At 41.9% G+C, this 72,089-nt stretch overlaps 1 protein-coding gene across 1 annotated transcript; it reads left to right on the top strand.

The window, feature by feature from the left end:
* The first annotated feature begins 19,489 nt into the window (after positions 1 to 19,489).
* On the top strand, positions 19,490 to 43,080 carry LOC149282006 (beclin-1). The gene is made up of 11 exons (XM_089498728.1): positions 19,490 to 19,613; positions 19,809 to 19,873; positions 20,180 to 20,238; positions 36,668 to 36,758; positions 36,885 to 37,021; positions 37,579 to 37,773; positions 40,812 to 40,958; positions 41,326 to 41,475; positions 41,586 to 41,646; positions 42,358 to 42,500; positions 42,912 to 43,080. Exons 1-11 carry the CDS (start codon positions 19,493 to 19,495, stop codon positions 43,078 to 43,080), a joined length of 1,338 nt encoding a protein of 445 aa, XP_089354854.1. The 5' UTR covers positions 19,490 to 19,492.
* Positions 43,081 to 72,089: the final 29,009 nt, after the last annotated feature.

Here is a 72,089-nt window from a genome sequence, read left to right on the forward strand (position 1 = left end):
GGATTTCTGAGTAATCAGTACACTAAAAAAATCATACACGGGATGCCTGAAGCCACAATTTATTGCCACTAATCCTTTTCAATAAGATATGCAGATTTAAATAGAGTAAATAAGACAAAACCTTCACTTTTCTCACTGATTTCTGGGCCTAGAAAGTTTTGTCCTCTGAAGTGACTACAAATTCAGGAGGGCGTTTTATCTCAGGATAAGTAAAAATTAAATAATTCTATTTATCCCTACAGTAAGTAAAGTGCCAGAAAATACACACCAGGACAGGCTCTGCCACACCGAAACCCAAACACAAACACAAACACACACGCCAGGACAGGCTCTGCCACAGTAGGGATGCACTGAAACTAAAAATTCAGGATTCACTTGGCCTTCACTTGGATTCAAATGACCCACTCACTTTTAAAAAAAATAAATAACCACAATTTTATTAAAAGTAAGTATCACACCAAAATTGGACAAAAAAATCAATATTAATATATATATGATTAACAGCAATCTCACTCCGATCATGCACAGTACATGCTGAAATCTGGGTATGCCTGGGCATGATAGAAGTGTACATATATATGGTATCTCATTTTTATGAGATACTATATATATATGTACACTTCTATGATGCCCAGGCATACCCAGATTTCAGCATGTACTGTGCATGATCGGAGTGAGATTGCTGTTAACAATCATATATATATTAATATAAAATATATAATAAAATATTTACAAAAATGTGAGTGGTGTCCCTCACATTCTTGTAAATATTTTATTATATATTTTCATGTGACAACACTGAAGAAATGACACTCTGCTACAATGTAAAGTTGGGAGTGTACAGCCTGTATAACAGTGTAAATTTGCTGGCCCCTCAAAATAAATCAACACACAGCCACTAATGTCTAAATCTTGGCAACAAAAGTGAGTACACCCCTAAGTGGAAAAGTCCAAATTGGGCCCAATTAGCCATTTCCCCGCCCGGTGTCATGTGACTCGTTAGTGTAAAAGCAGGTGTGTTAAATTTGGTGTTATCGCTCTCACACCGCACACTGCATCAAATTGGTCCCAGAAGGAAGCCTCTTCTAAAGATGATGCACAAGAAAGCCTGCAAACAGTTTGCTGAAGACAAGCAGACTAAGGACATGGATTACTGGAGCCATGTCATGTGGTTCAATGAGATCAAGATAAACTTATTTGGTTCAGATGGTGTCAAGCGTGTGTGGCGGCAACCAGGTGAGGAGTACAAAGACAAGCTTGTCTTGCCTACAGTCAAGCATGGTGGTGGGAGTGTTATAATCTGGGCCTGCATGAGTGCTGCCGGCATTGAAGAGCTACAGTTCATTGACGAAACCATCATTGCCAACATGTACTGTGACATACTGAAGTAGAGCATGATCCCCTCCCTTCGGAGAGTGGGCCGCAGGACAGTATTCCAACATGATAACGACCCCAAACATACCTCCAAGACGACCGCTGCCGTGCTAAAGAAGCTGAGGGTAAAGGTGATGGACTGGCCAAGCATGTATCCAGACCTAATCCCTATTGAGCATCTGTGGGGCACCCTCAAACAGAAGGTGGGGGAGCGCAAGGTCCCTAACATCTGCCAGCTCCGTAATGTTGTCATGGAGGACTCCAGTGGCAACCTGTGAAGCTCTGATGAACTACATGCCCAAGTGGGTTAAGGCAGTGCTGGAAAATAATGGTGGCCACACAAAATATTGACACTTTGGGCCCAATTTGGACATTTCTGCTTACGGGTGTACTGACTTTTGTTGCCAAGGTTTAGACATTAATGTGTTGAGTTATTTTGAGGGGACAGCAAATTTCCACTGTTATACTACTACTACTTTACATTGTAGCAGAGTGTCGTTTCTTCAGTGTTGTCACTGTGAGTTCTGCTTGGCTTTTTGCCGTTGCATTTAGCTTGGACACACAAGCGAATCCTGAGCTGGGGCGAATCTCCTAAATGACATCTCTAAGTGAGGAGTTACAAGCAAAGAAGGAGTTAAAAAGCAAAAAGGAGGGTAATTCCATATAATATATTTATATATATTTTGCGTCTTACATTAGTAGGCATGTTGGATAATGCCACTCAGTGCATGTCTTGCAAAATGTATGTGCTCTTGGAGCGAGCTCCCCAGGGGGCATACCGCTGTTGCAAGTGTGAGCATGTTGCTTTTTTGGAATGTACTGTGATAGATCTAAAGAGGCAACTGGCAACACTGAGAGACATAGACAACATGGAGAGGAGCTATGCTGCTTACAGAGCAGGCATTGGCTGGGGCCAGTGCTGAGGGGGGTGGAGATGGGGAAGAAGAGGTCTCGAGGGCAGAAAGCTGGGTTAGTTGTGTAAGGGGCAGCAGGGGCCGGAGAGCTAGGGAGGTTTGTTCTGGGCTAGATCACCCCAACATGTTTGCCAGTTTGTGCGAAGATGCTGGGGAGACCAGCTCAGAGGAAGCATTTCTGGGGCAGGCTGACTCTCCTAGCAGCCAGGAGAGTAGCCTCTCCAGCATAGTGGGGAGCCAGAAGGCTAGGAAGGCTAGACAGGTGCTCGTGGTAGGGGATTCAATTATAAGGAAGGTTGATAGGGTAATCTGTAGGACTGCAACTAATGATTATTTTAATAATCGATTAGTTGGCCGATTATCTTTTCAATTAATCGATTAATCGGATAAAAAATGCAATTTTTTTTAATTTAAAATAATGTAATAAAAAACGTACAATTTACACTTTCATCTCTTTATTGCAATGGCCTCTTGCTATTCACCTTCTTATTTTACTGACATAATAATAAAAGCTACAAGAACCCAAACACAGTGTTTCTCAAACTAGGTTTTAATACAAAGTTATTAGTAAATATTAATTCATATGTTAACTATTTTTCATATTTAATAAAAACTGAGAAAAAAGCCTTGTTTATATTTTCTTTTATTTACCAAACTGCCCCCAGTTATGCACATCTAACCCCCAGCCTGCCACTCTGCCCCATAAATGCCTTATACCTCTTATATGCCAGAGATTCCACTGTGCCCCCGATATGCCTTATACTCCTTATATGCCAGTGATATCCAACTGAGCCAACTCTGCCTCCCCCAGATATGCCACTCTGAAATTCATTATACTCCCCATACACCACTCTACCTCCCCTATACACCACTCTAACTCCCCCAGATATGCCATTCTGCCTCCCTGAAATTCATTATACCCCCCATACACCACTATAACTCACCCATACACCACTCTGCCTCCTCCCCCCTCCCATACTCCACTCTGCCTCCTCCCCCTCCCATACTTCACTCTGCCTCCTCCCCCCTCCCATACTCCACTCTACCTCCTCCCCCCTCCCATACACCACTTTGCCTACTCCCGCCTCCCATACACCACTTTGCCTCCTCCCCCCTCCCATACACCACTCTGACTCCTCCCCCTCCCATACACCACTCTGCCTCCTCCCCCCTCCCATACACCACTCTGCCTCCTCCCCCCTCCCATACTCCACTCTGCCTCCTCCCCCCTCCCATATTCCACTCTGCCTCCTCCCCCCTCCCATACTCCACTCTGCCTCCTGTCAGCAACAGAGGTTCACAAGACACAAGGGAGCCGGGTAGAGAGGCAGAGTGGCGTATGGGAGGGGGAGGAGCCAGAGTGGTATATGGGAGGGTGGCTCCCATACACCCCTCTGACTCCTTCCCCCTCCCATACACCACTCTGCCTCTCTCCCGACTCCCTGGTATTTTGTGAACCTCCGTTGCTGACAGGCACTTACACTGCAGCTTCATAGAAGCCTCAGCGTAAGTGAAGGACAGTAATGGAGGTTGTCTGTGCGATGCAGACCCCCACCAGCTGACAGAGAGGATGATCCTCTGCAGGAGACCTCAATTCTCTGTCAGCCGGTGGGGGTCTGCACGATGCGCACAGACAGCCTCCGTTACGGGACATATTGTGGACAGGGTAGACAGATTGTTGGGAGGGGCTGGAGATGATCCAGCGGTCGTAGTACATGTTGGTACAAACGACATAGTTAAGGGCAGGTGGGGGGTCCTTAAAAATGAGTTTAGGGCACTAGGTCAGAAACTTAGGCAAAGGACCTCCAAGGTAATGTTCTCTGGAATATTACCAGTACCACACGGTACTTCAGGGAGACAGTGGGAGCTTAGGGAGATCAATGCGTGGCTAAGAGCGTGGTGTAAGAAAGAGGGATTTGGGTTTTTGGAGAACTGGGTAGACTTTGCAGTCGGCTACAGACTCTACAGCAGGGATGGACTGCACCTCAATGAGGAGGGGGCTGCAGTGCTAGGGGAGAGGATGGCTAGGGGAATTGAGGATCTTTTAAACTAGGCTCTGGGGGGGAGGATAAAGATAGAAATGAAGTGCTAGCTAGAGTAGACTCGGAAGGGGGTCTAGATATGGGAAAAGGGGGTGAGAGCACTGGTGGGGTTAGCACAGACAATATGGCGTTGCATAGTACAAAACCTGCTGTCAAGAATTATTTGTCAACTGTTACACCAGAAATGGGTAGTAACCTTAAATGTCTTTTAGCAAATGCGAGAAGCTTGGCAAACAAAATGGGTGAGCTGGAAATATTGGTAAGTAATGAACAATATGACTTGATCGGTATCACGGAAACGTGGTGGGATGATACGCATGACTGGTCAGTAAATTTACAAGGATATTCACTTTTTAGAAGGGACAAAGTAAATAGAAAAGGGGGAGGGATTTGTTTATATGCAAACCCTAAACTAAAGCCCAGTATTAAGGAAGATGTGCATGATGACAGTAGTAATGTGGAGACGCTGTGGGTAGAGATTAACCTAGATAGTAGAAAGAGTCACACATTACTTGTGGGTGTATGCTACAAGCCACCCAACATTAGTAATGAGGGGGAAGATCAGCTGCTATTTCAAATTGAAAAGGCTGCAAATAGAAATTAAGTTTTGATCATGGGAGATTTTAATTACCCAGATATAGATTGGAATAGTGGAACTCGTTCCACTAAGGGCAGCAACTTTCTGAACCTGCTTAATGACCAATTTATGTCGCAATTAGTAGAGACCCCAACCAGAATGGATGCCTGTCTAGATCTGGTAATAACTAACAATGAGGAACTTATCTCAAACATTAAATTAAGAGAAAACTTGGGAAATAGTGACCATAACATGGTTTCATTTGAGATTAATTCCAAAAAGCAAATGGGTAACTGCTCTACCAAAACACTTAATTTCAGAAGGGCAAACTTTGACAGGCTAAGGTCCACCATGGAATGTATAGACTGGGATGGATTGTTCTCTGGTTTAAACACAGAGGACAAATGGAATACCTTTAAGCACATATTGCAAAGTTACACATCCCAATATATATGAGAAACAAATACAAAAGAAACAAATCAAAACCAATGTGGCTTACCTGGAAAGTAAAACAGGAAATAAGGAATAAACAATTGGCATTTAAGCATTATAAAAGCGAGGGGTCGGTAGTATCATTTATGGCATACAAAGATGCCAACAAAGCCTGCAAAAAGGAGATTAAAATGGCTAAACTAGAAAATGAGAAACTTATTGCCAAGGAAAGTAAAACCAATCCCAAGAAAGTTTTCAAGTATGTGAATGGAAAAAAGTTAAAGGTAGAGAAATGTAGAGAAATTTGGTTAGTGAGGACAGAGAGAAAGCTGACATCTTAAGTGCTTTTTTTTCTTCTGTTTATACCAAGGAAGAACCAATGACGGAGCCCCTGCTGGCTAATTTTAAGGAACCATTGCAGCAAACATGGGATTGGCTGACAAAAGAAAAAGTACTCAAGCAATTAAATACTGTTAAGGTAGACAAGGCCCCTGGACCAGATGGTATACACCTAAGGGTACTGAAGGAGCTAAGCCTAATTCTGGCCCAACCATTATTACTAATCTTTAGGGATTCTTTCAGCTCGGGCATAGTTCCATTAGATTGGCGCAAGGCAGATGTTGTGCCCATATTTAAAAAGGGATCAAAATCTCAACTGGGCAATTACAGGCCAGTAAGCTTAACATCGGTAGTAGGGAAATTATTTGAAGGGTTGCTAAAGGTATACATTCAAGATCATATCTTGATCCATAATCCAATTAGTAGTAGTCAACATGGATTTGTGAAAGACCGGTCTTGTCAAACCAACCTATTAGCATTCTATGAAGAAGTTAGTAAAAATATAGACCTGGGGTTGGCTGTAGATTTGATTTATCTGGACTTTGCCAAGGCGTTTGATACGGTTCCGCATAAAAGGCTACTCTATAAATTAACAGAAATAGGTTTAGGGGCAAATGTCTGTATGTGGATCAGAAATTGGCTAAAAGATAGAATGCAGAGGGTTGTTGTGAATGGATGTTTCTCAGCCTGTACGCAGGTATTAAATGGAGTGCCTCAGGGGTCTGTCCTCAGTCCTCTTCTTTTTAATTTATTTATAAATGATCTCCCAAGCTGCATTGAGAGCCATGTCACAGTTTTTGCTGATGACACAAAATTAGGCCGGGTAATTCAGACTAATCTTGATGTTTCTTCATTGCAGGAAGATCTAGACAGAGTTGGGGACTGGGCGTGCAAGTGGCAGATGAGGTTCAATATAGAGAAATGCAAAGTTATGCATTATGGTAAAAATAATAAAAATGCAACCTATTCTTTAAATGGAATATCCTTGGGGGAAACTACCAATGAGAAGGATTTAGGAATAAGTTGACAACAGACTTGACAACAGTGCGCAATGCCAGCAAGCAGCTGCGAGGGCCAATAAGGTTTTGCCATGCATAAAAAGAGGTATTGACTCAAAGGAGGAGGATATCATCTTGCCTCTTTACAGGTCATTTGTAAGACCTCACCTTGAATATGTGGTACAATTCTGGGCACCTGTCCTCAAAAAGGACATTATGGAATTAGAAAAAGTGCAAAGGAGGGCTACGAAATTAATAAGGGGATTGGGGGATACTAGTTATGTAGAGAGACTAAAAAAGTTAAAATTATATACACTGGAAAAACGTCGTCTCAGAGGGGATATGATAACATTATACAAATATATGCAGGGCCAATATAAAGAGCTCTTCGGTGACCTGTTCATTAACAGAAATATACAAAGAACAAGAGGTCACCCTCTGAGACTGGAAGAGCACAGGTTTCATAGATGACAAAGGAAGGGATTCTTCACAGTGAGGACAATTAAGGTATGGAATTCACTTCCAAGGGAGGTAGTGTTATCCAATACATTAGATACCTTCAAAAGGGGCCTCGATATTTTCTTAGAAAGGCATGATATACAGGGATATAAATAGAATAACATTACTATTTTAGAGCTTCTTGATCCAAGGAGAAATCTGATTGCCTCTCGGAGTCAGGAAGTAATTTTTTCCCCCTGATGGCAGAATTCAAAATAGCTTAATTAGGGGTTTTTTTGCCTTCTTCTTGATCAAGAATAGGAAGGTTAGGTAGAAGGGTTGAACTTGATGGACTTGGGTCTTTTTTCAACCTTATGAACTATGTAACTATGTAACATGAAAAGATATAATAGAATATTTACAAAAATGTGATGGGTGTACTCACTTTTGTGAGATACTGTACATAGTCTAATGGCCAGGTCAGCTCCCACATTGATTTAATGTTGTCCTCTGCTGGTTTCAATCTCCAGGACATGTTTTTAGAAGATACTGTATTGTCAGACCATAAGCTTTTAAAAACTAGCTTTTTAATTCCTAATGAATCAAAAACTAGGAATGGTCTGTGGAAACTCAATTTATTATTACTAGAGGACGAATGAATCAGGAATAATTTTTGAAGTCTCATATGGGCGATGGCGGCACCAGAAAGACCCAGACGTCGTCATGGAAGAGGACTCCAGTGACAACCTGTGAACTCCATGCCCAAGAGGGTTAAGGCAGTGCTGGAAAATAATGGTGGCTACACAAAATATTGACACATTGGGCCCAATTTGGGCATTTCCACTTGGGGGTGTACTCACTTTTGTTGCCAAAGTTAATGGCTGTGTGTTGAGATATTTTAAGGGGACAGCAAATTAATACTGTTACACAGGCTGTACACTCACTACTTTACATTGTAGCAGAGTGTCATTTCTTCAGTGTTGTCAAATGAAAAGATAAAATATTTACAAACATGTGAGATACTGTATATATATGAATATTGTTATTGCATTTTTTGTCCAATTTTGCTGTGTTAACCACACTTATAAAAAGTAACACACCAAAATTGGACAAACAAATTCAATAACATATCAACATCATGTCAAGTCAGCCAGTACATGCTAGAACATGGGCATGTTAACAATCATATATATTTAATACAGCAATCACACTCCTATCATGCACAAGCAGCCAATACATACACATCACTTACAGCCTCCCTGTGCCATGCCCCCCTACTTACACATCCATGCTATCACCAGTGGCGTCGGCAGGGGGGGGGCCAGAGGGGGCCATGGCCCCCCCTACATCATGCTGTGCCCCCCCAATTGAAACGTCGTCTTTTTTTTTTTTGTAATAGACGCGGAGGGGAGATAGAGGTGCCGAACGGTCGCTGAGGAATACGTTTTCAGAAACCGTTCGGCGCCTCTCACTCTTCTCCGCGAGGCCTCTGCCTTGGTCGCAGTGCCGGCATTTCAAGTTGAGCGCCGGTATATGATGTCATATCCGGCGCTCAACGGTGAAGCCGCGCACACTGCGGCAGAACCAGGGAGACAGGGACTTCGCGATCGCACCGCTGGACTTCTACAAGAGATAGGATAGATTGGGAGGGAGAGGGGAGAGATAGGATAGATTGGGAGGGAGAGGGGAGAGATAGGATAGATTGGGAGGGAGAGGGGAGAGATAGGATAGATTGGGAGGGAGAGGGGGTAGATAGGATAGATTGGGAGGGAGAGGGGGTAGATAGGATAGATTGGGAGGGAGAGGGGGTATATAGGGAGGGTGAGGTGGTAGATAGGGAGGGAGAGGGGGTAGGGAGGGAGGGATGGAGAGGGGTTAGATAGGATAGATAGCGAGGGAGAGGGGGTAGATAGGGAGAAAGGAGGGTGGCAAGAATATTGAAAGAATGAGAGAGAGAATGAATGGATTAATGTGTGGATACATTAATGAATATGTGTAAATAATTTGTGTGAAAGAATAAATGATTGTGTGAATTAGTGAGTGACTGTAAAAGTGTTTGTGAATCATAGGTGTATTATTGATTTGTCAAAAAAGCTAAGATTGTATAAGCAGGGTGTTTAGGCAATGGGGACAAAGATGGCACAGGTAGCGTGTTTATGGGACAAACATGGCGTACGTTCAGCTGTTTGGGGACAATGTTGACTCATGCTGGGCTGTTTGGCGACAAAGATGGCACGTCCTATGTACGTGTAATTTGGGTGCTGCCCTTACGAAAAATTACTGCAGTTTTTTCTGAAGTAATACTGCAGTTTTTTGGACATGAAAAAACTGCAATACTGCACTTTTACTGCAGTATTACTGCACATTTACTGCAGTTTTACTGCATTTGTACTTCACTGTACTGCAGTTTTACTGCACTTTTTTTTTTATATTGCAAACCTACAGTTGTGCTTCAATGTACCGCAGCTTTATTGCATTTGTACTTCCGTACAAAAATAACTGCAGTAAAACTGCAGTACAGTGAAGTACAAATGCAGTAAAACTGCAGTAAATGTGCAGTAATACTGCAGTAAAAGTGCAGTATTGCAGTTTTTTCATGTCCAAAAAACGGCAGTATTACTTCAGAAAAAACTGCAGTAACCCGCAGGGTGGTCAGGTTCTATGTGGGCAATATGGACGCCAGGGTTGGCTTTGGGGTGTGTGACCAGTGATCTATGCCTGTAATTTAGGGGGGTTTATCTATACCTTTAATGCAGAGTTTATATGTAATTTCCAATTCATATATACCTGCAAAGCTGGGTTTTGTGTTATTCTGTTGATCTGTATCGGCTATATTTCCATACATTATTTATGTTTACCTGCAAATATAGGATTTGTATGTCTTATTCAGTTGATCAATACCTGGAGTGCTGTTTCCATGTGTTGTTTATTTGATCTATACCTTCAGTGCTGAGTGTACATGTGATTTCCAGTTGATATATACCTGCAATGCTGGGTTTGTGTGTTCTGTTGGTTTATACCTGCAATGCTATGTTTCCATACATTATTATATACCTTTCAAATCAGTGGTCATGCCATCAGACGCTTTTTCTTTAGATTAGCAAAAGCTGCAGTAGACCTGGAAATGTGATAATAATCATATAATGTTACAATTGTTAGTGGATTTTGCAGAGTTCTCACACAAATATATCTCCCTGCAAAATTAGATACGTTTATTAAACAAATTAAAGGTATATATCCGCTCATATCTAGCAAATTACCTTTTATAACATTTCTGCATATATTACAAAATTCCCCCATTGGACCAATACAGTTACACTGCACATATCTCAAACACAACCCCCTCTATTATTTCTGAGAATATGGTGCATTTTTACTGTGGAAATTTAAAGCTATAGCGCCCCAAATATCAGCCCAGTAGACAGCAACTGGCATTTTTCAGCATTCTACAGAGGGTTAAAAAAATTTCCCCATTGGACCAATACAGTTACACTGCAGATATCTCAAACACATGCCCCTCTATTATTTCTGAGAATATGGTGCATTTTTACTGTGGAAATTTAAAGCTATAGCACCCCAAATACAGTAAAAATGCACCATATTCTCGGAAATAATAAAAGGGCATGTGTTTGAGATATCTGCAGTGTAACTGTATTGGTCCAATGGGGGAATTTTTTTCAACCCCCTGTAGAATGTTGAAAAATGACGGTTGCTGTCTACTGGGCTGATATTTGGGGCCCTATAGCTTTACATTTTCACAGTAAAAATGCACCATATTCTCAGAAATAATAGAAGGGGGTGTGCTTGAGATATGTGCAGTGTAAATATATTGGTCCAATGGGGGAATTTTTTTTAACCCTCTGTAGAATGTTGAAAAATGCCAGTTGCTATGTATTGGGCTGATATTTGGGGTGCTATAGCTTTAAATTTCCACAGTAAAATGCACCATATTCTCAGAAATAATAGAGGGGCATGTCTTTGAGACCTCTGAATAATGAAAGACTATGAAGGAATGGACATCATTAGCATTACCATAAAAAAATCCGCTAACGACGGCCTAGCGCCTACAGGCTCAGAGATAAACAAAGTTTATGGTAGCAAAATGTATGTTTTGTCAGTGGTTACATGCATTGCTGTATGCACTGTATTTTATACTCAACCAGAAAAATATAATTTTGAGTGGAACTTCCGCTTTAATACATCAGTTGAAGTCAGAATAAAAGAAAAATGAACTGTAAATTTCAAGTGTCTTGGTCCCAAAGGAAAATATAAAAGCGATAGTCTGGTCTGGATTTCTTTATTACGTTAAAATTATAGATTTTTGTTAAACACAATTATATGACTTACCATGCATGTATTTACCTATAAACAAAAAGTAACAAATTGCTTAAACCGCTATTAATACACTATTTAGGCAAAGCAATCTGTGTTATACGAGCAAATCCCGCACTTGCCCGGACGCGACCCACATCAACGTAACTTCCGCCCTTCTTCCGTATTTTAGGAGCTAGGAAAACATCTTATGCAAGTTATTACTGAAGAATGGTGCTAAAATATTATAATCTGTCTGGTTAAGGGGGACTTTTCAGGGGAGCTAAGGTAAGGACTAACATTTTTGTTATGTTTATTATTCAAAGTCGTAGGTCTATGACGCTTAAATATGTAAAAAAAAAAAGCAAAACAATGTTATAACAAATGATCTTCCGGTGTACTGTAACATACCCGATGTAAGAATATGTTCTGTCTCTGTCACAAATGATCATCTGCTTCTGGATCGTTGAAATAGTTTAAGCTATTAATTTGTTCCTTTTGTGTAACAGTTGTGTTTTACTGCGTGTTTCTGCTTGTAATAATAACTAAACGTATATCTTTCTTAATATAACAATGTTATTACATTGCATTTTGGAAATATGTAGTATTTCTCTTTTTAGGGCGTTGTCATTGAATACAGGGACATCACAAGCACTGAAATGCACTCCATTAAATCAATGCTTTGGCTTTTGCATGCATGCAGATGTATAAAGGGATTCTTCAGAATTTTCTCTCTGCCTTTGCTTTCAGCTATTTGTGTAGTGTGCATGTCAGCTAAGCTTAGAGTCCCAGCAGGAGTGAGCCTACGGTTAATGGCATGTGGTTGCAGTATCCTGAAAGTAAAACACTAGCACGTAGTATGTGAACACTAACACACTTTAACTTACTAACTTGCAAACTTATTCTAATACCACACGCACTCCTCTCTGTCGCAATTATGCCCACCCTGATGCTTTAGTTCCATATACTGACACACACACGTTAACAACGTTCACAAACGTACCAAGGTTTTTGCTATACTAAGTACCATATTTATTTTTTTGTTTGTTAAATCAAGGGTCTCCTTTTTCATGATTGATGGACCCACACAGAGCCGGCCTTAGGTGTTCTGGCGCCCTGTGCGGACTACTCCTCTGGCGCCCCCCCATCCCAAAAAAAGAAAGGAATAAAAACTTGTAACAAAACCCCAATCACTATATACTATGCCAAACATTGATGTGGTCTAGGCCTACCACTTAATTGTCTGGCTTAGTAGTAGGGATGCACCGAAACGAATTCTGGACTGAAACCGAAAGTGCAGCATTTACCTGGCCAAAACCGAATATGACCCCCCCAACACCATAAAAAATCTAACACTTTTATTTAAAGTAAGTAACACACCAAAATAGGAGAAAACAATTAAATAATATTATATATAAAGTCCAAAAATAGTTACCGGCACTCCAGGGACTTTCCAAATAACCACACAAACAACTTCGGTTTTCAAGTCTATATATATCATATATATATATATATATGATTAACAGCAATCACATTCCTATCATGCCCAGGCATACCCAGATTCCAGGATTTACTCGCAGACTTGGCACGATAGGAGTATGATACCCTCTTTCCCCTGTCTCACTCCCTTCTCCCTATATACGCCCTCCTAACTATCTACCCTTTCCCTCTTTGAGGTTCACTTACCTTTCAGGAGTCCTGCGGTGGGGGTGCAAGGCCTCTGCCTCCCAGCTCTGCCACTGTATGGAACAGTATAGAATGATGGGAGTTATGATGTACTTTTACAGCATAATTAGATCATATACACCAATCCACACGTATACACCAATCCACACGTATACACCAATCCACACATATATACCAATCCACACACATACCAATCCACTCTCACTGAATGCTTTCCTACCTTTCCTCTTTTCTCCTTACAGCTCCTTTTCCTGCTCTTCGTTCTTCTTCTTCTTCAGTTCTTCTGTCTTCTTCCGGGTCAGAGGGCACGGACAACGGTGGGCGCGGCTTCAGTGTTGTGCGCCGGGATCTGACAGCAAATCCCGGCGCACAGCAGCTGTTGCCGCGCGGATCACAAGGGAGCGGTATCGGAGGTCTTTAACAGACCTCCGGCTCCCTTGAGTGATGTTAAGCCGGGTTCAAGGAAGATCCTTGAACCGGCTTAAAGTCACTCAAGGGAGCCGGAGGTCTGTTAAAGACCTCCGATATCGCTCCCTTGCGAGCCTGCTCCTCCAGCGGCGGACATTACTGTCCGTCTCTGGAGGGGTGCCGCTCGCCCCCCTGATGAGCGGCACCGGGTGCCGCTCGCCCCCCCCCCCGCCGCTAGGTACGCTGCTGGCGGCAGCGGCGCCCCCTGGAGTGTGGCGCCCTGTGCGGTCGCACAGGTCGCACACCCCAAAGGCCGGCCCTGGACCCACACATAATAGGCATATGTTTTTTTCAGGACAAATAATGGAAACCATGGAAACACGCACAACATAAAAACCATTAGTGCTAGTATGTAAAAAAGAAGAAAAAAACAAACTATACTAAGATAAAACAGAGTCATGTTTTGCAATTTCTTTAGCATTCCTTTTACACAGCAGATGATAATATTGAACAATGATGCAATACATGTTTGCTAACATCCCCTGATTATAGTAATATCCAATGTACATAATGTTTAATGTAATCCCTTACATATTATCTAATACTGTACTGACGGGGGGGAAAACTTTCCATATTGGTCTCTTCAGTACCAAGAGTTTTTAGTAAATACTTAAATTGTTGGTGCGATTATAAATAAGAGATAGTATTTGTTTGCCATTTTTACCGTATGTCAGTTTAATCAGGATTCCCCCTTTCTCTGCCTGATAAGTAGGGCTATTTAAAACTGTACAAACACACAAAATATAATTGACTGCTAGTATGAAAACTAAATTAAATTTTTTAATTTTTTTTTATTTTTTAATTTTACTCAGGAATGTTCTACACAGTGGGCCAGCAGTGGCTGTAATAAATGGGCATAGGAACCTTCCACAAGATTAAAACGTAACCTTTTATAAAATGTCTAAACCAACTCCTAACTCGATAAAGAAATAGGTAGATATCCGTAATCACTTAACACTGAGGTCAACACTACTGTCGACACAACACTCAAAACATCTCTATACGTCTAAACATCCTAATGATGGTCCACGCTAGCCTTGGGTGCTGGCCAAGTCTTTGTGGGGGGAAAAAATCTTCGTTTTCTACGAATTCCGTTCCTGTGTTCGGTTCTGGCTAATATTCGTGTACATTCTTTGTGTTCGTTTTTATGGGGTTAACACGGTACGCAGCAGCTCTTCAATTGTTGATGTCAGACGATCCCCTTGTTGGCGCTCAATAGAGTCACTCGTACGAACTTTTAAAATCCTGACGGCGAAACTCGGCCTGGGGTCTCCCTGCTTCAGGACTTAAAGGTCGGTGCGAGTGACTGTATTTGTCGCTAGCAGGGAGATCCTCTGGTATCAACCAATGAAGGAGCTCCCTGCCAGCGACCAATAGAGTCGCTTGGAGGTTCCAGGAGTTAAAGGTCTGTGCAAGCCACTGTATTGGTCACCTGCAGGTGCCTCTTTTGGCATCAACCAATAAAGGGCATAAAATTAATATTTGCGCTGCTGAAAGTTAGGGGAGGTGATGGTTAATTTAGGGGCAGTTATGGTTGATGGAGTCTTTAGGGTTAATTTAGGGGCAGTTATGGCTGGCTGATTGGGTCTTTAGTGTTAATTAAGGGGCAGTTATGGTTGATGGGGTCTTTAGGGTTAATTTAATGCTGAAGACTGAGAGTTTAATTTAATAAGGTAACCTTAAGATGCAGTTAGAGGTACAGGGGTGCAAACTAAAGGCAATCTAAATCCTGGGTGCAGTGAAGATTAATCCTGTATTTATTTATAATGGTGTTGTCTGTGAATCTATGAGGGCACTATGGCATATCTGGGGGTATGTGGCATATCTGGGGAGGATGGACATGCGTCCTACCGGACTTCAATGTGTGACCCGCGTGAGCAAGGCCATACTGGCACTGATCACGGTGCAGCACGGTGTGCAAGCCGGCTGCCTAATAAAATTAAAGCGGCCTGCGTGCACACGTGAACGTTGGTCTGCCGGCCCACGGACCGGGCCACCGCGTGCGCTGGCAGACCAACGTTCACGTGGTGTGGCCGCAAGGTGAGGTGGTAAGACTCTGGCCATTTTAAGCTCACAGAAGAGTTCCTCGTGTCGGAGGAGAGCGGGAAAAAAAGAAAAGCGAAAATGTAAGTTAAAAAAAAAAATTGTTAGGGGTTCGAGGAAAGTGGACCTGTATTTAGGGGCGAGGGGGGAATTCCCTTGGGACATCATTATTTTCAACGACAAAAATTAAAAATGTTAGTTTAGCCCCTTCGTGACAAAGGCTGATTTTACTTTTTGTACCCTTCGCTGCTCGTGTTTAGCTGTAATTTTCTTCTTTCCCGTTTACTGAACCCACACACATATTGTTTTTTTCAGGACAAGAAGGGCTTTCTTTAGATGACATTGTTTTGATTGTATCATATTATTTACTATTAAAAAAAGTATAAAATATGGTGAAAAATTTAGAAAAAAATGACTGTTTCTAACTTTTAGTTGAAAAATCTTTTACTCATCTATAAAAGGTAATGAAAAAACCTGCTAAATAGATTCTACTATTTGTCCTTAGTTTAGAAATACACAATGTTTTTATGTTTTTTTGCTTTTTTCTACACATTATGGGGCAAAAAGTACAGGTAGCGTTTTGCTATTTCAAAGCCATTTTTTCCAAATCTGGTAATTCTTCCCCCCCCATGTGCCATTTCGGGTATCTTTGAAGCCGGCCAATGCAATTTACCCCATCAAGTCATATATTTTTAAAAACTAGACAGCCCAGGGTATTCCAAATGCTAGTATTTTAACCCTTTCCAAGCACTAATTCTACCATCAGCCTTTGTCAAACTTTATGGTAGTAATTTTTTTTGCATTTGTTTTTTCACACACTTTACTTTAGGTATGAATAAACAGGTTCTGGTATATGTCACTATCATAAAACACCGCAATATGTGTTTAGCAACATCTCCTGAGTGCAGCGATACCTCACATGAATGATTTTGCCTGGCTGTTTGGGGGCAAAAGGGCCACATTTGGGGCATGCACATTTTCAATGTTGAACTTTGGCATTTGGGGATCCACTGCCCATGCCTTATTTGGTACATCTTTGAGCCAGGCTATTTCAGTGTGCCCAACAAAACCATATATTTTTGAAAACTAGACACCCCAGGGTATTTTAAATGCTGGTATTTTAACTCTTTGCATGCACACATTTTACCACCAGAATTTTTTCAAAGTTTGCAGTAGTATTCTTTTGTGTGTATTTTTCCCCCACACACCTATGTTATGTATGAATTTACAGCTCCTGGTATATGCCGCTGTCACACGACACCCCAATATGTGTTCAGCAACATCTCCTTAGTACAGTGATACCCCACATGCATGGGTTTGTAATTTTTGCGGGGAACTAAAAGGCCACATTTGGTACGTGTGCATTTTTCTAATTGGAAATTAGATGTGTGGCCATCCTTCCCCCCGTGTTAATTGGGACATTGTTGAATCCGGCCAATTCAATTTACCCCATCAAATCATACATTTTTTAAAAGTAGACACCCCATGGGCATTTAATATGCCAGTACTTCTTTCCATGCGAGAATTGTTTTAAGCTAATGTGCTAATGCTTTTAAAACGGGCGTCCGACGCCATACATTGTATGGCGGATGTTGACGCCCCGGGGAGGGGCCAGACATGGCCCCTGGTGCCGATCGAGGCATTACAGCAACGGCGTTTGGGAGTAAAAATCGATCACGGGTCTTTTTTTTTTTTTTTTTTTTTTTTTTTTTTTTTTTTTTTTACCCGTTTTAACAAATGACGGTCCTGGCACGTTGCACAGGAAACGACTTGTTTTTCCATGACGTGCCCGGACCGGCAATTGTCATCAAGGGGTTAAAAAAAATTCTGGCTCCTAGATTCAAAACAAAGCCCTGGCTTAGCCCACTACTCTGGCGAAGTACTGCAATATTCGATGGGTCCTAGTGCTAAACCCTGCCTACTGAATTACTAATAAACGAAAACTAAACATTAAATCTAAACGGAACAGAGATAAAGAAATACCTTTTAGACTGCAGACTGAGACAAACATAACAAACAGGTGGGGCACAACTTATAAAGGAAACAGAAGCTGAAACCAAGATCAGGACCGACATTCAAGAATCAGAAGTTAATGGCAGAGCATAAGGAAATCCAGGAGTTGATTATAACAAACAAGCATAAAGCATAACACTGAAGGAAATGTAGCTAGACAGAGAAACTGTAGCAAAAAATGAAAAACCAGAGATAAGCCTAGATAGGACCTGTGATACGAATGTGACAAGTTTGAGGAGTGGAAGGGTTAAGTAATGTGTTCTCGTTCTTTCATGACTGGAAAAGTACTGAAGGGTTGTTGATGCCAAAATACACAGGATGTAGCAGGGAGCGATTGCGAAAGTAATCCTGGATATATGCCAGTATTGTTCTAAAGGAATATGTTATAAACATAAACAACTATAAAAAGCAGGGATTCAAGGGGGGCAACAGGGAACTTTCCAGGCTGCTGGAGCGGACGCGCTTTCGCCTGTGATGCACCAGAAAGGTTGTTCCTCCCGTTGAGTCCCTCCAACGAGAGTGATGCTACAATCTCTGGTAATATCTTGATGTTTCATTCTATGTTATGCATGAGAGATTAATAAAGTATTGCATTTATTATCCTGATTTGGAGGTCAGTGAGCGCTTTGTGACACCTGCACTTTTCACGACACATCTGTTATATGTATCTGCAATACAGGACCTGACAGATATACCGTGTTTGCTCGATTATAAGACGAGGTCTGTCCGTCGCAGATACCTTCCCCGACTGTCAGAGATCAGGGTTCCCCGCACCGGTGCGGGGAACTCTGATATCTGACAGCCGGGGAAGGTATGCGCGACCGACGCAGACAAACTCCCGCTGCCAACTCCACCTCCTTCCGGCTGCAGCGGAAGGAGACGTCAACCCGCTGCCCCGGCAATACAGCAGGAAATTGGAAGCACCGGTGTGTGTGTGTGTGTGCGCGTGTGTGTGTTAAGTGGGGGCATAGGGCATTTCTGGAATGCCTTATACCCCTATATGCCACTCTGGCACTTAGGGGGTTAAAAGGCATATTATGGGGCAGAGTGGCATATAGGGAGGTATAAGGCATTTCAGGAGGCAGAGTGGCGTTAAGGGGGCATTTGATAGAGCACTCTGCCTCCTGAAATGCCTTATACCTCCCTATATGCCACTCTGCCCCATAATATGCCTTTTAACCCCCTAAATGCCAGAGTGGCATATAGGATAATAAGGCATTGCTGGAGGCAGAGTGCTCTATACAATGCCTTTTAACTCCCTTAATGTCACAGGCTTTTTCTTTTTTTCCTAAATTAATATTCAGATTTTGGGGGGTCGTCTTATAATCAGGGTCGTCTTATAATCGAGCAAATACGGAACTTGACAGATATACTTAATTCTTCCTCTGTTAACCATGGTTACCTGTAAAGAAACACATGCTGTCGTCATAGCTTTGAACAAAAAGGGCATCACAGGCAAAGATATTGCAGCTACTAAGATTGCACCTAAAAGAAAGCACTAATCGGATCCTCAAGAACTTCAAGAATAGAGGTTCAAATGTCGTGAAGAATGTGTTGGGGCGCCAAGCTGCGCATGGGGAGGTTGGAACTGGTTGAGGGAGAGCTTAAACGTAAATGAGACACAACCTTGTTTTCATATCCAAGAAGTTTTACATATTTGTTATCCAAATCGGTGTGTATGTTTCTGTGTGTATGTATGTATGTGTGTGTATGTATATATATATATATATATATATATATATATATATATATATATATATATATATATATATATATATATATATATATATATATATATATATATATATATATATATAATTATAAAGAAATTTTATATTTTTTTTGTTTTTGAAGGATATGGAGACTTCTAAATCATCCACAATGCAGGTTAGCTTTGTGTGTCAGCGATGCAGTCAACCTCTAAAGCTTGATACCTCCTTCAAAATCTTGGATAAGGTTACAGTTATGGAGCTTACAGGTAAAATAATAGCATTATATCATACATGCAATTCAGGTCAAAAATGTAGGGAGCGATGATGCATTCTAGTTCACTTGCAGGTTAAGAAAAGTGTTTTGTTTTTTGTGTCAGAGCCACTTTAATGGAAGTTTTAGTCAGGTAAAGTGTCTATAATTACTGTATCCTACCAGTACCAAACAAAATGTCTTATTACAGCTCCATTGGTGACCACTGCAGCAGTGAAACCTAGAGACATACAGGAAGAGGACACTCATATAGAAGTGAGTATGTAACCATCTTCATTTCATAAATTTTATTTAGCGTCTCCTTTTGAAAAAAACCCAATATATTCTATGTAGAACCTTTTTATTATTTTCCATCTTATGAGATATGTATATTTCTAAATTGTAATAGTTCAACTAGGTTTAAATATGTTTATCCGCTTCCAATATGCAAGATTATTATAAATGGCAATGAATCATTGTGTATGTAGTATTAAAAATAAATGTAATTCAATGCCGGAGACACCAAACCTCTTGTGTTTTTACTTTTATTGATTTTTTTTTTTTTTTTTAATTTCTTTTAAGGAAACATTTGTCGAGAGCAAGCTAGATGGAGTATCCCGAAGACTTATCCCACCTGTTAGGTACATCTGTGATGTTTGTACTGAGGACAAAAATTATTTGCAGGTTACTGACCAAATGTATATTCTTTTGGGTTTATTTCAATATATTGTCTGCTAATGATTGAATGTGAGTATATTCTTTGTGTATTTAATTTTCTGTAGCGCACAGGAGAGAGCACTTTGCCTATCCAGCTAGGGCATGAAGTTACAAAACCCCTTAAAAATTACTCTGAAGCACTGTAGACACTGAAATTTGTCAGGGTGGGCTCCCACCGTGCAGGAGATTTGTTGCTTTTTATTGCTAGGGGCTGTTTGAACTGGATTTATGTTTGTTGTTTACTGCCTGCCTTCTTCTGAGGAAGGACAACTATTAGAAAAAGCTTTCTTGTTTCCTGTGAAACAGGTTAATAAGCTGATTGGGGTACTTAAAGCAGCCCTGGAGATGGAAGGTTAGAAACTTCTATTTACAAGAATCAGATCAGATAGAAAAAGCTTTTGCGGGTTATGAAGCTCTTTTTAACACCTCACTTTAGAAACCGTGGAAAAATTCAGAGATCGAGCTTATGGTTTTCACAAGGGCGACTTGATCATTTCCCTTTGCAGGTAAAGTATCCGAGTTTCGTGCTGCACCAAAGATTACAACTCCAGTGGCTAGGGCTAAATAAAAGTAAATTATGCCATTGGAGTATACATCTCACTTCTCTGATTCCTTATATTGGCTTTTGAGGCAACTATGGCTATATTAAAACCTGGAATTGCAGCTGCTTCACTCTTTGTATCGGTTAAAAAGATGATTTTGCTGCAGATACAAAGGAGAAAATAACCTTTGTTGACAGTTTCTTGTGCAACACGGCTATTGAGTCAGTTTGAATGGCTTCCAGAGTTGCGGCTTTTTCTGTTGTGCCTAGAAGAGCTCTGTGGTTAAACTAATGGGCCAGAGATAATACTCCTAAACGTTACGTGTGAAGTTCCCTTTGCAGAAAATACCTTTTTGGAAATGAGTTGTAGACACTGTTTGAAGGAGCTTTAGCTCATAAATATTACTACCTAAAAGAAACCCGCTTCTGCATTTGTATCCCACTGACCTGCTTTGTGTACTTTACTTGGCTATCCCTGACTACCTACTGTGTACCGACTTTGGCTATATCTGACTACCCACTAACTGGCTGTGACTTACTTCCTATCCTGTGTTCCTGGATACCTGCCGGCTGTACAAAGCCTGGTATACTGGGACTACCTGTTTAGTGTACCTACCTTGTACATCTACTATCTGCAGGTATCTGGCTTTCTGCCGGTTGCTTTGCCTCACTACCACTCTACCGTGTTAGCCTTTAAATGAGCTCCCACTCTATCGAGATCATTGAAGTCCTTGGTTCTCGGGAGGTCAACCTATGAGTAGTTTTTATCATGAGTGAATAACTCGCATGGTGTGTTCTCCTTGGGTTTATATGATGATTCATGAATGTATTTATAAGGAGGTTTTGAACCCAGTCTCTGTTTTTGAGGGAGTAATATATTCTTTCTTATTTGTGGTCCCAAAGGCAACAACATAATTTGCTAAAAAAAAAGGAGCCCTTAAAGTCCAAGTTGGAGATTCTCATCCAGGGAGGCTATCTAGCCACACTGCATAGTCGGGATGCAATCCTGCATGTTCCAATCCTAAAGGAGTCTCTGGGAAGTATGTGTTAGTTGCAATCCCTACAGATGCAGAATTTTTTTTTTTTTTTAGGATTTTGTGTTTCAGCCTCTCCCTTTTGTGTCAGCCCTATGTATATTCACCAAGCTCTTTTTAGAGGGAGAGGTAGCCTTAAGAAGCTTGTATAAGGATAGTCCCTCATTTAGATGAGTGGTTAGAATGGGAAATACCATCTAATCAGCCATATTTGGACAACTATGAACCATCTACAGAAGTTGGGATGAACAATAAACCTACATAAGTCCTATTTAAGGCCTTTATTCTCAGTCCAAGAATCATAGATGCTGCCTGGTCTTCATGAAAAACCTATTTTACATCCAAATTCAACCTATATGGTTTCTGAGTGCTGAGAAAACTTGGGGTCAGGGCCGGCCCTACAATGGAGCCGACTGGGGCAATTGCCCCAGGCGGCACTTCAGAAGGGGCGGCACTTTGCCGCCCCAAGCGGTTTTTTTTTTTGGTTTTTTTTTTTGAAGCGGAGGAGAGAGAGAGGGGCACCGAGTGGTTTTCGCTTACCCGCTCGGCGCCCCTCTCTCTCTTCTCTGCGGCGAGTTTCCCTGTTCGGTCTCTGTGCCGGCTTGTGATGCAGAGCGCCGGAAGTGACGTGAATTTCCGGCGCTCAGCATTACACGCCGGCACCGTGGCAGCACAGGGAGACTCGCCGCAGGACTGTTTAAGGGTAAGTACCGGTGGTGGGGGGGTAGATAATGCCGCCCCCCCCCCCCCCCAGGCGGCGTTAAGTCTTCGGCCGGCCCCGCTTGGGGTGTAGCCAGACACCTGAATGCGACACGTGTTTCTGTGGGTCAGAGCCTGGAATTCATGCTACGTGCTTAAGCTAGGTTGTTTAACTGCATTCAGACAATTGATTGCATATAAATCTCATCCTGCAACAGGCTGGAATAAATCATGGAGCACTTTTGTTGATTGAGCAGTATTGTGCAACCAGCCCCATAATCTGAGAGATTGTTGAGGAGAAATGAAGGTCCCCTGCTCTTAGCGTTATACTGGCAGGGCTGATTAAGATAGTACACATTTAGGCTGGTTAGTCTGGGCCAAGAAAATATAGGCCAGAGAGGGCTCCAGTTGGGAACTAGGCTTTTATTTTTTAAAACACATTTTATTTTGTTCACTTGTAAATAAAGTTACAATTTGATGTCCCTGAGCCTTATTGCCAAGACCATGACTTATCGGACCTCGGATAAATAGAAGTTTGCCACTATCTGTATATAAACTACATGACCAAAAGTTAAATGGATACCCCTCCTAATCAATTGGTTATGTGTTTCAGCCAACACTCATTGCTAACAGATGGATAAAATCAAGCACATAGGCATGGCATCTCCATTAACAAACATTGACGGTAGACAAAACATAGCACTGTCCTAGTATGCCACCTTTGGTAAGTCAATGTTAAATGTCTGTCATGCTAGATCTGTCCCAGTACACTGTAAGTGGAATAATTAGCCAGCTCAGCCACAAAGTGCTAGATGATGCACACTCACGTAGGGGGGCTGCTTATTTAACTTGGATGGCTTGTAAAAGTCGCCTCTGTAGCATCACTCACTTCCAGAGGCAGTTTGGAACTCTGTAGCAACATCAGTGGTCTGAGGATTAGGGCTAGGCCTGTTAGTTCCAGTGAAGGAAGGAAGTAATGTTTATGCTACAGCATACAAATATATTTAGACAAACATCCAAGTTTGTGGCACCAGTTTGGAAAGAGCCATTTTATGTTCCAGCTGGACTGTGCCCCTATGCACAAAACAAGGTCCATAAAGGCCAGGTTTGACAAGCTTGGTGTGGAGGAACTCGAGTGGACTGTAATGAGCCTGGAAATTAACCCCATTGAATATCTTTGGGATGAATGGGAATTGTCAGGCCTTCTCACCTAACATCAGTGCCCTGACCTGACAAATGCTCTTTTGGCTGAATGGGCACAAATCCCCACAGACACACTCCAAAATATGGTGGAGGCTGCTAAAGCCACACGGGGTCATGGTTTTGGAATGTGATTAACTACAGGCTCATATAGGTGTGATGGTTAGGTGAAAACAGGAGAAAAGTATAGTTAAAATGATATACTTTTGGTATGTGTGTGTGTGTGTGTGTTGCAGAGACAGCTCAGACACAAGGAGGGTTCAATAAAAGGGCTGGTGCCTGTTTTTATTTTTTAAGACAGGTACAACAAAACAAATCAAAAACAAAATCCTTGCTCTTATGAGCGCTAACTAAACAAAGTTCTCCAACCTAACTGCGGTTGGACGGATTATCTGTTACCAACAAAACCAGGCTACATGTAATAGCAGCAATGAATAATATAGCAGCTCTCTCCCTCTCTCTCAGGGAGCCAAATGATCACTCTCTGCTCAGATCCAGAAGCTATTTAACTGCCTCTCCCATTAATTAGTGAAAACAGGTACTGATGAGAGTATGCTGGAATCTCCATACTTGATTCCCACCTGCTGTTCCTTTGCTGCTCATAAACTGTGGAGGGACCCAAAATTCACAATTAACATGGAAGCAATAATTCCAAACTTCTCCCTGGGGCTGGTTAAAAAAAAAAAAAAAACTACTGAGGGTAACCACCCTGCAAAATATATAAGGGGATATATATATATATATATATATATATATATATATATATATATATATATATATGCATGCACTCCCTCCATTATTATCCCATGCTTTCTCTCACAGTATATATAATATATATAGGGCTAGCCATGTTAGTCCAGTAGTGTAAATATCAAAAAAAATAAAAAATGAAAATAAAAAGTATTAAAACAAAATATTTTTTTTTATTAACGTATCCATTTTGGAGGATGAGCATTCTTTAACCCCCTCACGTCTGGTGACGTACCAGGTACGCCATGCTCAAGTGTGCTCAGCAGTTCTGTGACACTCTCCTCGAGTGCAGCGTTCACCCCTTTAATGCCGCAGTCAATTTTTAGGAGTTAATACCTGTTTTTGTACGGGGCTCTGCTGGTCTGCCAGGAAGACTAGCAAAAAAAAACCCCAACAAGCCCTTTGATCACTCCTACACTTGATCAGAGACTCCTCCCTGCAATCGCTGGTTTACCGGCCAGAGGCAGCTTCAGGGACAGGGAGAAAGGTTTCTTCATGTGGAGACCAACCCTCCCCTGCTGCCCAATTGCTCCATTAAGAGCAATCGTTAAGTGTTAACCGCTTCAATGCAGGATTAATATTTGAGCATCAGCATTGAAAGAGTTTCTTAAAAAAAAAAAAAACCAGCACTGACCTGAAAGTTAAGAGTGCTTTGAGGTCAATTGCTGTCATTTTTGCAGTTAAAAAAGTGGGCTGATGATCAGATCACTCCTGGCCAATAGGAGTGATCTGAGCATTATGGAATCCCCTGGGTCTGCCCTAGAAAGAGAGAAGGGTCATCTAAGGTAATAATGGGACACACACACACACACACACACACACATTACTACTACTAATAATAATAAAAAAAAAAAAACAATTATTACTTGATCATTTGTCAGTGACATTTTAAGTCACTGATTATTGATCTGTCTCCCTGATCAATGTCTGTGGCCTAAACTTGTCGCTTACAAGTGATCTATTCGTATTAAAAAAAAAAAGTTTAAAAATTGAAATGTGCATGTTACAGTTGTGACTCCACAATATGTGAGGAACATGACTTATCTATGCATGTGGGGTATTGCTGTACGCCCCGGAGGTGGGTGGGGGGGGATACGGAACCGAAATCAAGACCTATTTTGTTCTTTCACATATCCACTAAATAATGGTCAAACTGCAAAGTGGATGTGAAAAAAATGTTTTCCTTTATATTGGAAGGCACTGGTTTTGGAAAAGCTGTCTAGTTTAGTTTTTGTGTCTCAAATGTGATGTGGACCCAGCAAACTGTCACAATTCCACGTTTGAAAACAGTAATGCTCCAATTTTGAACCTGCAGTGCCAAAGAGCCATACCCTACCCATGTATATGGGTTTTCTGAATACAAATCACAAGTTTTGTAATTTTTAGTACCCAGGGAAAAACATTACAGAAATGCTGTGTTTGGATAGAATGGGTTTGTTAAAAATGAATTTTTTTTTTTTAAAGATTTTATTACATATAAAGTTTGACCATTACAAACATATAACAAGACAGGATCTTCCATTACTATGTCTCGAGAGTAAAATTTTACAGAATAAAATATCCAACATACATACAGATGACAGCAAATTGAGATTATCATAATCTAATATTATAAGCAGAACTGCGGGAGGGAGGAAGGGAGAATATCGTTAATTTACTAATAGTAATAATAGTTTGCCAAGGTAAAAAAGAAAAAGAAGAAAAGAGAGAGAAAAAGGAGTCTCAATTATATTAAATCGGTCTCCGAGATCATATTTTGCCATGGAAGCCAGATTACCTCATAATTATGGATATTACTATATATCCTGTAAAATTGTTTTTCCATATCATATTGATAATTTACCTGAGTAATTACTTGAGACCATGACGGTATTTGTTCCATTTTCCAATTTCTTGCCATACAAATTTTGATAGCGGCCAGAATGTTAATGGCCAAATATCGATTTGATTTATTTTGCAAAGATATGTCGATATGAAATAAAAAAGTTTGAGGGTACAATATTAAGTCGAACCCAAATAGGTTCCTAAATAATTCAACAACTTTAAGTTTCATATTGGAGAGTTTGTCACATTCCCACCAGATATGTAGCATGGATCCTAATTCTAGTTTACATCTCCAACATTTGTTAGAAGTGGATCCATACATTTTATGTATAGATGTCGGAACGTAATACCATCTGTGAAGGAGTTTAAAAAATTGTTCATGCAAATTTATACAATGTATCGCCTTTCTTGTATTAATCCAGGCTGCGGCCCAAATATCAGGTGGATAGGAAATTCCCAAATCAGTTTCCCATTTTAAAATAGTATTAGGTTTATCTGGAGTAGATTCTTGTTCAAGCAATTTAATTATTTGCATAGTTGTATTTCTTTTATGATGTCTGTTCAAAAACCTATCCAGATTTGTCAGAGGTCTGACCGGATTATGTTTAATAAAATTTCTAATCCTTAAATATGGGAAAATTTCTTTACTTAAGAAAGAGAATATTTAATTTGTAGTTCTTTAAAGGAAGCTAAGCCCGTAGAAGACCAGATGTCCTCTAATGTAGCCGCTCCTTGTGAAAACCAGAGTCTTAAATCAATATCTTTTATCAAATTTTGCAAGACTATTAGAGGAGTAAGTATCGAAGAAGACTCAGTTATACCAAATTTTTTCTTAAAGCTAATCATGTTGGTCAGAATATTCGAAACGATAGGGTTAACAATCTCTAAATCATTTATTCCCTTTATATTAAACCAGTAGAAATAATATGGATCTAGATTATGGCACTTCCACCTCTCGTATCTATACCATGGAAGATTCAGTTCTCGTTTTGTATCCCATGCCAAAAAATGACCAAAGAGGCAAATTTGATGGAGAGTACGTAAATTGGGGAAATTAAGACCGATCTGTGAGAGTCTTTTGGTAAGTATGATTCGTGAAATCCTCGGTTTTTTACCCAGCCATACGAATGAGTAAAATAATTGTTCAAATTGATTTAAAATTCTTATTGGAACTGCTAAAGGAATAACTCTAAATAAGTAGATTAATTTTGGAAGGACATACGACTTTAATGTGTTTAATCTACCTAACCATGATATTTCTAAGCCTTTCCATTGTGTAAGTTGATTTCTAAGAGTTTCCAGAAGAATAGTATAGTTATTAATTACAGTATCTCTAAGGTTCTGATATATCTTAATGCCTAGGTAGTCAATGTGGTTTTGTTCCCATAAAAAAGCAAAGTTACTTTTAATTTCTTCAAATCTAGAGCAATCCATATTAAAGTCAATGATCTGAGATTTGTCTAAATTCAATTTATAATTAGAGTATACTGCAAATTCCTTAATACTTTCCAATGTCTCTGAGAGTGATATTTCAGGTAAAGATAAGGTGAGGAGAATATCATCTGCATATAAAGAGATTTTGTGTTCATATGGGCCTGTTGTTATTCCAGAGATTTTATCCGACCGACGTATTATCGTCGCAAGGGGTTCAATAGAAGGGGCATACAGTAATGGAGCTAGAGGGCATCCTTGTCTTGTCCCATTATTGATAGGAAAAATAGTCGAATTTAAATTTGAACCTGAGATCTTTGCTTGCAGATTTTCATACAGTGCCATAATATTATCCAAAAATTGTCCATTCAGGCCAAACATTTTTAAAGTTTCTTCCAAAAAAGGCCAACTCACCCGGTCAAAAGCCTTCTCCGCATCTAAGGCTAAGAAGACTGCCGGCGTATTATTAAAGTGTATTTCATGTATAAGATTTAATATCCTGCGGGTGTTATCTTCACCACTCCTACCCAGTATAAAGCCCGTTTGGTCTGAATGGATCAAGTCCTGCATAACAGCAGCTAATCTGTTAGCTAAAATTTTTGAAAATATTTTAATGTCAAGATTTAAAAGAGAAATAGGGCGGTAATTTGAAACCTTACTCAAATCTTTCCCAGTCTTTGGGATAGGAGTTATTGCGGTCTGTAACATTTCCAACGGAAACTCTTTCCCTAAAGGAATTTCTCTAAATACTTTCAGTAATAATGGAGATAATATAGGATCCAATAGTTGATAAAAAGGAGCTGAAAATCCATCTGGGCCGGGAGCCTTGGACTTAGGTAGATTCCTTATTATAGTATTTATCTCAGAGAGTTGGATAGGCAGATTTAAGTTTTCCAACTTTTCTTTAGATAATTTAGGTAAATTTAAATCATTAAGAAATGAACTTATCTATATTTTATCCTTATTAACTATAGGTAAATTATATAATGTGCTATAGTATTCTTTGAAAGCTTCTCCAATTAATTTTGGGGATAAATAGGTTTTATCATTATACGATCTTATTAATTCTACTTTTAGCTAACTTATTTTTAATTTTTTTAGTTAAGTTCTTACTGGCCCTATTACTACTGTAATACCAATCCTGTTTAAGGAATAAAAGGTTTTTATTGATATTCTCCATTAGTCTCTCTTTAATCTTACATTGTTTCTTTTATATCTGTATATAAGAGGTTTGAAGGTCTTATTTTATTACTAGCTTCTAATTGTGCCAGCTTAATATATAAATCTGTTAGAGTCGCGCCTTTCATTTTCTTTATATATGCTCCCTGTTTTATAAGATAGCCCCGCATGGTGCATTTAAAAGCGCACCATAGAGTAGCAAGCGAGACTGTACCATTATCGTTGGTCTCAATAAAGTTTTTGGCCAAATTCCTAAGTTGTTCCTTGAAGTCACGTGAAAGCAGAAGGGATTCATTAAGCCTCCAATTAGATTTTATTTTAAACTCTTCATTGTTTTTAATTTTTATAAAGATAGGTGCGTGATCGGACCAAGTCAAATTTCCTATAGTAGGCGACTCATAGATTTCTAAAGATTTGTTGTCTGAAAAAAACATATCAATTCTGGAATGCGAGTGATGCCTAACAGAATAATGCGTAAACTCCTTCACAGATGGATTATACGTTCTCCAGATATCGAACAAATTATTCCGAGCAAGACACAGAGAAAATGAATTAGCTAAGGATTTCAACTTTAAATTTGGATATGTACCATGCATAAAACTCTTATCCAATTTAACGTCTAATATACAATTCATATCTCCTCCAATTACTAAGAAACCTTTTGAAATAGCATGGACTTTCTCAAAAGTTTTATCCAAAAATCTAACTGTAGAGATATTTGGTGCATATATATTAACTAAAGTGTAGGTCACGTCATTCAATTTACAAAGGAGAATAATGTATCTAGCTTCATGGTCAGATTCCGTATATATCTGTTCAAACTTAATATTTTTGTTTATCAAGATTGCAACTCCTCTTTTTTTCCCCACTTAAACTGGAGTGAGTAATAACAGGGTATTTCTTATAAGTCCAATGGTGGGAAACTTCTTTTTTCCAATGTGTTTCTTGCGCAAAACATATGTCTATTTGTTCTCTAATTAACATATCGTATAAGAAACCTCTTTTGTATGGGGAATTTAAACCTTGGCAATTAATAGAAACAAGTTTGTGTCATAAATATTAAATAATATTAGGCCCTCTTCCTCCCTCCTCAACTTTGATTTACTGTCAAAACATACAAAGACAACAAAAAACAGAGCATTTATACAATTTACACATGAAAATCTTTCATGCGTCCTTTGCCCCATCATTAGATTGGGCGAGTTCATGCGTAGGTGCCGACATTAAGGAGACCTTTAAGATATAAAAAAAAAAAAAAAAAAATTTATATATTTAAAATAATGTCTAGGCACCGATAGACCCGCTTAATGTAATTTAAATTTATCATATTAACAAATTAGTATACTACTACTTCTTTAAATATGGTATATTCCTTTGACCATAATAATTAATGGATAGGGTAATAATAAGTAAGCAAAAATCTTAAGTGTAATTTAACCAAATGAATATATAAATAATATTAATTAAGCAAGATTTATGTGCAATATACTAATATGATGTAATTATATCTTAGTATATTAATTAATACACTTCTATTTTCATTAAAATATAATAAGTTCAATTTTAACCAATATAGTTAATAAAAATAATAATCAATAAATTAGTAAAGCTAAAAAATATAAATTAAATAGATACATTATTATAAGTAATATTAAGTGCGAAAAAGCAAGGTGCTAAATGATACTAGGGTGTCATTATTATATGACACTCTCATTATTAATGGAGTTAATTAGTCAATAATAATAAGTTTTTTCATCCAATAAATACATTATTATAAATAATAATTAGGTGCAAATAAACAAATATAAAGTGCTAAAAAAATTTAGTATGCTGCCACTGCATTGTTAAATGATAAATTCATTATTATTTCCTCAAGCTTATTTTTTAATTATTGTAAGTGATAATTAAGTGCAAATGAGCATTTTACTGCAATGTTTAGGACAGACTGGCACTAAAATGGTTAAATCAAAGGTGTTAAAATGCCTTAGTAGAATACTTTGGGATGTCAACTTTGAAAAAAAGATATACTGTTTAGCAGTTTTTCTTTTGGGGCCCAACATACCACATTTAAATAGAATCTTTGTTTAGAAGATGCGCGTCATTCATATTTAACCCTATGTGTCCAAAAACAGGATAAATACCTAAATATACTTTTTTATATATAGTTTTTATAGATGAAACTGTGAAAATATCCCCCCCCAACTTTCCTCACATTTTTAGATATTTTTCATATTATATAATGGTTTATATATACAGTGGGGCAAAAAAGTATTTAGTCAGCCACCAATTGTGAAAGTTCTCCCACTTAAAAATATGAGAGGCCTGTAATTTTCACCATAGGTACACTTCAACTATGAGAGACAGAATGTGGGGAAGGAATACAGGAAATCACATTGTAGGATTTCTAATGAATTAATTGGTAAATTCCTCGGTAAAATAAGTATTTGGTCACCTACAAACATGCAAGATATCTGGCTCTCAGAGACCTGTAACATCTTCTTTAAGAGCCTCCTCTGTCCTCCACTCGTTACCTCTATTAATGGCACCTGTTTGAACTTGTTATCAGTATAAAAGACACCTGTCCACAACCTCAAACAGTCACACTCCAAACCCCACTATGGCCAAGACCAAAGAGCTGTCGAAGGACACCAGAAACAAAATTGTAGACCTGCACCAGGCTGGGAAGACTGAATCTGCAACAGGCAAGCAGCTTGGTATGAAGAAATCAACTGTGGGAGCAATTATTCGAAAATGGAAGACATACAGGACCACTGATAATCTCCCTCGATCTGGGGCTCCACGCAAGATCTCACCCCGTGGTGTCAAAATGATCACAAGAACGGTGAGCAAAAATCCCAGAACCACACGGGGGAACCTAGTGAATGACCTGCAGAGAGCTGGGGCCAAGGTTACAAAGGCTACCATCATTAACACACTACGCCGCCAGCTACTCAAATCATGCAGTGCCAGACGTGTCCCCCTGCTTAAGCCAGTACATGTCCGGGCCCGTCTGAATGTCATATGGTCATATGGTCAGATGAAACCAAGGTAGAACTTTTTGGTAGAAACTCAACTCGTCGAGAAAGAATGCTGAGTTGCATCCAAAGAACACCATACCTACGGTGAAGCATGGGGGTGGAAACATCATGCTTTGGGGCTGTTTTTCTGCAAAGGGACCAGGACGACTGATCCGTGTAAAGGAAAAAATGAATGGGGCCATGTATCGTGAGATTGTGAGTGAAAACCTCCTTCCATCAATAAGGGCATTCACACCGCCCGGGCAACGAAGGAGTGGCTTCGTAAGAAGCATTTCAAGGTCCTGGAGTGTCCTAGCCAGTCTCCAGATCTCAACCCCATAGAAAACCTTTGGAGGGAGTTGAAAGTCCATGTTGCCCAGCGACAGCCCCAAAACATCACTGCTCTAGAGGAGATCTGCATGGAGGAATGGTCCAAAATACCAGCAACAGTGTGTGAAAACCTTGTGAAGACTTACAGAAAACGTTTGACCTCTGTCATTGCCATAATTTGCAAATCAATTCTTTAAAAATCCTACAATGTGATTTCCTGTATTCTTTCCCCCCCATTCTGTCTCTCATAGTTGAAGTGTACCTATGGTGAAAAATTACAGGCCTCTCTCATCTTTTTAAGTGGGAGAACTTGCACAATTGGTGGCTGACTAAATACTTTTTTGCCCCACTGTGTGTGTGTGTGTGTATATGTGTATATATATAATATATGTATGTATATACCGTATTAGCCCGCATATAGGCTGCACTTTTCCCCCCCACTTTAAGTCTTTAAAGTGGGGGTGCGGCCTATATTCGGGGGTTAGGATACAGATCCCCCGCAGCGGTGCAGGGGACCTGTATCCTACTCTCTGATACGCTCAGACAGCCTCCCCTGCCAGCACTTTCCACGAGGGAAGTACCGGCACGAGAGGTTGTCTAAGCGCATCGCCGGTGAACGCCCCCTCCCGGGGACTTACCAGAGCAGACTCCCGAGTGTCTTGAGTGCCGGCACCGGGAGTTGTATACGCAATTTGCATAGATGTCCCCCTTCGGCCCCGCAAGACACCTGGGAGTCTGCTCTGGTAAGTCGGGGAGGAGGACAGAGTGGCAGCGTATCTCGGGGGGGGGGGGAGGACAGAGTGGCAGCATATCTCGGGGGGGGGAGAGGACAGAGTGGCAGCATGTTGTTTTTTTGGTGCTTTTTTAAAGAAAAAAACTTTTTCTTTAAAAAAGCACCAAACTTTTAGGGTGCGGCCTATATACGAGGGCGGCCTATATCTGAGCCAATACGGTATATGTATGTGTGTGTGTGTGTGTGTGTGTGTATGTATATATGTATATATATATATATATATATATATATATATATATATATATATATATATAATATATACACTGCTCAAAAAAATAAAGGGAACACTTAAACAACACAATGTAACTCGAAGTCAATCGCACATCTGTGAAATCACACTGTCCACTCATGGACAATCAATTTCACATGCTGTTGTGCAAATGGAACAGACAACAAGTGGAAATTATAGGCAATTAGCAAGACACCCCCGATAAAGGAGTGGTTCTGCAGGTGGTGACCACAGACCACTTCTCAGTTCCTATGCTTCCTGGCTGATGTCTTGGTCACTTTTGAATGCTGGCGGTGCTTTTACTCTAGTGGTAGCATGAGACGGAGTCTACAACCCACACAAGTGGCTCAGGTAGTGCAGCTCTTCCAGGATGGCACATCAATGCGAGCTGTGGCAAGAAGGTTTGCTGTGTCTGTCAGCTTAGTGTCCAGAGCATGGAGGCGCTACCAGGAGACAGGCCAGTACATCAGGAGGCCGTAGGAGGGCAACAACCCAGCAGCAGGACCCCTACCTCCGCCTTTGTGCAAGGAGGAGCAGGAGGAGCTCTGCCAGAGCCCTGCAAAATGACCTCCAGCAGGCCACAAATGTGCATGTGTCCACTCAAACGGTCAGAAACAGACTCTATGAGGGCCCAACGTCCACAGGTGGGGGTTGTGCTTACAGTCCAACACTGTGCAGGACGTTTGGCATTTCCAGAGAACACCAGGATTGGTGTCCTGTGCTCTTCCCAGATGAAAGCAGGTTCACACTGAGCACATTTGACAGACGTGACAGAGTCTGGAGACGCCGTGGAGAATGTTCTGCTGCCTGCAACATCCTCCAGCAGACCGGTTTGGCGGTGGGTCAGTAATGGTGTGGGGTGGCATTTCTTTGGGGGGCCGCACAGCCCTCCATGTGCTTGCCAGAGGTAGCCTGACTGCCATTAGGTACCGAGATGAGATCCTTAGGCAAGAGGAAGGCATTGATGCTGTGGACTGGCCCGCCCGTTCCCCAGACCTGAATCCGATTGAGCACATCTGGGACATCATGTTTCGCTCCATCCACCAACGCCACGTTGCACCACAGACTGTCCAGGAGTTGGCGGATGCTTAAGTCCAGGTCTGGGAGGACATCCCTCAGGAGACCATCCGCAACCTCATCAGGAGCATGCTCAGGCGTTGTAGGGAGGTCATACGGGCACGTGGAGGCCACACACACTACTGAGCCTCATTGTGACTTGTTTTAAGGACATTACATCAAAGTTGAATCAGCCTGTAGTGTGGTTTTCCATTTTGATTTTGAGTGTGACTCCATATCCAGACCTCCATGGGTTGATAAATGTGATTTCCATTGAGAATTTTTGTGTGATTTTTGTTGTCGGCACATTCAACTATGTAAAGACGGAAGTATGTCATACGATTAGTTAATTCATTCAGATCTAGGATGTGTAATCTTAGTGTTCCCTTTGTTATTTTGAGCAGTGTATATATAATGTATGTGTATATGTGTGTGTGTGTGTATATATATATATATATATATATATATATATATATATATATATATATACCGTATTGGCTCGGATATAGGCCGCCCCCGTATATAGGCCGCACCCTAAAAGTTTGGTGCTTTTTTAAAGAGCTTTTTTTTTTCTTTAAAAAAGCACCAAAAAAACATGCTGCCACTCTGTCCCCCCCCCCCCGAGATATGCTGCCACTGTCATCCCTCCCCGAGATATGCTACCACTGTCCTCCTCCCCCCCCGAGATATGCTGCCACTGTCCTCCCCCCCCGAGATATGCTACAACTGTCCTCCCCCCCCCGAGATATGCTACCACTGTCCCCCCCCCCGAGATATGCTGCCACTGTCCTCCTCCCTCCCCGAGATATGCTACCACTGCCCCCCCCCGAGATATGCTGCCACTGTCCTCCTCTGCCCCCCCCCCCCGACTTACCGGAGCAGACTCCCGGGTGTCTTGCGGGGCCGGCGGGGGACATCTACGCAATACGCGTATACAGCTTGTATCGGGGAGTAGGATGCAGGTCCGCTGCCGGGGATCTGTATCCTAACCCCGCTGCCTGCCCGGCGTCGGGCGCTAGACCCCGAATATAGGCCGCACCCCCACTTTAAAGACTTAAAGTGGGGGAAAAAAGTGCGGCCTATATTCGAGCCAATACGGTATATATATATATATATATATATATATGTCAGGAACTTACCGTTAACCCCCGCCGTCCGCGTGTGTCCTCGCCTGGCGGGGACCTCTCTGGACGCCGGCGTCTTCATCCGCGGACCATGCGGTTGCGGACCGCATCCACGAAGGATAGGCCGCATCCCTGGCCTCTGTTACGGCGCCTGCCGTATAGGGCGGACACCAGAAGGGGAGTGACGGCGGGGAGGCGTGTCCTGCGGTCCAGTGACGCAAGGAGGCGGGACAAAGGTGACATTTAATATGGCATATAGGGGAAGAAGGGTTTATGGGAGGAGTCAGTCTTTGGCGGGCTATTTAAACCTGCAGCCCTGTACATTCATTACTTGATGGTTCTAGTTACCTGCTATATCCCTTTACCTTATTGCTGGACGCTTGTTTTTTGGATTCTACGGACTTTGACTTTGACCTTGACCTTGGCTTGATTATACAGACTTTGCTGATTCTCTCTACCCCTGACCACGGATTGCTTTACGATACTGCTTTTTGCCTATTCCTTTTGCTTCCGTGAATAAACCAATTGCTGTTGCATTATCTACTGGTTTCGTGTCTACTGCTTCACCTGGTGTCTTTCTGCGCCGTGCTCCAACACCGCAAACCTTACTATATATATATATATAATATATATATATATATATATATATATATATATATATATATATAATTTCAAAAGAAAGTCCTACTTGTGCTGGAAAAAAAAATGTGTGTGGGTGCATTAAATAAGTTAATGGCAATCAGTCTTAAATTTAAATAAAGCACAAAAACTGCTCTGGTCATTTAGTGCATGGTACAAAAACATATATGTGTGTATTATTGTATCAGAGTATGAATTAATTTTTACTTTTCTATTTCTTTATATCACTATGTCTTCACCTATGTTAGTAATCCCTGTTAATTACACTACTGATCATTTCAATCATGTTGCATTGCACACCTGCAATTTCAATTTTGATCATAAGCAAAATTTTAAACAAACATTCACATGTTTAGATACAAGTGGGGATATGAATGATTCTATTCCTCCCCTAATCTTATTGGCATGGACCCTTGTTCATATTCATTATGGATAAGACAAATTTAGTAATTGGTCTTTGGTAATGGTTTCAATGACTTCCTCTCTCTGTCTCTTTCTCTGTCTCAGGATGATGTCTACAGAAAGTGCAAATAGCTTTACATTGATAGGAGAAGCTTCCGATGGAGGTACCATGGAGAACCTGAGCAGAAGACTTAAGGTAATAAGTATTTGCTTCTTCTTCATGTGTCATAAGTGTAAAACCTAGTGAATTTCATTATAAGTATCATGTTATAGATACAGTTAGTTAAATTTGTGTAATACATGATTATTCCTTCTGTTTCAGGTGACTGGAGATCTGTTTGACATCATGTCAGGGCATACTGATGTGGACCACCCTCTATGTGAAGAGTGTACTGACACACTTTTAGACCAGCTGGACACGCAGCTGAACATTACAGAAAATGAATGTCAAACCTACAAGTATTATTATTTTATATAGTACCATCATATTATACAGCACTGTGCAATAGGTACACAGGACATAAGTAGTATATAACAATTTGCCTTACAGAAACCAGTAAGGAGGGCCCTGCTCAATCAAGTAGGACAGAAGCATTATTAAGACTGACATTAGATATTTTTGTCTACAATTCATATCCATAAGAAAAATAGATAAATTGAGATTTTAGCAAAAGTTATTAACTTTTATTGGAGCAATATAGAAAAAGATATAAAGTTACATAATCTTTCAGGACCTCAGAGGTTCTTTGCTCCCAATGCACAGTGTTTATGCAGGTGTTGCTTCCAGGGGCAGTTTGGAACTCTATTAATTGATGCTACAGAATCTACCTCACATTTAAAAATTTAAAATGTTTGTCTATTGAGATGAGATGCCTATGTACAATACACCTGTTAACAATAAGCGTGACTGAATCACAAAAAATCAATAATTACTAGGGGTGTCCTCATACCTTTTTTTTTTATTTGTAATTTGTCGTTGATGCCATCAACTCCAATGTTCAATGATTTATTGCCAGACGCTGCCTGGAGATCTTGGAAAAAATGAATGAAAATGATCAGGAAAAGCTGGAAGTAAAACTGAACGAGCTGGTTGAAGATGAGGAACGCCTTATAGAAGAGTTAGAGGAAGTAGAGCGAAACCGTGAACGTGTGGCTCAAGAAATACAGCATGTCAGAGAAGAAGGAGACAGACTGGAGCAGGAGGAGGCTCAGTATGTTGTCTTAATGTATAGTCAAGTTAGTAACCCTTCACCATAAACAAGCTGTGATCACACAGTACGTTTTTGGTTTTCACTATGTCACACGCATCACAATGCCTCATGTCTGTAGTATCTTGAATCTAAGACAAGACCAAGGACTGATTAAGGCCCAAGTCTACATAAGGCAAAATCGGCTGAGTAGATGGATCAATTGGTCATCAACTAACAGATCTGGAAAGTAGCAACCTGGCATTGCATTCATGCTTCTCCTGGTATTATAGTTTGGAGGCTTTAAAAGTGGATGATGTGGTTTTTGCACAGTCAATGCTTTCTGTGGTTATTTAACCCCTCAACGACCAATGACGTGCCAGACACAAACGGTCAGTCAACGACCAATGATGTAGCACGTCATGGCATTAAACAAGCTTATAATCGCTTTCTTTGCTTAAATGGTGTTGCTGAATGCCTCGATGTCGAGGCATTCAGCAACACCGAGATCAGCAGCAGGGGCTATGTCTGGCGCCTCCCCCGGGGGGTTAACACTATCTTTTAAAAGACTAGGAGGCGATCAACGTCAGGTACTGCATTCAACCATGGAACTCAATGGAGCCCAGCTTTCTAATCACAATATGATTAGTAAAAAAATAATATTTTATATTTATTTTTATTTTATTATTTTTTTAATAAATATGTTTATTATTGTGAGCAAGGGCTAAAATTAGCTAAATTATCTTCCAAAAAATCCTGACATGGAAAGAGTTAAAACACTAGAATTTCAAATACCCAAGGGGTGATTTAATCAAGTAAATTGCAGTGGCCGGCTTCAAAGATAGGGCATAGGCACATACTGACCAAAATGGGGGGGGGAAAGCATGCTTCCCAAATATGGCCTTTTAGCCCCCAAACAACCAGACATGCATGAGTGTTATCACTGTAGTCGAGATGTTGCTGAACACATATTGGGGTGTTGTTTGACTGATTTATACCAGGATTTATACCTAAAATACAATGTGTGTGGGGGGGGGTACAAAAAATACCACCACAAATTTTGACAAAAGCTGGTGGTAAAATTAGTGCTTGGAAAGGGTTAAAATACCAACATTTGAAAAGCCTGGTGCGTCTAGTTTTCAAACATATATATGATTTGATGGAGTAAACTGGACTGGCCAGCAGAAAGACCAAATGTCAAAGCTCCAAGTTACAAATGTGCACTTCTAAAATGTGGCAATTTACCTCCCAAACAACCCAACAAACCCATGCATGGAGGGCATCACTGTACTCGGGAGATGTTGCTGAACACATATTGGGGTGTTGTTTAACAGTGACATGTACAATTTGTGTGATAAACACAAAATAAATTACTACCCCAAAGTTTGACAATGGGTAGTGAATTTGTGCATGGAAAGGATTAAAATACCAACATTTGAAATACCTTGGGGTGTCTAATTTTCTTTGATGGGGTAAATTGAATTAGCTGTTCTAACTAGCACATGAGGTAGAACGACCAGATTTGGAAAAAAAATGGTTTTGAAATAGCAAAACGCTACTTGTACTTATTGCCCAATAACTTGTAGAAAAAAGCAAAAAAACATTGAATATTTCCAAACTCAGGACAAATAGTAGAATCTATTTAGCAGCTTTTTTTATTAGCTTTATGGATGAGTAAAAGTTTTACCTCTTACCCCCCCCCCCCCGACTTACCGGAGCAGACTCCCGGGTGTCTTGCGGGGCCGGCGGGGGACATCTACGCAATACGCGTATACAACTTCCAGTGCCGGCACCGGAAGTTGTATACGCGTATTGCGTAGATGTCCCCCGCCGGCCCCGCAAGACACCCGGGAGTCTGCTCCGGTAAGTGAGGAGGACAGTGGAAGCATATCTCGGGCAGGGAGGAGGACAGTGGTAGCATATCTCGGGCAGGGAGGAGGACAGTGGTAGCATATCTCGGGGAGGGAGGACAGTGGCAGCATATCTCGGGCAGGGAGGAGGACAGTGGCAGCATTTCTCGGGGGGGGAGGAGGACAGTGGCAGCATATCTCGGGGCGGGAGGACAGTGGTAGCATATCTCGTGGAGGGAGGACAGAGTGGCAGCATGTTTTTTTGGTGCTTTTTTAAAGAAAAAAACTTTTTCTTTAAAAAAGCACCAAACTTTTAGGGTGCGGCCTATATACGGGGGCGGCCTATATCCGAGCCAATACGGTATATATATATATCTTGTGTGGGTACACCAAATGGGAGAGGAGAAAAATGCAGCTAAACATGAGCACCGCAAATGTTACGTAGTTACATAGTTAATAAGGTTGAAAAAAGACCTAAGTCCCTCAAGTTCAACCCTTCTACCTAACCTTCACTTAATACCTGCGTACAGGCTGAGAAACATCCATTCACAACAACCCTCTGCATTCTATACTTTAGCCAATTTCTGATCCACATACAGACATTTGCCCCTAAGACTATTTCTGTTAATTTATAGAGTATCCTTTTATGTGGAACCGTATCAAATGCCTTAGCAAAGTCCAGATAAATCACATCTACAGACACCCCCAGGTCTATATTTATACTAACTTCTTCATAGAATGCTAATAGGTTGGCTTGACAAGTGTTAAAACAGCCTTGGTCACAAAAGGTACAAAAAAATAAAATACAGCTGGGTCCTTACGGGGTTAATCCCATCACTTTCATTTGCATAACACCAAGGTAATTCTTACGTTTAACGTCTTATTCCTTGCCAGTCATTGGGTGGCACTATTGTTGCGCCACCTTTTTGACTGGTAGGATAAAAAGTATGAAGTACAAATTTCACTTATTAATGAATAAAAACATACATGTTCTTTTAAGCAGGCTATAAATCTTAAGGAAATCAAATTTCAAAATTAATAAAAACTTGAATACTAGCTAATATTTTTAAGTAGATTATTAAGTAACCTATGTGTTGTCACTCCTTCTATAAAATTTACCTAGCCCTGGTTATTTACAGGATAGTGGAGCTTATTTCTAACTCCAGTATACACTTTTGTTTTTGTTAATTTTTTTCCCCCTATCCATGGAAGGTACCAGAAAGAGTATAGTGAGTTTAAGCGCCAGCAATTGGAACTAGATGATGAGAGAGTCAGCGTGGAGAATCAGATGGCATATGCTCAGAGCCAGCTGGATAAGTTAAAGAAGACCAACGTCTTTAATGCCACCTTCCACATCTGGTAAATTATGGGTTTATGACCACAGATAATTTAATCTTCATTGATTTATTCATGAATTTTATTATGTGCAATACTGGACTTATAGGTTGTTTTAAATTCCAGAGCACTAACTAATGGTTTATTAAAAAATAGTTATGTCATCACAATTTTTCATGTGCGACATAGCAAAGTATTTAAATGGATGTATGTAACAGAACAAAAATTGCCTGCAATTTTTAATATGCATTGTACAACAACTAAGAGACTAAAAGCAAAAGTTATTTAATTGAGCCTGCAGCTGTTAAACAACCAAATGCAAAGATGTGTGTTAGAGCATACGTTCTGTATTTTTTGTAAATAATTAAAAAATTATATTTCCTTCTAATAGGCACAGCGGGCAGTTTGGCACCATCAACAATTTCCGCCTCGGCAGGCTTCCCAGTGTCCCTGTGGAATGGAATGAAATAAATGCAGCTTGGGGACAGACTGTTTTACTCTTGCATGCACTGGCTAATAAAATAGGGCTGGATTTTCAGAGGTGAACTTCATATCTATACTTACTATGCATGAATGGAGACACAAATCATTTTCAGAGGAAACCAAGATATGTTTCCCCTCCACAATTAACACTATTTGTTTTGGTGACAGGTATCGCTTAGTTCCATTTGGAAATCATTCATACTTGGAGTCCCTTACAGATAAGTCTAAGGTAAAATTTTGTTTTGGAAAGTAACAGTAGCCCAAAATTTGTTAGTGGTAAGATATGAGGGGGGCTGTAAGGACTTACCTGCCTCTCCGGTCCCGCGCCGTGGCCGGTCCCGCAACGCTTCCTCCTCGGCCGGCTTCCCGGGCAGCGAGTACCACCGCTACCCGGTCGGCGTCTTCACAGGTAGCGCCACCGTGTGGTCAAAACATAATATTACACGTTACATCTGTAACGTGTTCTTATAACCTCGGGTGACCTCCTTAATGCAGGACACACCTCCTCCTGTCCCTATTTAAACCTGGACTTCCTCTTCTGGGTCATCCTTGGTTGGTGTATTTTTGCTATTTGCTTGCGCATTAGATTGTTACTGACTGCTCCGGTTTGACTTGGCTTGTTGACCTCGTTCCTGTCTCCTGATTCGGCTCCTGATTCCTGTTCGTCTGGTATTGATTCGGCTTGTTGGCCTCGTCTCTGGATTCTGATTTGGCTTATCCTGATTACCTGTCTGACCCGGTTGGTTCTCTGACTTTCTGGTTCCTGTTTGGCCTGGCCCACTCCGCCATCTGGGGTCCTACCTCACCATACCATTACAGGGACCATGTACATTAACGATGTACATTAACTGGTGCATTAACTGGGAATAGCTATGGACCATCAAATATTGTAGAAAATGAATCCTTTTACAGCTTTTGAAACCATGTATTTCTCTTCAAGGAACTACCACTTTACTGTTCTGGAGGGCTGAGATTTTTCTGGGATAATAAATTTGATCATGCAATGGTGGCTTTCCTGGATTGTGTTCAGCAGTTTAAAGAAAAAGTGGAGAAGCGAGACACTGATTTCTGTCTACCATACAGGTTGGTAAATCGCCGTGCCAGATATAGATATATATATATATATATATTTTTTTTTTATTTTTTTTGTGTAAATCTTTTTGTTGAGTACTTTATTCATAATTCAGTTCAGACAAAAATATACTATCTAGTTATATATTAGAAATATTGCACATGTGGCTAATGGTCTACATGAGGGTATTTTGTGTCTGCAGCATTAGCAAAGAAGTTATTTTGGGCCTGCCAACCCCCCCCCCCCCCAAAAAAAAATATATTGCCGTGCCTTAGTAAGATTACCTGGGAATTGTAACCTTGGTTTAAATGTTAGTCACCATCATGGTTTTGAAAGGATATTAGTGTGTGATTATAGGGTATTGTCAATCTACTTTTCTTCAAGTCATTATGTATTCTTACTCACATCCTCTATAACCATAGGATGGACGTAGAGAAGGGGAAAATTGAAGATACAGGCGGCAGTGGTGGATCCTACTCCATTAAGACACAGTTTAACTCTGAGGAACAGTGGACCAAGGCCCTAAAATTCATGCTAACCAATCTTAAGTGGGGTCTGGCTTGGGTTTCTTCGCAGTTCTATAACAAATGATTACATTTTATGGGAGCAACTGATCAAAAGATGCTCAATTTAGTCATGTCTGATGTTTGTCAAAATGAGGAAGTACAGAGAGCACTTTTGTGACTGTGATAGTATAGTTAGCTTTTTTCTGTCTGTGCCTTGCTACTGTGTTCGGCAGCTTGGTTAACATCCTATCTCTGCTATAGCAAACATTCGTGTGTCTAAGACAATATTTCCTAAGGCCAATAGGTGAGAATTGGTACCATGTTACCCATAGAAACACAGTAGACAAGTTGAGTCAAATTGATTCCTTTATTGGCTAATCGAGTATATTTAGAATGCAAGCTTTCAACACCTCTCAGTCTCCTCTTCTTCAGGCATATTATATATGATAAAAGTGAGAAGCATCTCCCTTAAATGCGCATCACATTGGAAAGCAGCTTAGATCATTACAGTCCAGGGCGAGGATGATTGCAATCCACACTTCACTATACCACCAGTGACTAATCAAAATAACTTTGCCCTGGAATGAAATAATCTAAACTGCTATCTGAAGCGATGTGTATGTGTATTTAAGGGAGATTCTTTTCACGTGGATTTTGTATAATACGCCTAAACAAGAGACCTGAAAGAACTTGAAAGCTACTCTCCTGTAGTAGCTTTCAGGACCTGTAGGTAACTGATAACTTCCATCACCAACTGTAAAAACTAAGAGTTCTATAAACCAATCATATTTTATCAAGAAAGCGTAGAATGTAAGTTATCCTTGTAGTCTTGTTATTATTATTATGACCATGTATTTGGTGTTAAACTTTAGCAGTTAGTAACAAAGTTTGTAATGTATTTAGTTGTCTAGCAAATTCAAAATCTTATTGTAATGCATATTTTCAGCATCTGTGCACTGAAAACACTGAAATAAAATTTTACTTTGTAATTCTAAATTAAATGTGTTGTATTTTCCAAATGCCTCCAGTATGTGAATGTAGGCGGTCTCTCATTTTAATGTTTAAACAATCTATTTATTTGCTATTAAAAGAAATACCATGAACTGCAAAAATCTTACTATTCAGAAATCAAGTTTCAATTATGCCATCAATGGCAACATAGTAAGTATTACCCATACTAACTCAAAACCAAACCTGTGGTGCCACAAAAGAAAATAACTGGTAAGGGACTTTAAACCAGATGAGTCCTTTTTGTGTGTACAACTTCATATTACTGGTTGCAAAGAACAGCAGTCCCGAAACAGTGCTTCAGTATTGATGAAGATATTTCAGTCATGTTGTTTATTGTAATTCCTGTGATGTAATTTAAAATGTCCAGAACCTTAATGGTGAAAAAAGTAGAAATTTTAAGTATTTGCAATCATTAAAATATATGAGGCTTTTTATCACTAGTATCAGATTTGAAAAAGAAAACACAGGATTTTTGAAAACCATATTTCTAAACAGATTTTTTTGCATAATGGTCTCGGGTAGCTGAATATTAGCCATATGTATGTCTTATAGTAGCCCAATCTCCAAGACAAGCAGCCTGACTAATCATACTGCCTGGGGTAAATATTACAATGCCTTATTGCTGATCACCCAGTTAAACACTCTAAAGTCTGTGCCTGCTGCTTGTCATCCTGCCTGCTGCCTCCTGTTTTTGTTTTTTGACCCACAGTTCGTGCTGCTGTTCGTGTTCCACTAAACCTCCCACTCCTAGCTAGTCTTTATCCATTAGCTATGGTTAAGACAGCCAGGAGGATGGCACTTCCTCTGAAGATACATCTCATTTATCAGATTCCATGGACTTCAAACCTAAATGAGTCATTAAAAAGGGCCTTTGAAGCCTCTATGACAACTCTACTTTGTAGTGGACTTGGTGGATCAAGATATTTAGGAAGTGGAGTTTTACGTTCCAACTTCGAGGGGGCTAGAAAAGTGTCATATATATGAACCATTGAGGTGGTCAGGATGTTTGCCAGATCTCTTGCCCTTTGAGTGGTAACGTAAGGGGTAGTCTGTGGACACTGCTGCGAACATTGAAAAATCAATGTAGGACTCCTTTCCTGGGGAAACACCTTTCTTGAAAGGCTCCAGAGGTGCTCCTTAGAACACACCACAAAGGATAAATATTGGCTTCCTCATAAGAGGTTTCCACTTTTGTGTCTCAATATCAATAGATTCAATCCTTAATCTTCTTTCTTCATCAGTGGACATAACCCGGCAACTTCCACCAAAATGGCAATGCTGCAGTGACATCCTCCCCGATCCTCTAATCAGTGCCGTATTGCCCTCGGTTCACGTGAGGCCAAAATGACGACTCTTGCGGTGCGTGAGTCCCCACGACTCTTGCGGTGCGGAGGATTGGGGAGATGACGTCACTGCAGGGCCTCCATTTTGGCAGAAGTTGCTGGGTTATGTCTGCCAAGGTGCAGTCAAAGAAGATTGAAGAGAATGGAGAAAATAGAAGACAGAAGAAGCAGATGCGAGGGTGGTTGGCAGAGAAGGTAGGGAAACATTTAGAGAATCGTTTGGCACATGTATAGTAAAAAATGAACTAGTGAAAATAAAAGAAATTGAAAAAACTCAATTTTAAAGCTTTTGTAATAGCTGTAGTAAGTGTCAGCGTATGTGTCCCTATAGATTGTATAAGGAGCAAGTGCTATCTGCTGTACTTGGAAAATATGCTGTGATATACCGTAAACTGCTTAACCTACAACGCCTCCTTGGCAGAAACTACCATCAATTGTTGGTAGTATAGGGACGTAGCACACTCCTTCATGAACATAATCCTTCGGTTTGTTTGTTCGTTATTAGAACCATGGCGCCCAGCAACAATGGTTCCTTGCTACTTTTCCGTCTCCAATAGGATGACCTTCAGCTCATGATGTCTGGGAAAGGGTGCTCTTCTCTAAGCATTTCCACCCCATCCACTTCTCTCCAGTGGTCTTCAACAAAAAAAAAAAAAGACCAGACTTGGCCCTGGTGATTCTGTTTGGTAGTTTTTTTTTCAACTGTTTCTTACTATCCCTAATGCTTTTCTATATCTGTTCCAATGTGTGACCAGAGATAGTAAGGGTACTCTGAAATAAAACCCCTCCCCTCAGGGTTGCCTGCAGTATTCTCTGCCCTAACTCATGTCACCTGTTTGTTATTTTGCTTTTGGCTCTAGGGTGAGCCTTGGCCTAAGCTCCCGAGCGCGGTCATTTCAATAACCCTCTAAACGTGTAGATAACAAAGCACTGAGGTTAGTTTTACCCTGATGATTGATGAGTCGTCACTATAGTAATCCTGGTCAGGTTCAGACATTTGTTGCCTCAGTTGAATCTATGTCAACTGATGTCTGTGTCAGGTCCTTGAAATTGCTAATGAGCAAGGGGCACAAGCAGACTTGCCCACACTAAAAGTTCTGCACGCTTCCCTGATGCTAGTGAGAGTCTCCAAGGGGTGGAGCCAGTTACTCCAGACAGCACAATAATGAAGGCAGACTGCAGGGGCTATCGAGGTCAATGCCAAGTGGAGGAGTTACCTAATTTTGACAATAGTAGCACTATAAAGAGCCTCAATGCTTTTTAGTCTTATGATGACAGATGAGCCTCTACAGAAGCCACCATTCATATGCTACACAAAGGCTGGACACCCACAGAAGAATGTTTCTGATTGTCTTCTGTTCAGAACTTGCTGCAAGAAGTAAGACCTCCATATATTTTAAGATAGGAAGAAGCCTGGCTCCACACTTAACTGTTCAATTCATTTATAGTGGCCTAAGGATAAAGCATATCTACAGGATATCATCAACAACTCTGGGGCATGTGGCTGCTTTATGGATTACAGTTTGGCTCAAACTATTAAGATTAGCATAAAAAGCAAAGGAGTTCCTTTTACCATACACCTTGTATGGTAAAACAGTTGCATAAAATCAAGTACATAGGCAACCATCTCCATAGACAAACATCGGCAGTAGAATGGGACATAACTGAAGAGCTCAGTGACTTAAAACATGACAGTGTCATAGGATGCCACAAGTCAGTCTTTTCTGCCCTGCTAGATCTGTCCCGGTCCAGTGTAAGTACAATTATTGTGAAGTGGAAATGCCTAGTAGTAGCAACGGAGCACGCACACTTGCAGGGCAGAGTGTATTGTATAGAAATGATCTGTCCTCTGTAGCATTACTCACTACGTAGCTTCAAACATCGGCACAAGCACTGTGTGAGGCGTTTCGTGAAATGGGTTTCCCAGTCTTAGCAGCTGCACATAAGCCTGAAGATTACTATGCGCTAAACCAAGCGTTGTCTGGAGTGATGTAAAGGACGTCGCCACCGGACTCTGGTGCAGTAGAAATTTGTACTCTTGAGTGATCAATCAAGCTTCACCATCTGGAAGTCTGAAGGATGAATCTGTGTTCGGCAGATGCCAAGAGAACGCTACCTAATGGAATACATAGTGCCTACTACAAACAGTGGAGGAAGGATATTGGGCTAGGTTTTTAGGGTTTTGCGGTAAGCCCTTTAAATCCAGTAAAGAGTAATATTAATGCTACAGTATACAGACTTTTTAGACAATTGTAATCATCTCAGAGGTACATACAATTTGGTCAGAATTGGAGAAGGAGATGAATGGAAGACAGCCTTTTGTTCATGTTACAGGCATTTAGAGTACACACACGCAATTTCAGTGGAACCCACAGGCACAAAAAGCTTTTGATTTACTAAAGACTTATTTTACCCAAGCTCCTATCCTAATCCTTCCAGACCCACAGAAACCCTTCTACTTAGAATTGGATGCATCAGAATCTGCTGTTGGTGCCACCCTCTCACAGTTCAGACGATAAAAATGTTTGTCATCCAGTCTCTCTTTTTTTCATGCAAATTAACCCCCTTGGAATGTCACCATAGTGTGAGAGACCATGAACTTCTAGCTATTAAACTCGCCTCTTAGAAGGAGCACATTGTCCTGTGACTGTGTTTATGGAAACCGAGAATACTTAAGGGAAGCCAAATGTCTTCGACCACTACGAGCCAGATGGGCTCTGTTTTCCCCCCAGATTCTCCCTCCACATCACCTATAGACCAGGTTCCTGCAAAAACAAGTCAAATGATATTACGGTACCTCAGATATGGAATTGCATCCTACCCAGTTTTTAGCCCCCACATGCTCACTATCTAATTGATAACATTAAGTTAAATACCACTAATTAAAATTATCCTCTTTCTGTTTTCCTTCTGAAGGACTGTTTCCATAAAGGGCAAGTTTTTGTTCTGCCACCTTTCAGACTTCTGGTCCTCCAGATTATCCTTGATTCTCCAATGGCAGGCCATGGCAGCTTTCGTAAGACACTTGATTTAGTACAACATTCCTTTTGGTGGCCAAAGTTACATCATGATGTTTTACATTATACCACTTTCTGCAATATCTGTGCCCGGATGAAGGTTCCTCATCATAAACTGGCTGGCTTATTTCAGCCATTCACTACTACTCCTTGTCCTTGGGAAAAGATTTCAGTGGAATTTATTGAAGACTTTCCTCCAAACCATGACTTCTCTTGTATTATGGTTGTTGTCCATAGACTAACTAAAATGGCTCATTTTGTTCCTGTCAAGGGCCTTCCGTCTGCTGCTCAAACGGTGGATTTATTTATTCAACACATACTGTCTTCATGGGGTTCCCTAAAACATTACAGGCAGAGGAACCCACTTCACTTCCTGTCTCTGGAAATAATCTAATGGACAAATGGAACAAACTAATCAAACCCTGGAACAATATCTACACTGCTTTGTTTCATATCTGCAAAGTGATTGGTTATTTTTGTTGCATACTGCAGAATTTCCCTACCACAATATGAAGCATACGTCTACTGACATGTCCACATTCTATGCAAATTATGGCTTTCATCCTTCTTACTTCCAACGACACTTTAAAGGTTCAGTCCCATGTGCTGCAGGTCATCTCCACTGCCATTGCAAAGGATTTACCCTTTTGCAAAAAATGCAGAAGGCTCAGATTGCTTTAAAAAATATGCTGATCGAAGAAAGTCCTAACTACTGTACAGTGGATAAGGTGTGGCTGTCCACAGCTTACCTAAAACTTCCTGGGACAGCTAAACAATTCAACTCCAAATTTGTGGGTCCATTCCCCATTGTTTCATGGTGTCCCCAGTTTCTGCAAAATGTCAGCTTCCTCGATGATATAAATGTCAACCAGTTTTCCCTGCGTAACCGATATGATTCCAGGTCTTACCCAATCCCCAGTTCCTAAAAGGTCTAGAAGATTCTAGATTCCTGGGACACTATAGTACCTGTACACTGAAAGGATTAAGACCCTAAAGAAACATGCATTCTCCTGCTTGTGTTTGTGCCTTCCTTCATAAATATCAAGAGAAACCTGCTCCTAGCAGCACCGGAGGTTGGTCCTACGGGGGAGGCACTTTCCGGTCCGCAAACAGGACCTTTACTTATGTCTCCGAAGTTAGAGGTTCCCAATGCAGCAGGTCCGCAGACGGCCCTGTCTGCTTCTGTCTTCCTCCACTGTGAATCACCTGCATTTTTGAATCAGCAGATGTTATCAGACACACGTTATAAGACAAGATCGCGTACCCGCCCCCCACTTAATGTTCAGGCAGACTGCAGGGTCTATCCAGGTCAATGTCACCTCATTTTGACCCTAGCAACACAATAAAGAGCCTCAATTCCTTCTAGTCTTGTGACTATTGCTTCAGTGAGCATCTGTGTTTTGCTATAGTTTGTCTTGTTTCCTACTCTGACCTGTGCTTCATTAACTGTCTATGAACCCTTCTGCCTGCCTACCGACCTGTGCTGTATTATTTATCTACATTGCTGAGGTGTCTCCAGCACCATTATCTTCAAAACACTGACAGCCAGTGAGTGCCTTAGTTCTCTATATGGCAGCCAGACACGCCTTGCGGCTTAACACTTGAGCTCCTAATAGGGTGACTACAATTTATTTCTGTCATTCAGGGAGACGCTATGAAGCGCATGTGATTACCCACACAGGTGTATATTATATATACACTGATTCACATATACACACCATCACATACACATAAATACATGTTATATACCGTATTTGTGCGATTATAAGACTACCCCCCCAAAAAATTCTGAATATTAATTTAGGAAAAAAGGAAAAGCCTGAATATAAGATGACCCTATAGGAAAAAAGTTTTACTGGTAAATACCGTATTGGCTCGAATATAGGCCGCACCTTTTCCCCCCACTTTGTCTTTAAAGTGGGGGTGCGGCCTATATTCGGGGTCTAGCGCCCAACGCCCGGGACTGCAGGGCAGGCAGAGGGGTTAGGATACAGATCCCCCGCAGCGGTGCAGGGGACCTGTATACTACTCTCGGATGTGCCCAGACAGTCTCCCCTGCCGGCACTTCCCATGGGGGGAGTGCCGGCATTGGAGATTGTCTAAGCGCATTGCGCTGGCACGTTTGCACGATGTGCTTTAACAATATCCCTTGCCGGGAATTCCCACGGGGGGAGTCCCGGCAAGGGAGATTTTTAAAGCACATCTTGCAGACGTGCCGGCAGCGGAGGTTGTTTCTGCTCGCATCGCCGCAGCGCCGTCTGCGCGAACAATCTTCCTTGCCAGTACTTACCACGGCGGAAGTGCCGGCACCGGAAGTTGAATAGGTGTTATGTGTAGATGTCCCCCGCCGGCCCCGCAAGATCCCGTGGAGTCTGCATCGGTAAGTCTGGTGGGGGGGACATCTTGGGGACAGAGTGGCAGCATATCTCGGGGGGGTACATCTTCGTGGCAGCATATCTCGGGGGGGGAGGGAAACTTTTTTCATTAAAAAAGCACCTAACTTTTAGGGTGCGGCCTATATTCGGGTGCGTCCTATATCCGAGCCAATACGGTATTAATTCATGTAAACATTTTTTTCATATTTAACAAAAGCTATGATTGAGAAAAGTATTTGTTTGTTTTTATTAACTTTTATTTGCCAACCTGCCCCCCAGTTATGCACATCTGCTCCCAGGCTTGCCACTTATACCCCCCTATATGCCAGTCTGCCTCCAGAAATGCCTTTTAACCCCCTATATGCCACTCTGCCTCCAGAAATGCCAGAGTGGCATATAGGGGGTTAAAAGGCATATCATGGGGCAGAGTGGCATATAAGGGGATATAAGGCATTTCTGGAGGCAGAGTGGCATATAGGGGGTTAAAGGGCATTTCTGGAGGCAAAGTGGCATACAGGGGGTTAAAAGGCATATCATGGGGTACTCTGCCTCCAGAAAAGCCTTATGCCACCCATACAACACCCCCCTCCCGACTTACCAGTGCTTCTGACTCCCTGGTGTCAGAAGGCAGGTGGGGGCAGCGGGTTTTCCACCGGAACTTCTATGAGCACCGGAAGGTCATGTGACACCGGTGCTGCGTCATAGACGCTACGGCGGAAGTATAAGCAGTAGCAGGGTATGTCTGCATTCATCGAGCGGACGTTCGCCGGCTGGCAGAGAAGATAATTCCCCGAGGGAATTCTCCCTGGCAGCCGGGGAAGGTATGTATGATGCTCGTAGAAAACCTCTGCTGCTGGCGCTCGGTGATAGATGCCCCGTGTAAGTGCCGGCAGCAGCTGAGGTTACCACACAGGAGGATCCAGGTCCCCTGCAGCGCTGCAGGGGATCTGGATCTTAGTCTCATAGTCAGACCTCAACTGGAAATCACATGCAAACTCAGCACTGAGGGTATAGATCAAATAAACAAAACACAGAAACAGCTCTGCAGGTATTGATCAACTGTATAAGACATACAAACCGTGTATTTGCAGGTATACATCAGTAATGTATGGAAACATAGCATAGCAGATATGGATCAACAGAATAACACACAAATGCAGGTATAGATCACTTGGAAATCACATAAAAACTGAGCATTAAAGGTATAGTTAAAACCCCCTAAATTACATGTGTAGATCACAGGTTGCACAATGCAAAGCCAGTCCTGGCATCCACACTGCCCACATAGAACCTGACCAGCACCCAAATTACACACATTGGGGACAAAGATGGAAAGTCCTAACAGCCCAGCATGAGTCAACTTTGTCCCATAAACACCCTGTTGTGCCATCTTTGCCTATGATACACACAACCACTTGTATCCATTAATGCATTCTCTCATTCACACAATTCATACACACATTAATTCACACTCTCATACTTGCTCTGCCACGGTGCGCGCTGCTTCACTGAGCGCCAGTATATGACGCGACGATCGGTTGCTGAAAAAGTATTCATGAGTGATCGATTGGGTCCTCTCTCTCTCTCCTCCGCGTAAAAAAAACAAGAAAAAAGGACGGAGTTTCAATAGGAGGGGCCACTGATTCTGGGACAATGCATTCTGGGAGATTCTGGGACTCACGGGGACACACGGTTCTTCATCCTACCCTCCTTTGTATACGACTCAGTATTTGCAATCAGCCCAGTAGGGGGTCTCTATTGTAGTCTGTTGGGGGGAGAGGATGGTAAATACGGGCGGCTCCAGGAAACTTGCTGGATATCAGATCCAGGTGCAAATACTGGTCATAGAGGTCTCTTACCTATGCAGTACAGATAACAGGATATAGAGATATCTGGAGCTAAGAACAGAAAAGGCAGGGCAGAGCTAGAGGAGTAGAAGCAGGTTGCAGAATGAGGAATACAGGTTACATCACAGACTGACACACAATAAATACAGGACTGGCCTAGGACTATATGATAACAATTGGAGATTCCGTCACATCATATGGCCATAGTATGCTTAGCCCACCACTACGCCAAAGTACTCCAATATACGGTGGGTCCTAACGCTAAACCCTGCCTACAGTGGTACTAACCAAACTAAACATGGAATCTAAACAAATATCAGAGAGAAATACCTTTAGACTGCAGACTGAGACAAACATAACGGGTGGGGCACTATCCGCAGCCTGGATAGGGCCTGACAATGGAAAGCATTAATGTGCAATGCTGAAACGTCCTTAACCCCTTCGTGACAAAGGCTGATTTTACTTTTTGTACCCTTCGTGACAATGGCCGTTTTAACATTTCTGCGCTGCTCGTGTTTAGCTGTAATTTTCTTCTTTCCCGTTTACTGAACCCACACACATTATATATTGTTTTTTTTCAGGACAAGAAGGGCTTTCTTTAGATGACATTGTTTTGATTGTATCATATTATTTACTATTAAAAAAAGTATAAAATATGGTGAAAAATTTAGAAAAAAATGACTGTTTCTAACTTTTAGTTGAAAAATCTTTTACTCATCTATAAAAGGTAATGAAAAAACCTGCTAAATAGATTCTACTATTTGTCCTGAGTTTAGAAATACCCAATGTTTTTAAGTTTTTTTGCTTTTTTCTACACATTATGGGGCATAAAGTACAGGTAGCGTTTTGCTATTTCAAAGCCATTTTTTCCAAATCTGGTAATTCTTCCCCTCATGTGCCATTTCGGGTATCTTTGAAGCCGGCCAATGCAATTTACCCCATCAAGTCATATATTTTTGAAAACTAGACAGCCCAGGGTATTCCAAATGCTAGTATTTTAACCCTTTTCAAGCACTAATTCTACCATCAGCCTTTGTCAAACTTTATGGTAATAATTTTTTTTGCATTTGTTTTTTCACACACATTTTACTTTAGGTATGAATAAACAGGTTCTGGTATATGTCACTATCATAAAACACCCCAATATGTGTTTAGCAACATCTCCTGAGTACAGCGATACCTCACATGAATGATTTTGCCTGGCTGTTTGGGGGCAAAAGGGCCACATTTGGGGCATGCGCATTTTTCAATGTTGAACTTTGGCATTTGGGGATCCACTGCCCATGCCCTATTTGGTACATCTTTGAGCCGGGCCATTTCAGTGTGCCCAATAAAGCCATATATTTTTGAAAACTAGACACCCCAGGGTATTTCAAATGCTAGTATTTAAACTCTTTCCATGCACCATATCTACCACCAGCCTTTGTCAAACTTTGTGGTAGTCATTTTTTTGCATTTGTTTTTCCACACACATTTTACTTTACCCAGGGTATTTTAAATGCTGGTATTTTAACTCTTTGCATTCACACATTTTACCACCAGAATTTTTTTAAAGTTTGCAGTAGTATTTTTTTGTGTGTATTTTTCCCCCACACACCTACTTTATGTATGAATTTACAGCTCCTGGTTTATGCCGCTGTCACATGACACCCCAATGTGTGTTCAGCAACATCTCCTGAGCGCAGTGATACCCCACATGCATGGGTTTGTAATTTTTTTGGGGAACTAAAAGCATGGGCGTAGGAACCGGGGGGACAGATCCCCCCCAGTAACTCATGCGGGGGGGACCGATAATTAAGAAATCCCCCCCAGGGCCGTAGGAACCCCCCCAATAGAAACGCCGCAAATGCGGCCCGCGAGACCTCGAGGCAGGGGCGGGCTGGGCCGGGGGGCAGGGGGGCAATTGCCCCCCAGGCCGCCCTAAATCCGGGCCGGTGGGCCGGACGGACGACCGGCAGACGAGCATTCAATGCGGCTGCGGCCGCAAAGTTAAAAACTAAGCGGCCGCGAGCAGGATTGAATGCGGCCGTCATGCGTACCTGGCGGGGGGGGAGGGGGGCGGTCCGCCCCGGCTGCCGCTCATCTGAGGGGTGCCACCATGCCGGCACGCCTTCAGAAACGATGCGCGCGGCAACTGTGGCTGTGCGCCGGGACTTGATGTCAAATCCCGGCGCACAACACTGAAGCCACGGCCACCGTCTTCCGCGCTCAGTGCACCGGAAGGACAGGAAGAAGAAGAAGTAGAAGAAAAAGAGGAGGAGGAGGAGGAAAAGTGAGAGTGAAAGAAGAAAAGGTAGGAGAGAGTGGATTAGTAAGTGTGTGAGAGTGATGGGTGTTATGCTGAATGTAAGTGTGTAAGAGTGATGGGTGTTATGCTGAATGTAAGTGTGTGAGAGTGATGGGTGTTATGCTGAATGTAAGTGTGTGAGAGTGATGGGTGTTATGCTGAATGTAAGTGTGTGAGAGTGATGGGTGTTATGCTGAATGTAAGTGTGTGAGAGTGATGGGTGTTATGCTGAATGTTTGTGAATGAGGGTTTCAGATAGCATGGATGTGTAAGTGTTGGGGGATAGCTTGGCATAGGGAGTCCGTAATCGCATTCCTTTCATGCCCAGATTCCAGCATGTAGTGGCTGCCTAGGCATGATAGGAGTGTGATTGCTGTTATAAATTATTTTTTTGTCCAACTTCGGTGTGTTAACACTTTTATTGGACAGAATAATTCAATGACAGTATTAATATATATATATATATATATATTTGCAAACAGCAATCACACTCCTATCATGCTAAGTCAGCCAGCACATGCTAGAACCTGGGCATGATAGGATTGTGATTGTTGTTATATATATGTGTGTATATATATATATATATATATATATATATATGTTAATATTGTTGTTGATTTTTTTGTCTAATTTTGGTGTTACTTTTAATAAAGTATTTTAAAGTTTTTTTTTTGTTTTTTTTTCAGTTTTGGCCAAGTGAATGCTGAATTTTTAGTTTCAGTCCAGAATTTTCATTTCGGTGCATCCCTACTATATACTATGCCAGTCACTAAAGTGGTAGGCCTACACCACATCAATGTTTGGCTTAGTATATAGTGATAGGGGTTGTCAGTGTCTGGCTTAATCTATAGGCACACATTGACGGTGGTACCGCGTAATCCCTAAGCATATAATGATAACAAATATGCTGTACCCCTGTCAATGTTTGCCTAACCATAGAAACTATGCAGTTTTAAAGTGTGTGTGTGGGGGGGGGTGCCACATACAGGGTCTGCCACAGGTGCCAAATACTCTAGGTACCCCCCTGCATCATGCGGCTGTCAGACCCAACGGCCATTCCTCAGCTCCTCTTCCCACGTCTTAAAAGGGGTGAGATGAAAAGCTGAGGCATGCGGTGCGTGCACGCCGGCCAATTTAATTTCATTAGGCGCTGGTGGAGTGACTGCCACATGACGGCCGCTTTCAATGTCGATCGCAGTCGCTTTGATGGTGCAATGGGCCAGTTGACTAGACTTGCCCCCCAGGCCTTAGGCTGACAGCCCTCCCCTGCCTCGAGGTGCGGCCCGCGTAAGATCGGCAGCCAGGGCAACCGATCTTACGCGGTCCGCACCTCGAGCCCTGCTACTTACCTGTGGGAGGGTCTTCTGTACTGCACAGAGGAACCGGAACCCAGCAGAGTTCACGTGACATTACATCACATCCTCTGTGCAGTACCAGAGAACGCAGAGGGAGGCCGCGCCCTCTGCTGAAGACTGTGAGCGGCATCGAGGAGCTGCAGTGCAGGTAAGGGGGTGGGGAGGGTGTTTGAATGAGTATGCATGATTGAGGGAATGAATCTGTGAATGAATGATTATATGAATGAATGAGTGTGTGTGTGATAGAATGGATGTGTAAGTGCTGGAACCTAGGCATGATTGGACTGTGATTGATGTTAGCAATCACACTCCTATCATGCCAAGTCAGCCAGTACATGCTGAAACATAGCTAGCTGCCCCCCTTGTGTATTGATGCTGCCAGCAGTATGGGGTCTGCACATCCCTTACAGCCACCGTGTACCAGCATGTACTGGCTGACTTGGCATGATAGGAGTGTGATTGCTAACAGCAATCACAGTCCCATCATGCCTAGGTTACAGCATTTACTGGTTGGATGTGTAAGTGCTGTAACCTAGGCATGATGGGACTGTGATTGCTGCCAGCAGTATGGGGTCTGCACATCACTTACAGCCACCGTGTACCAGCATGTACTGGCTGACTTGGCATGATAGGAGTGTGATTGCTAACAGCAATCACAGTCCCATCATGCCTAGGTTACAGCATTTACTGGTTGGATGTGTAAGTGATGGAACCTAGGCATGATGGGACTGTGATTGCTGTTAGCAATCACACTCCTATCATGCCAAGTCAGCCAGTACATGCTGAAACCTAGCTAGCTGCCCCCCTTGTGTATTGATGCTGCCAGCAGTATGGGGTCTGCACATCACTTACAGCCACCCTGTACCAGCATGTACTGGCTGCCTGGGTATGATAGGAGTGTGATTGCTGTTAGCAATCACACTCCTATCATGCCAAGTCATATTGCAAATTTTTTTTGTTCAATTGTGGTGTGTTACCTACTTTTATTAAAAATGTGAGTTTTTATTATTATTTTTAAAGGTGGGGGGTCATTTTCGGTTTTGGCTAAGTGAACCGTGAATGTTTTGGTCCAGAATTTTCATTTTAGTGCATCCCTAGAATAAATAGAACTATTTCATTTTTAATTATCCTGAGTCCTGAATTTGTAGTCACAAAACTTTCTAGGCCCAGAAATCAGTGAGAGGAAAAGTAAAGGTTTTGTGTCATTTACTTTATTTTAATCTGCATATTTTATTAAAGGCCATATTTTCTCACAGTGAAAAATGAGTGCGGCCCGCGCACATATACAATTCTGATGAAGTGGCCCACTTCAGAAAAAACTTCTGGACACCCCTGGGGTAGACAGTGAGAAGGGGGGTTAGGGAGAGGGTAGCTAGTGAGAAGGGGGGGTGGGGAGAGGGTAGCTAGTGAGAAGGGGGGGTAGGGAAAGGGTAGCTAGTGTGAAGGGGGTGGTAGGGAGAGGGTAGCTAGTGAGAAGGGGGCGAAAGGGAGAGGGTAGCTAGTTAGAAGGGAGGGTAGGGAGAGGGTAGCTAGTGAGAAGGGAGGGTAGGGAGGGGGGTAGATAGTAAGAAAGTGTGAGAGGGGGAGAGGGGGTAGATAGTGTGAGAAAGTGGGGATCTGATGGGAGAAAATGCTGTCCCCCCCAGATTTTTAGGGGTTCCTACGCCCATGACTAAAAGGCCACATTTGGTACGTGTGCATTTTTCTAATTGGAAATTAGATGTGTGGCCATCCTTCCCCCCCTGTTATTTGGGACATTGTTGAACCCGGCCAATTCAATTTACCCCATCAAATCATACATTTTTTTAAAGTAGACACCCCATGGGCATTTAATATGCCAGTATTTTAACTCTTTCCATGCGAGAATTGTTTTAAGCTAATGTGCTAATTTTAGGACTTGCTCACAAAAATATATTTTTTATATATATAATTATTTTTTTTTGCCTTTTTTAAAAAAAAATGTCAATTTTTTTTTTCAACTTGAAGGTTCCCCTGATAGTGACATCAGTGTGAAATTATTTTTACATTTTACTGTTTTTTTTACTATTTTTTTCTAATTATTATTAATTTTATTTTATTTTTTAATGTATTTTTACTAATCACACTGTGATTAGAAAGCTGGGCTCCATTGACTTGCATGGTTGAATGCAGTACCTGTATTCAACCTGCAAGTGGAGCCAGAGTTCTCTAGAGGGTCAGGAGACCGTCTAGCGAACTTTTTCACCTTTATTGTTTTTTTTCCCGGGCCGCCGCCATCTTGCAGATGGCGAAGATCGCCGGCAGCTGCGGCTGTGACCGCTCTCCGGAGCGGTCACAGTCCATCCAAAGGTAAGTGTTTGGTGTCGCTGGATGCCTCCTGATCGAGGCATTCCAGCGACACCATTTAAGTTTAGGAGGTGATCGTTGATCGCCTCCTAAACGCTTTTAAAACGGGCGTCCGCCGCCATACAATGTATGGCGGTTGTTGACGCCCCGGGGAGGGGCCAGACATGGCCCCTGGTGCCGATCGTGGCGTTGCTGAATGCCTCGAGGTCGAGGCATTACAGCAACACCGTTTGGGTGCAGAAAGAGAACGTAGATCTCTTTCTGCACCCGTTTAAAGGCGTGCCGGTTCTGGCATGTCATTTCTCAGAATCGACTTGTTTTTCCGTGCCATGCCAGAACCGGCAATTGTCATTAAGGGGTTAAATAAGTGGTCTTGAGTTATTTTTTTGAAGGAACAAAGGCAGGGGTGAAGACGGATAGTCTAGGAGATGGCATTCAACAGGATAGGGACAGATGTATCTTCATCTACTGTCTCTGAAAACGGCTTTTTTTAATTACTACTATCTCTACAAGAAGAGTTAGTGAACTCCGAGCATTGTTTATCAATGAGCAATTTTTTCTAAGCTTTGTTCTAGATAAAGTGGTTTTGTCGTTGCCTCCAGAATCTGCTCCCAAAGAACAACAGCACGTTTGTCCTTCTCCGAATACAGCAGAAGAAGAAGCTTTACACACCTTGGATCAGTGTGTCACGACCCAGACAATAGAGTCAAGGAGAGGCCCAGATGCAGGGGATACCCGGCAATGCATGACGTCAGGTAGGTAAAGACAGGTTAAGAAAAACACACACTTGGTTGGATATACAGAATAAAGTCTGTATTGGAATGTGCAAACTGGACTGGTAAATACAAGACTGGTATGCATGAACAGGATAATGCAAGCAGAATACAGACTTCGGATAACCACCTTGATACGGACTTCCGACAGGGCTGTTTGGGGACAGGGATGGCAAGTCTTATGTGTGTTATCTAGGTGCTGGTCAGGTTCTATGTGGGCAGTGTGGATGCCAGGGCTGGCTTTGGGTTGTTCAACCTGTGATCTATGCCTGTAATTTAGGGGGTTTATCTATACCTTTAAAGCTGAGTTTGTATGTGAATTAAAGTTGATCTATACCTGCAAAGCTGAGTTTGTGTGTTATTCTGTTGATCCATATCTCCTATGCTATGTTTCCATACATTATTTATGTGAACCTGCAAATACAGGGTTTTTATGTCTTATTCAGTTGATCAATACCTGCAATGCTGTTTCCATGTATCTATTTGATCTATACCCTCAGTGCTGAGTTTACATGTGATTTCCAGTTGATCTATACCTGCAATGCTGAGCTTGTGTGTTCTGTTGATCTATACCTGCAATGCTATGTTTCCATACATTATTATTGTATACCTGCAAATACAGCATTTGTATGTCTGATTCTATGCCTTCAGTGCTGAGTTCACTTTTTCAGTTGATCTATACATGCAAAGCTGGGTTTGTGTGTTAATGTGTTGATCTATACCTGCAAGTGCTGTTTTATGTTTGATCTATACCTATTTTTCGGTGCGGGAGCGAAGGGAGTAATTGCATGCTAGGGAGCGTGGAGAGGGGCCCAAGGAAATGCTTGCGTAGGGTCCACTTTTTTCAATATAAAATGTATTGGCAACAGGGTCTAATATTTATATATATTGACAGCAGGGGCTAATATATATATATATATATATATTGGCAGCAGGGGCTAATAGTAATATATATCGGCAGTAGGGGCTAATATTAAAGAAACTGCCAGCTCAGCTGTTATTTTGAAATCATTTCAATCATAGTCCTTACTTCAAAGAGATAAGTACATATTATGTAGTAAATAAAAAATGCATGTCTAACACATATATATAAATATGTGTGTGTTACCGCTCCCGTCGTGTTGCCGGCAGGGACGCCGAGACGCAGCCCGCACGGTCGGCTCCCTGCTCGCGCCGTCGCGGTGAGCTGCTGCCGGGTCCGTACTCCTTCGAGACGCGCGTCCCCGGCGAGTTCGAGGGATCGTGACGGGGCGCGCGCCTCTACGCCGTGAGAGGCTTAACTAATGAATATTCATGTCACTCTCAAAGTGACATATATCATTTTTCCTCCTCCCCCTAATTAGGAGGGTAGGAGGATCTGTATTGTTGGAGGGATATTTAAACCCTCATTGCACTACACCCTTGCCTGTGTCAGTGCCTTTTTGCCTACACTAGCGTTCTGAATCCTGATTTATCTCTCTGGTATTGACTCCTGCTTGAACCTGACCTCCGTTGTTTTGCTAGGCACCCTGACCTTTGCTTGTGACCCCGACTACTCTATTGCCTGACCCCTTGGATACCGTTATTATTTTTTATTTTACTGTTCCTGTGTTTCACCTACTCATTACTCTCGGTGGTGAACGGCCTGTATCTCCTGTGCCCTGGTGGCAGTGCGTCCTCTCTCCACCAGGAGGCGCCGATTCTGCAGCGCGGTTCCAGAACCCGTACCTCGGTCGTGAAAGTGTATGTGTGTGATCTCATGCGCTTCATAGTGTGTCCCTGAATGGCAGAAACAAAATGTGGTCACCCTAGCTCTCAGTATGTAGAACTGTTTCCTTGCTTCTCATCTGCACAAATGTACTGTTCCTACCCAATAAAATTAGCATTTTGTAAGGCATTATTAGCTGACATATAATTAATTGACCTGAAACATTGATATAACTGTACATTTAAAAGCATCTCTCATATTTAGTGTTTCAACACAGGAGTTATTTCAATTTTAAATGGGGTGTGTGTAATGTTATCAAGAATAATTTTGTGATTCCTTTGTATGACCTGCTACCGTATTCAGTATTCAGTAATCACTGCTGTCAGCCATGATATATGACTAGATCTGCTTACCTTATTAACAGAGTCCTGGTTAAGTATGCAGGCACTTGTTGTAATCACTCCAGTAGCTAGAAGCATCTGGTCCTCCTTCACAGAAACAAACTTTGACCTATCAAGATGAATGATTGTTTAACTGCAAGAATTAATCTCAGTTGGGGAACTATACGAACAATACCAGGGTCACACAGCCTTCTTTTAGTTATGTGACCAACAGCCAGTATGCTTTTGTTTTATTGCCATATGGATAACTCTACCCATCAAATAATTGGGTGGGCGAGACAGACATAGAGAAACAGAACAGGTAATGAAATTATATTTACAATTATACTTTTGTCTATCCTTCATGTGTATATATTATTTTTGTCTAAATCTATTGTAACTTAAGCCAGTTACAGCATTACTAGATCTGTTCTTAAAGATGACTTAAAAGCTGCATTTAAAAAGTACATTTTGCCCACATTTTTATCACCAATGCATGGAGGTAAGGTTTTTACTGGGGAGCTATTTTTATGTATACCCCAAGTCCAGTATCAAACGTGCATTAGACCTCATTTGAAATATGCAGTTGAATTTTGGGCACCAATTCAATAGAGAAAAAAGTGATTTAATTGAAAAGGAGAGCTACAAAATGAATAATGGGAACCCTGGGCACTTTCCGGGTTTGGCCCGGACTCTCTCAGAACTCTGAGAAAACACAGCTTTGGTTCTCCAGGTCAACAACCAAATCTCCCAGTCTTGAGATACCCCTCTCCCTGCCTATTTCTCCTTTAAATGGGGGTGTTTCCTGCGACGTCGGCGGGGCCAGTCCTGGCCATGTCCTGCAATGGTAGGCTCCTGGTAGCCGGAGCTCACAAATTCCCAGGTATGATAATGGGAATGAGAGATTATTTCTGTTACAAGTGCTCAGCTGAACTTGATTTGTTTACTCTACAAAAGAGGTGTCGTAAACACTGTATGAAAATACTAAAATTCCCCATAGACAAAGCCACTTACTATACTAAGAGGAGCCACAGTTCCTTCTTAAACAGAGTAAAGCCTGTAAAGATGTGGAATGCGTTGCCTATGCCAGTGGTGACCTTAAGTGCTGTGGATAATTACTAGATTTTTTTGCTAATAAATATTATTCAGGATACACCTTGCGGTGTAAGTTTTTGATCCAAGCATTACTGATTGAGACACATAGGATTTATCTTCTGAGCAAAATTGGCGTGTGATTAAAAGGTAGTTTCTCGATTGACTTTTGTTTTGTTCTATATTTACTATGTAAAACTGGTATATGCTTTACATCAAGAGTAGGGAGCGCTAGCTGTTGTAGCAGTATGAGCTAGAATCTGCCCAACATAAGCTTAAGCAATAAGAAGGGTTGAATAAGACTTCCATCACTAAGCATCAAGAATGCATTGGCTCTTAGACCTGCAGTGGAATGTGATTGAGTTGGAGAGAACCTCAAGAGTTGCTTAAAAAGAAGACATATTACAAGGTTAAGTCAAGACGAGCTTCATGGTTTTATGTCTTCTAGAGATAAGCCATGTAGTAATAGAGGGTGAAGGGGTAGATGGCAAGGCTCATTCTCACCACTCATTATGCCAAATCCTTACCAATGACAGCCTAACTTAATTTCTTTCTGGATGCTTATTTAAAAGTCACTCCAGGTCAATCGGTCCTGTAAATAATCAGCTAGCAAATACTTGGGAAGTATTAGCCTCCATGGGTCAAGAATTTCAGCAAAACATCTTGTTTTACCAGTTCAGTCGCAGGAGCATTAGGAAAGCACCTATTCCCACAACTAGCCTAATCTAGCCTAAACAAAAATTGAGTGTACTGATATATAATTTTGAATTTATTAATATGCCCATAGGGGCATTAAGAGGTTGAAATACTTTGTAAATACAGGCATTATTCAAGTCACTACCTCAGCTTTCTCTTGATTCAAATGTGAATGTAGTCATTAAAATAAATAGGAGTGCTTTCTGCATATTTGCATAGGGGACCCCAGAGCTGCAGCAAGGGTGAGGCAAATGAGGCACTCGTCTCGGACGTAGCTGTGAGGGGGGCCCGCTGCCTGATGAGCAGCGGCAGGACCTCATAACTTTCTCCCCCTGGCCAATTGGGATGTTGGGGCGGAGCTTGATAGATATTTGCTACTGTGCATGTGCACATGTGCAGTATTGCTTACCTCTCATGCTCTGCCCCGGCATCCCAATTCACTGGGGTGAAGAGAAGGTTAGCGTGCATACGAACAATCATGTAGGGTCGTAAGCAGACGCAGTATGCCTTCTCCTGTGCACTCGCAATTGATACAGGCGCTGGGACAAGATGCCGTATCCAGGCATTCTGCATCAATCCAGTAAGCATACACTGTCAAAGTTCGGCAAAGGAGAGGTCTGAAGCCATAGGCACAGACATCATGCTCCCATGACATTACTTGGCTGCAAAGGGATTTAGAAAGACTGGGTGACTAGGCACACAAATGGCAGATGAAATTTAATGTAGATAAATGCAAAGTTATGCACTTCGGGGTAAGTAATGCACAAGCAACTTACACCCTAAATGGTAGTGAATTAGGGATAACAACAAATGAGAAGGATTTGGGAATTGTTATAGACATCAAACTAGGAAACAATGTGCAATGTCAGTCAGCAGTTGCTAAGGCCAGTAAGGTATTGTCATGTATAAAAAGGGGCATCAATTCACGGGAAAAAAATATAATTTTGCCCCTTTATAAATCAATGGTAAGACCACACCTTGAATATGCTGTGCAATTTTGGGCACCTATTCTAAAGAAGGATATTATAGCACTGGAAAAAGTGCAGAGGCGGGCTACAAAATTAATAAAAGGATTCGAATACTTTAGTTATGAAGAAAGGTTAATTAATTTAAATCTGTTTAGTTTAGAAAAACGGCTCCTCAGAGGGGATATGATAGCATTATATAAATATATTCGGGGCCAATACAAACCATTGTGTGGAAATTTAGACTGGAAGAAAGGAGATTTAGTCTAAGGCAAAGGAAAGGGTTTTTTAGAGATAGGACAATAAGGGTATTACCTGCAGAGGTAGTTTTATCAGAGTCTGTACAGACATTTAAACAACAATTGGATGAATACTTGCAAAAAGATAATATTCAGGGATATCATTTTTAAATTATGGGGAATTTTTTTCCCTAGTTTGTGCAAAATTGGAAAGCGCCACAACTGGGTTTTTTGAAACAGGTTTCCCTCAAGAATCTGTATCCCCATCCATCATTCCTTCAATCCTGACCAGTTTCCTAGTCCCTGGCAATGAAAAACATCCCCACAGCAAAATGGTGTTGTCACGGAGTTGGCTAGTCCGACCAACTCCCTCCGCTGACTTGTGCTCCCTTAGTCTGGGACACCACACACTTTTCCCACGAAGACTGATTTATTTTAGACACACAGGGCTGGATATATCCAGCAAAACACACATTAACATAAAACAAGATACAAACCACCCCCTTAATCTGCCTCCCAGAGGCAACAGGGGCAGTAACGGGATTAACAATACAAAAGGGTCCCAACCTCCACTATCTATTACCAGCCGAAACCAGTTCCAGGGATGGCCAAGGTAAATGTAGTAGTGGAACTGGGGGGAAGGGGGGGGCAACATAATAATGCACCATGGGGTGGAGGGGTCTGGTATTAAATTAAATCAATGGTGGTCACTGTGCTGGGATGATATACTGCTGGGGGTAGCCACAGAAGTCTTTACAAACCCAGGGCCCATAGTCAATAGGGAGGAGGCTGGCAGTCAGGCCTCTCCAGGGGCCCCAGTGATGGAGGGTTCCGTCACAGGTGGCACAATGGTGTTCTCAGTGTGATAAGGTGTTGGGTTTGCGCCAGATGGCCAAAAAAGCTCATTTTTAGTCTCATCTGACTAGAGTACCTTCTTTCATATGTTTGAGGGTCTCCCACATGCCTTTTGTCAAACAGCGAACTTGCTTCTTTATTTTTTCCTTTAAGCAGTGCCTTTTTCTGGCCACTCTTCCGTAAAGTCCGGCTTTGTGAAGCTTAAAGGGCTCCGCTTTTCCATGTCGGACAAAGAGGCCTATAGGAAACTGGGGACAAACTCCCATAGTCCCATGTTTAGTGACAAAAATGACTATGGGAGAGAGTGAGAACTCCCTTGTGGCATGTATGTTTCATGTTTGCAAGTTACTGGATACCTGCCAGTTTGGATGTTATTTGCTGCCCTTTTTTCTTTTATTACTCCTAGACATGTCTAATCAGGAGTGTGTTCCTGAAGAGGAAAAGGTGATAAAGTCTACTGTTAAACTTAAACATTTGTCCTGTGCGGGCTGTCAGAAGGCCATCCAGGACCCTCACAAGAAATTAATATCGATACCATTATCTCAGCAATCAAATCAGCCATGTGCCTGGAGGAACAAAAATCTCAACCAAAGAATGTTTGTCAAGGTTTCAAGAAGAAACAAACAGCCTTCCCGATCCATAATGTCTTATTATTAAGGAAGGATGGTCTCACATAGATAATAAAAAAAAATTACTCTGTCCAGATGGCAGCTTTTTGCAAACATGAGATACCCTTAAAGTGGTCACAGCAGTATCTAACGTTTCCAGAAGAACCACAATACCTTTGGAAGATGGGTCACACTCCCCCTAGACTTTGCTGGTTTCACACAGCTTGGAAAAAGTTCAGAGGACCCCTGGGTACAAAGAATTGTTTCCAACAGATATTTTCTAGAGTTCACTTCAATATCTTCACAGCGTTTTCTAGTCTGCATTCTGCCTACAGACCCAGACATGAAAGCAGTACTTTTAATCACCATAGCCAATTTTCAAGCCACGTAGGCCCTCATCGCAGTATAAAGGTGGAACAAGGTTTGGGGTTTATTCCCCAGTTTTCCAGGTACCAAAAAATACAGGTGGCTTTTGTCTGATTGTGGAGATTCAAGATAGAAACATCCAGTCAATCTTAGGAGAAGATTATATGGCAACTACAGATTTCCGGGATGCCTATCTGCACATCCTTATTTATCCTTACTCGCTTCAGAAAACAAGGGATCTGTGTTGCTCCCTACTTGGACAACTGTTTCCTAAAAGCCTCTTCTGCAATACAACTACAATCAAATCTTGCAAGTCCTTCATACACTACAGAAATTGGGATGGCTGATTAACTGGGAAAAATCCCATCTTCAACCTTCCAGACGCATCATCTTTTTGGGTCTCATTCTGGACTGCAACCAGGGGAAAGTCTTTTTGCCACACAAAAAATAAGCTAAAATTGTTCATCTTTGCACCCTTCTCCTTTACTGCAGGAGGGTTTCCATTTGGGACTGTCTATGATCAATGGTGGTTCTGCCATCACCCTCAATCATTATGTCCATACAGACACCCTACTCTCTCTGCATTGGTGGCTGTCAAGCCATCATTTATTGAGCGGAAAGGGATGGATCACACAGTGCCCCATTACTGTCACCACAGATGCCAGCGAGTATAGATGGGGTGCCTGCACCCAGGGAAGACACATACTAGGAACTTAGTCACGGAAGAAGATATTCTTCCGAACTCTTGGGACTGAAGCCCGTATTCTACACCCTAGATGCCTTGACCCCCTGGCTACGTTGAAAACTCCAGATTTAGTCCGACAACAGAACCGCTGTGGCCTACCTAAACTGACAAGGGGGCACCAGGAGCAGAAAAGTTATTTCTCTCGCTTTCCACAATGTATATAAGGGGTCAGGACAATAAACAGGCCGACTTTTTAAGCAGACATGCTATCCTCCTGGCAGAATAGGCTCTCAACACGGAAGTCTTCAGGCCCATTGTAAGTAGATGGGGTCAGCCGGATGTAGACCTCATGGCAAATAAACACAACACAAAGGTAGCTCAATTTTTTTTCTCTAAATCCACTTGAAAACCCAGTAGCCCTGGCCGTTTGCAGCAAGACTTGGTCCTTCAGCCTAGCCTACATCTTCCCTTCTCTGCCTCTTGTTTTCAGGGTTAACGGGATGATTCATGCAGACGCAACCACTACATTGATAACCCAAGACTGGCCAGATAGAGTATGGTATTCAGAGCTCCAACAATTGAGCATCAGAGCCTTTTCTCCTTCGTTACAGAGGGGATCTACTGCTGTAGGGACCTATACATCATCCAGATCAAAGGTTTCTCCATCTGACTGCCTGGAGACTGAAAGGACATTATTGAAGAACACGCTCTTCAGCAGTAAAAAATTGTAGGGCTGCAACAACTACTGTATTTCCCCACGCACCTTTTTTAGAAAAATTTGGGGTCTAAAAAATGTGTGTGAGTTATACAGTGGTGGTAGATTTTTTTAAATTTATTTTTTTTACCGGAAAGGGGACCTGCTGCTTACCTCTGTGTTGCTCAGCAGCGTCTCTTTATCCGTCGAGGCGACACAGGAACCCAGTGGAGTCATGTGAATGTACATAGCATCGCATGACTCCGCTCAGTTCCTGTTCCAGTTCGAGCAACGCAGATAGGACAGCGGCCCCACGGAAGTCTACGAGCAGCACCAGAATATCTTCAGTTCAGGTGGGGGAGTAAATGAATGAATATATGTGTGTGTTTGTGATAGCATGGATCCGTGTGTAGGGGGCAGAGGGAGGCTGAAAGTGATGTGCATGTACTGGCTGCCTGAGCATGATAGGAGTGTGATTGCTAACAATTGCTAGCAGCTAACATCAATCACACTCATATCATGCCCAGGCAGTCAATACAATAACTTTATGTAATATATATTTTTTTTTTATTTCGGGCCTCATGGGACAGAGTGGCATATAGGGGGGTATAAGGCATTTCTAGAGGCAGATTTGTATAAAGGGGGTTAAAAGGCATATCATGGGGCACTCTGCCTCCAGAAAAGCCTTATGCCCCACATTTAACCCCCCCCCCGACTTACCACTGCTTCTGACTCCCTGGTGTCCGGTGAGGGCAGCGGGAGGAGGCCGGCATTCATGAAGTTAAATGGGCCGGTGTGCATGCGCCGCTTGATGGCTGTGCCTCAGCTCTTCGTCCCACCCCTTTTAAGACGTGGGACAAGTTTGGCAGCGCGGTGCGTGCATGCCGGCCCCTTTAACGTCATTAGGCGCCGGCTGCAGAAGAAGAAGAAGACCGGCCCACTGGGAAATTTCCCGGTATCCGCGTGGGCCAGTCCGGCCCTGTCTGCAAGGTAGGGCAAATAAAAATTTAGCCCTCCCCTATCCTCCCCAGTGGTATAGACATGTTAGATTTTTTCCTAAAAGATTTTCTACTTTTATTGTTTTATAAATCCCCGGAGGAATTCTATCTTTCTGCGCCAGCACAGGTGCTTACCTAATGAGAGTAAGGTCCTGGGGAGACCCTAGGTACACCCAACTCGGAGTTACTGGGTCCTTGGGAGGTACCCTTTGATTACCTTAAACCCCTCCAGCCAGTAGCGTACCTGGCGGGGGGGCGGTCCGCCCTGGGTGCCGCTCGTCAGGGGGGTGCCACGGGCTAGGGTGACCACATGTCCCGGATCCCCGGCAGCCCCGTCACTTTATTTATTTATTTTACACGGAGGAGAGAGAGGGACGCCTAGCAACCGCACGGCGCCCCTCAGTCTCCTTCGCGAGGCTTCTAACTCCGTTGCGGTGCCGGCATGTCATGCTGAGCGCCGGAATATGACGTCATATTTTGGCGCTCATCAGTGAAGCAGCACAGCGGCAGAGCAGGAAGCAGCGGCAGAGCAGGAAGACGGAGGCATCATACTCCCACTGAAGGACTTCTGGATGGTAAGTCCAAAACCTTTAACTACAAAGGGGGAGAGGGTAGATAGTGGGGAGGGAGGGGGGAGAGGGGGTAGATAGTGGGGAGGGAGGGGGGAGAGGGGGGTAGATAGTGGGGAGGGAGGGGGGAGAGGGGGGTAGATAGTGGGGAGGGAGGGGGTAGATAGTGAGGAGGGAGGGAGGAGGGGGTAGATAGTGAGTGGGGTAGATAGAAGAGAGGGGGGTAGATAGTGAGAAGGGAGGGAGAGGGGGTAGATAGAGAGAAGGGGTAGAAAAGGGGGAAACGTAGACAGTGAGAATGAGTGAGAGAATGAATGAATGTGTGGATGAATTGTCTGAATGAGGGAGATAATTAATGAGTTTGTGAGAATGCATTAATGAATGTAAATTTGTGTGAATGAGAGAGAATAAATGATTGTGTGAATTAATTATGTGAATGAAAGTGAATTAGTGAGTAACTGTAAAGTGTTTGTGTGTATGATAGATGTATAATTGATTTGTGGAAAGGCAAAGATGGTTTAAGCAGGATGTTTGAGCCTTGGGGATCAAGATGACACAGGCAGGGTGTTTATGGGACAAAGATGGCACAGGCCGGGCTGTTTGGGGACAAAGATGGTAAATCCTATGTGTGTAATCTGGGTGCTGGTCAGGTTCTTTGTGGGCAGTGTGGATGCCAGAGCTGGCTTTGGGTTGTGCAACCTATCATCTATGCCTGTAGTTGTATCTCTTGCTATGTTTCCATACATTATTATTGTATACCTGCAAATATGGGATTTGTATGTCTGATTCTATGCCTCCATTGCTGAGTTCATATGTGAACAATAATAATAACAATATATATATATATATATAATGTGACATTCATGTAGGATTGGTGGTGGAAGGGAGGTATGTTTCTCCTAGATTCCTTTCCTATGTGAAGTAACACCAGAGTCTTCCACCTGCTAGGTGATTAATTTAGGTGAATGAGAGGGTGGATATAAAAGGGAAGCCAGGAGGGCAGGTAGCTCTCTGGCTGAGGACACAGAAAGCCTGTCTGTGGGAGAGACATGTGAGTAAAGGTTGCTGGACATATTATGTTAAGTTGGCAGAGAGAAGCTCTCCAGCTGGTAGTGAGGGACATCCCTTGTATAGTAAGTGCCGGACAGGCAAGTTATTTCTTTTGTTGCTGTGTTGTTATATTTCTTTTGTCTTTGCAACCTTTCTAATAAACCTGACCCTGTGTCAGATTGCACGAATTTACTGCTGTTTGCCTCAGCGAGGGGCGATCCCAGACCTATCTCACAATATATATATGATTGCTAACAGCAATCACACTCCTATCAGCTAGTACATGCTGGAATCTGGGTATGCCTGGGCATGATAGGAGTGTGATTGCTGTTAACAATCATATATATATATATAATATATTAATATTGTTATTTAATTTTTTTGTCCTATTTTGCTGTGTTACTTACTTTAAATGAAAGTGTGAGATTTTTTTTTTATGGTGGGGGGTCATATTTGGTTTCGGACAGGTAAATGCTGGATTTTCGGTTTCAGTCCAGAATTTTCGTTTCGGTGCATCCCTAAGCCTGACAATAAAGTGGTAGGCCTAAACCACATCAATGTTTGGGTTAGTATATAGTGATAGGAGTTATGCTGCACTATTATCAGTATCTGGCTCAATGTATAGTGATAGGGATTACGCTGTACAACCGTCAATGTCTACCTCAGTATATAGTGTTAGGTGTTATACTGTACCCCGTCAATGTTGGCCTCAGTATATAGTGATAGATGTTATGCTGTACCCCCATCAATGTCTGCCTCAGTATATAGTGATAGGTGTAATGCTGTACCACCGTCAATGTCTGCCTCAGTATATAGTGGTAGGTGTTATGCTGTACCACCGTCAATGTCTGCCTCATTATATAATGATAACAGTAATTAAAGCTGTACAACCTTCAATGTCTGCGCCAGTATATAGCGATAGAAGCTATGCAGTTTTAAAGTGTTTGTTGGGGGGTGCCATATACAGGATCCGCCCCAGGTGCCAAATACTCTAGGTACGCCCCTGCCTCCAGCAACTTTTGTTGGCCTAGTTCTGCTTGGAATTTTGGTCCTCAAGTTGCTCACATGTCCAAATGAGCGCTATGCAAACACTTCCGGTCACCATTTTTGTTGAGGGCAAGAATTGAATTTGTCTTAAACCGTTAATTTACAGCCCTGAAACTGTTTAGAAGCCTCTATGCTCAGCCTATCAACCATTTGTCCGGAGGAAGGGAAGTCCCTAGTGCTGAAGTCACTTCCTGGTACCAGGTATTCAAGGCTTACTTAGGGCAGTTAGCTGGTGAATTTTGCCTCTCTGGTTTTCTGATTACTTATAGTGCCTGTTTTGCCTGGGTTACATTTTCCTGTCTTGGGACAAGATGACAGATAAGGGTGCTGAGTCCCCTGCTGAGAAGAAACAGAACCCTAGAAATGCTATAACTAAAGGCAAGCATCAAGCCTGCTCAGTCTGTAAAAAGATTTTAAGGGATCCATCTCAGAAAATATGCTCCTCTTGTACTAAAGCCAAACAGGACTCTGTGGCAGAGTTTACTTTGTGATTGAAAGAAGAACTGCAAGCTACCTTTCAGCATTTTTATTACATATCTCAACCTTCTCCTATTACTAACCAGCCTGATCCATTGACATTTCCTTCCCACAAGATTCCTGCCTTTAAACCCGGTTCATCGTCAGAAGCGGATTCTACGTCAATTCAGATCGAATCATCTGAAGAGGAAGGTGAAATTAAAGAGTAATCATTCTTTTTTCCTGTGGAAGAAGTAGGACGCCTCATCTCAGCAGTTAAGACTGCCCTGGAAATGGAAGAAGAAACCACCGCTAGGAAGTCTGACCTCTTTCAGGGACAAGCTCATAAGGCTATTTGCAATTCCTGTCCATAA

This window comes from Sceloporus occidentalis, unplaced genomic scaffold (genome assembly GCF_023333645.1).
Source record: "Sceloporus occidentalis isolate IW3139 unplaced genomic scaffold, rSceOcc1.0.p SCAF_124, whole genome shotgun sequence".
NCBI classification, from domain to species: domain Eukaryota; kingdom Metazoa; phylum Chordata; class Lepidosauria; order Squamata; family Phrynosomatidae; genus Sceloporus; species Sceloporus occidentalis.

Coding starts and splice junctions, on each gene's coding strand:
- LOC149282006 (XM_089498728.1), top strand. CDS start 19,493: ATGGAGACTTCTAAATCATCCACAATGCAGGTTAGCTTTGTGTGTCAG. Junction 19,614..19,808: donor TACAGTTATGGAGCTTACAG/GTAAAATAATAG, acceptor GTCTTATTACAG/CTCCATTGGTGACCACTGCA. Junction 37,022..37,578: donor AATGAATGTCAAACCTACAA/GTATTATTATTT, acceptor ATTTATTGCCAG/ACGCTGCCTGGAGATCTTGG.